The sequence below is a fragment of the Castor canadensis genome, chromosome 8 (genome assembly GCF_047511655.1).
Source record: "Castor canadensis chromosome 8, mCasCan1.hap1v2, whole genome shotgun sequence".
In the NCBI taxonomy this organism is placed as follows: Eukaryota; Metazoa; Chordata; class Mammalia; order Rodentia; family Castoridae; genus Castor; species Castor canadensis.
The window spans coordinates 96,800,609-96,872,697 of NC_133393.1; the positions used below are offsets into that span (position 1 = coordinate 96,800,609).

The window sequence follows — 72,089 nt, forward strand, 5'->3', positions numbered from 1 at the left end:
CTGTTGAGAAATCTGCTGTTTTTCTGATGGGTTTGCCTTTACATATGGCTTGGCACTTCTCTCTTGTAGCTTTCAAAACTCTTTCTCTATTCTGTATATTTAATGCTCTAATTGTAATATGCCATGAGGAGTTTCTTTTCTAATTTTGTGTTTGGTGTCCTGAAGGCCTCCTGTACCTGGATGACCATCTCTTTCTCAAGATTCGAGAATTTTTCTGCTATTGTTTTATTGAATATGTTTCCTTTTCCATTAGTTTGTAACTCCTCTTTTCTTCTTCTATGCCCATAGTTCATAGGTTTGATCTTTCAATGATGTCCCAGAAATCTTGCATATTCCATTCACAATTTTTTTCTTCATCAGAATGTCCTAATTTCTCTACGTGATAATCTGCTTTCAATTCATTCCAATCTATCAGAAAGACTTTCACCTGAGTTTTTTGAGTTATTGAGTTTTTCATTTCTAAGATTTTTATTTAATTTTTTCAGCATTTCTATATCTTTATTGAATTCTGCTTTCATATCCTGCATTGTCTTCCTATGTCATTCAGCTGGTTATTTGTATTCTCTTTGAATTAATCAGATACTTATGCATGTCCTCTTTAACATCTTTGATCATTTCTAGCATCATTTTTTTTGTTCATTTCAAGATTTTAAACACTTACTTTTTTTTATTGTTTTATTAGAGGTACAATATGACATTTACAAAAGTTCTTACAATATATCATATTCATTCTCCCTATCCCTTCCCCCCATTCCTAGAATAATTTCAACAAGTCTCATTTTTCCATTTACATTTATGTGTACTTAATATTTCCACCATAGTCATGTTCCTACACCTTTTCCTTATATCTTCTCCCCTTCCCCTGGTACCAGCCCCTCAGACAGGACCTGTTTTGCCATTCTGTTCTCCATTTTTATTTTTAAAAATGACATTTTTGTTTGTTTAAAATAGCTATACAGGGTATATCATTGTGACAATTCCATGTATTAGGTATTACCAGAATTGGGTTCCCCTCTACTTTTCTCTTTTCTGCCTTAGTCCCTTTCTTATGGTAATTTCAACAGGTTTAAAAAATTCTACATTCATTCTTGTATAAGAAGCATATCAACCATATTCACCTTCTTGACTTCTTTCATTTACCCCACCTCTCTTGTATGTGACCTCCCCTCAGTGTGACCTGTTTTTCATAATACTGCTTGCATTTGTATTGGGTTTATATTAGACATATGAGAGATAACATGCAGCCTTTGGCTTTCTAAACTTGGCTAACTTCACTTAAGTTGATGTTCTCCAGTTCCATCCATTTACCTACAAATGACAAAAATTCATTCTTCTTTATGGCAGAAAAAATTTTGTTGTATATAAATACCACATTTTCTTAATCCATTTATCAGTAGTGGGGCATCTTGACTGTTTCCACACCTTAGCTATTGTGAATAATACTGAAATAAACATGGGTGTGCAGGTGCCCTTATTGTGACCTAACTTACATTCCTTTGGGTATATCTTTAGAAGAAGCACTTTACTTTTATTCAAACCTTTATTGTGAAATTGTTAACATTTGAAGCTTTTTTTTATATTTCTTCCATTTCTACATTGGGATTTCACATCTGAGATCAAGTCATTGGTTGGAGGCTTTACTCGTCTGCTGTCTCTCAGTTGAAGTCTGGTCAATGTTCTGGGAGGCCTGGGTAGTGGCAGGATTGATGTGAAGTTTCTCAGCACTGGATGTGGAGTATAATCCAGAAATCACAAAGTCACCATTCACAGATAAACCAGATATTTTAGTGTAGTAAAGGACAAGTGGAAACATCACTTACATCCTCAATAAGATTATACAAAAGGAGGTAAGGTTCTTGCAGTATACGCTAGTTTAAAAAACATCAAAGATATAAGAATTAAGAATTAATTAGGAAAGAGTAGGTTGGTAAGGGAGAAAAAGTAAAAAAAAAAAGATGTGGAGACAGGAGTGAAGTAAACAGGATGAGGGTATATGAAATAACACTGTGTGAGAATACAGGATAATTGTTTCAGAGAAAGACAATTGTAGTCGAAAAATAAAAAAGGATAGAAAAAATTAAGAATAACTGAAAAAAGTAAAATAAAGTAAAAACTTTTAATTTTTTAGATGAAATAAAATAAAAATTAGTACTTCTTCCTTATTGAGGAGGAGTGTTTACTAGTGCTCCATCAGTGCAGCCTCACCCTTCTGTCTGTGATTCTCTCAATGTTCTGCACAGGTTGTTCTCTGAGCCTAGGATTTCCTTATGGGTGCTCCCTGGGTACAGTGAATGGTGGTGGGCCAATGTCCTGGACCAGGGGCAGCAGCTGCATGGGCAGGTCCTATGGAATAGAAGTTATTCCATGGGGCAGCACTGCTCTGAGGGTGGCTGCTCTGGCTCACTAAAGCAGTTCTGATGGGAATGAGGTTGATTCAGGAATGTATGGCAGAAACTTGAGGGAGGTGCTGTGGGTGGCACTAGAGGGTCAGGATGCACTCTACTAAGTATTGAAGGATGGACTGCAGGAGGTCAAGGAGACACATCTCCTCCCCTAGGAAATGCCCATCTGCATCTGAAAGGCATCTCTGCCCTCAGGCAATGCACAAAGAAAAAAGCTATAAAACCCACTCCCCACCCTGACCCACAGGACCACTGGTTCCAGGTCCCCCTGCATTCTCTGCCATACAGTCTTTCTGTTCTGTTCTCTACAAATAAAATCTTTCTGACCTCTGCTGTTGGAGTCTTTCTGTGCTTTCATTCTCAGAGCAGGATCAAGAACCATGAGCACCAGAAATTCCTGAGCATGTCATCCATGCACCGTATTTGGTGACCACGAAGGGACCAGCCATCACCTGAGGTCGGTATAGGTTGTGCCAAACTGGGAAAGGCTGCCTAGGAATGTGGCCATGAGTGTCAGCACTCTTATGGAGTCTGTTTTCCAGGAGAGCCCCTTCCACCATGGCTTAGCACTCTCTCTCTCTCTCTCTCTCTCTCTCTCTCTCTCTCTCTCTCTCTCTCTCATTAAGGAGGGTTTCTTCCTTGGGAAACTGAGGAAAAGCTCCACGCAGGCAATATGAGAGAACTCAGATGCTGGCCAGGGGGTTATACTGGACTGCCAATGCTACATGGGTGGAGCCAGACTTCAGTGCACCAAAGCTTCTTTTTCCTCTTCTTAAACTCTAACTCTCTCTCTTTCAAGATCTGACCTGCTTAAGAGGAGATCCAAAACCAGCCAGTGGAAAGTAAAGTTTGTCTTCAAGCTATAAAAGGTGCTCCGGCCAGGGCACTCCCAAGTGTCACCCAAAGGCTGGAGATGCAACTTCCTGACCTGCCCTGAGGCTCCAAAGGCGGCTAAGTCTTGGACCCCTCCAGCCATGTCCGTGGCAAACAGACAATCAGATCTCTTATGCTTCCTTCATGGTTTCCATGGCCCAAGAGTGGAGGTCACCCCTTGCTTCCAGTGCTCCAGTACTGCCCTTGGGAAGGATAGACTTGGACAGCAGTGGTGACCAATAATCCCTCATGCATTGAGCCTGGAAACTCTCTGTTCCCCCAACCCTCAGCCTCTCCTTCCTCTTTCTCAGATAGTTCATGATGAGTGTCCCTCTCTCCCCTTTGCTCTAAATAGCAGTGAGCTTCTTTCTTCAGAGAGTTTAGGAAAAATTCCTGCAGGCACCAGAAAGTGCTAATCTCCAATTTAAGCTTAACTGTCTTTGTCAAGCATCAAGTTAACTGGTTAAATGTGTTCCACAGCCTGCCCTCAGGAAAAAGAAAAAATTTTTTTTCTTTAAAGGGCAGAGACCTTAGGTCTTCTCCATTTTTGTCCCTTACTGCAACAAAAGCCTTCAGACATTCTCTCTCTTTTCATAAAAAGCATATATGCCCCACAGGATATATAGGGGGACAAAAGTCTACTTCATCAGGAGTCCCCATCCATGCCTCTGCAGGGGTCCTCTCTCTGGCCATGCAAACCCTCTTGGTTACTTTGATAGAGTTATTACAAGCCTTCAGCTGGTAGAGGAGAACCAGGCCTACCTGGATCCCAGAGCAAACTGGCAAGTCAAAACAGATAAGAGATTGGTCAAAGGTCATTTCAGGGGGGTGGCTGCACCCAAAATACATAGAAATCCTCCAAGACCTTAGCCACAGGTGGCAGTGGAAAAAGCAAGGGAGAGAGGAATGCCCTCTCCCACTAGAGTTTCTCCTCATCTGGGGATGACAAGATAAAAGGAGAAAACTCTATTAAGGTGACCAATTTTCCCTTGTTTCCCTTTTTTTAGATGGGGAATTATGCCTTAAGGATCCAGGAAGGATCTACCCTTGCCTGCTTATTAAAACATTGGAAAGATCTTGATCCAGAAAGTCTTCAGCAAAAGTGACTCAAGTTTTACTGCACCCATACTTGGCCACAGTATCCTCTGGGAGATGAGGAGTGATGGCCACAAGGAGGGAACATTAATTATAATACCATTCTTCAATTAGATATGTTCTGTAAAAAGGAGGAAAAGTGGACCAAAGTTCCACATGTTCAACTGTTCTTTTTCCTAAGAGACCACCCAGAATGGCTGAACAAATTCAGGCTAGATACCCAGACCATGGCAACCCTTTGCAGAAAGCCCCCAAACTCCCTTGAACCAAAAACCCATCTGATGCTCCATCAGCTCCCCCTCTTCCCCCTTACCCAGCTACCTCACACACCAGACATTATGCTACAGGACTCTACCCCTCCAGTTAATTCCTGGAGGGGATAGGGCTCATGTTCCTTTTAGAGTGAGTGAACTTAAAGAAATAAAAAAGGATTTAGGAAGTTACACAGAAAACCCAGATCAGAACATCCAGGCATTTGGAGAAGTTGCCAAAACTTTGAACTGAGCTGGAAAGATATAATGCTACTGCTATCTCAGACCCTTACTACTCTGGAAAAACAATGGGTACTAGATCAGGTAGTCATGGCTGGAGACAATTATCATTTAGATAAAAGTGGCCCTACAGGCCTGTCTCAGACTGGGCCCTCACAGGAGGACAAGGGAGAGGGAGAACAAAGTCAAAGACACTGAATACTTAAAAGGGAACCTTGATTCCCAATTCCAACAGGAGATCAGGCAGTACCTAGGTATGACCCTAAGTTGGACCCTGAAAATGAAAAGGATGAATGGAGTTGTAACCATTTCATCCTCTGCATTCTTGGGGGTCTAAGGAGAGCCAAGGTAAAACCTCTTAATTACTCCCAAGTCATGGCTGTACAGCATGGACCCTTAGAAACCCAGTAGCTTTCCTATAAAGACTTAAGGGTGCTTTACAAAAGCATACAAACATTGTACCAGAGTCACAGGAAGAGGAAATCATCTAAAAGATAAATTTCTAACACAGTTGGCACCAGATATCTGTAAAAAGTTTCAGAAACTGGTGGCTGAAGAAGCAGAGATCTAGACCAATTGGTCCATGTAGCCATGTCCATGTACTATAATAGGGACTTAGAAAAAGAAAAGAGTGATCTGGAAAAGGAAAAGAGAAAGGACAAATGGCAAGAGGTTCTGATTGCAGCACTCAGAGAGGCTTCCCCAGGGCAAATTCCAAACCCAAGTACATGCTTTCAATGTGGACAGGCAGGCCATTTTAGGAGGGAGTGCCCCTGGAGAAAGCTACCTCCAGGACCCTGTCCCATTTGTCAGGGAAAACACTGGAAGGCACACTGTCCCCAGTTCCCAGAGAAACCAAGACCAGAGCCTCCCACCCAATGATGGGTTCTGGGGCCTCCCATACAGGCTCCTGGGACCATCATTAAAGCAGGGGAGCTCTGGGTTTTACTAGCTATTGAAAAGCACAAGGTCAGCCTCCTTATCAATACTGGAGTCAGCATCTCAACTATTCCTTTCTCTCCCAGACCCAGGTCCACCAAAAAAATTACTGTTCATGGCATATCAGGCCAGCCTCTAGAATGTTATTTCACTCAGGTTTTCCATTGCTGTCACTCCTTTTTAATTGTCCCAGAAACACCTACTCCTCTGCTAGGGTGAGACCTTCTATCTAAATTGGGGGTACAGCTCCTTTTACCCCCAGGAGAATACTTTTGCTTGCCCCTAATAGAGGAACAAGTAGATCCCACAGTGGATGGATGGATACTGTGGGACGGACAGGAATAGCTGTCCCAGTCCTAATTCATCTCAAGGACCCCTCCTGGTTTCCCCATCAAAAACAATATCCTTTAAAGCCAGAAGTAAAGGAGGGGCTAATTCCCATAAATAAAGACTTAAAGAGACAGGGACTGCTAATAGAATGCTCCAGACCATATAATACTCCTATTCCCAGTGTCAGGAAGGTACCTAACAAATAGAGGCTAGTCCAGAATCTCTGCCTGATCAGTGAAGCAGTAATGCCTCTCTACCCTGTAATTCCAAATCTCTATATGCTTTTAGCCCAAATACCTCCAGGTACAGATTACTACTCTGTCCTGGACTTAAAAGATGTCTTCTTTTGCATTCCCTTACACCCTAGAGGTCAACCTATTTTTGCCTTTGAGACAAAGAAAGTCTGGACAGGTCACCTGGACTGTCCTCCCCCAGGGATTCAGAGACAGCCCCCACCTCTTTGGGTTGGCTCTAACCCAAGAGTTGGCAGAGTGGCAATATCCACAAGCTACTCTGCTACAATATGTAAATGACCTCCTGCTCTGTGGACCGACTGAGCCTGTCATTTCATGAGCCACTGAATCCTTACTAAACTTCTTAGCAGATAGAAGATATAAAATCTCCAAAGAAAAAGCTCAATTGTGTCAGTCTAGGGTTACATATTTAGGTCCTGTCCTGGAGAAGAAGTGAGGGCTCTAGGAGAAGATAGAATCCATCCAATCCTGACATTTCCTCTACCTAAAACTCTAAAGCAATTGAGGGCCTTTTTGGGGGTCACAGGATACTGTAGAACTTGGATCCTGGGACATGCAGACCTAGCCAGGCCCTTATATCAAATCCTTAAGGAAGCACAGAAGGATACCCAGCCTTTTAATAAGTGGGATGACTAGTCAGAAAGTGCATTCCACAGGTTTAAAAAGGCTCTTATGACAGCTCCCACCCTGGGTTTCAATTAGGTGTCTACGAAAAGGGAGGACTGGCCTTGGAAGTGGTTACTCAACTCTGGGGCATCACTCCCCAACCATTAGGCAACTTAAGCAAAGAATTAGATCAGGTAGCCAAGGGATGTCCAGAATTCCTTGGAGTAGTGGCTGCAGTAAGCCTTCTAGTGCCTAAAGCTCAAAAATTTATCCTAAACTGCCCCTTAACAGTTAATACCCCACATGACCTAGGGGGAATTTTAAACTCAAAAGGAGAACTTTGGCTATCTGACAGCCATCTACTTAAATACCAGGCCCAGCCTCTGGGAGGGATAGAAATAACTTTAAGGACCTGTCAGAGTCTAAAACCTGCATCCCTTCTACCAAAGGCAGAGGGAAATCCTGAACACTCATGTGAGGGGGTACTTATGGAAAATTATGCTACCTGACCTGACTTAACTGACAGGGCCTTAAAAATCTAGAATTATACACTGATGGCAGTTCCTTTGTCAAGAATGGTGTCAGACATGCAGGGTTTGCAGTTGTAACAGAATTGGCATCCTCAAATAAGATCCTCTTCTTCCTAGTACAAGTGCTCAATTGGCAGAATTAGTGGCCCTAGCAGAAGCCCTAAGACTGTCAAAAGAATAGAGAGGAAACATCTATATATATTCTAAATATGCCTTCCTGATCCTGCATGCTCATACAGCCATCTGCAAGGAAAGGGGGATGCTAACTACAACGGGATCTCCCATTAGCCCTCCTAGATGCTGCTCTGTTGCCCAAAGAGGTCTCAGTGATTCATTGTAAAGCTCACCAAAAGGGAAAGATAAGATAGCAAAGGAAAACAAAACAACCAGTGAGGCGGCTAAACAACAGCCATGAAGGAATATATAGCTGGCCCTCTCCTCTGGGAGAGGACTCTCCTTCCCCCAAAGAGACCACATTATTAGTCACAGGAAAGTAAGCAAGCCTCAGACCAAGGGTACCAGTTAGATCACTGAGGCTGGTGGGTGTCCACTGGAGGGGAAAGTTATGGCTCCCTAGAAACTCCAGTGGAAAATTTTTTTTCCTGTTTTTTTCTTTTTTTTTTCTTTTTTTTTTTATTATTTTATTATTCATATGTGCATACAAGGCTTGGGTCATTTCTCCCCCCTGCCCCCACCCCCTCCCTTACCACACACTCTGCCCCCTCCCTCTCCCCCCCAACCCCTCAATATCCAGCAGAAACTATTTTGCCCTTATTTCTAATTTTGTTGTAGAGAGAGTATAAGCAATAATGGGAAGGAACAAGGGTTTTTGATGGTTGAGATGAGGATAGCTATACAGGGAGTTGACTCACATTAGTTTCCTGTGTGTGTGTGTTACTTCTTAGGTTAATTCTTTTTGATCTAACCTTTTCTCTAGTTCCTGGTCCCCTTTTCCTATTGGCCTCAGTTGCTTTTAAGGTATCTGCTTTAGTTTCTCTGCGTTGAGGGCAACAAATGCTAGCTAATTTTTTAGGTATCTTACCTATCCTCATCCCTCCCTTGTGTGCTCTCGCTTTTATCATGTGCTCAAAGTCCAATCCCATTGTTGTGTTTGCCCTTGATCTAATGTCCACATATGAGGGAGAACATATGATTTTTGGTCTTTTGGGCCAGGCTAACCTCACTCAGAATGATGTGCTCCATTTCCATCCATTTAATAGTGAAAGATAATATTTTGTTCTTCTTCATGGCTGCATAAAATTCCATTGTGTATAGATACCACATTTTCTTAATCCATTTGTCAGTGGTGGGGCATCTTGGCTGATTCCATAACTTGGCTATTATGAATATTGCCGCAACAAACATGGGTGTGCAGGTGCCTCTGGAGTAACCTGTGTCACAGTCTTTTGGGTATATCCCCAAGAGTGGTATTGTTGGATCAAATGATAGATCAATGTTTAGCTTTTTAAGTAGCCACCAAATGTTTTTCCAGAATGATTGTATTGGTTTACATTCCCACCAACAGTGTAAGAGGGTTCCTTTTTCCCCCGCATCCTCGCCAATACCTGTTGGTGGTGGTGTTGCTAATGATGGCTATTCTAACAGGGGTGAGATGGAATCTTAGTGTGGTTTTAAATTGCATTTCTTTTATTGCTAGAGATGGTGAGCATTTTTTCATGTGTTTTTTGGCCATTTGAATTTCTTCTTTTGAGAAAGTTCTGTTCAGTTGACTTGCCCGTTTCTTTATTGGTTTATTAATTTTGGGAGAATTTAGATTTTTAAGTTCCCTATATATTCTGGTTATCAGTCCTTTGTCTGATGTGTAGCTGGCAAATATTTTCTCCCACTCTGTGGGTGTTGCCTTCAGTTAAGAGACCATTTCTTTTGATGAACAGAAGCTTTTTAGTTTTATGAGGTCCCATTTATCTATGCTATCTCTTAGTTGCTGTGCTGCTGGGGTTTCGTTGAGAAAGTTCTTACCTATATCTACTAACTATAGAGTATTTCCTACTCTTTCCTGTATCAACTTTAGAGGTTGTGGTCTGATATTAAGATCCTTGATCCATTTTGAGTTAATATTGGTATAGGGTGATATACATGGATCTAGTTTCAGTTTTCTGCAGACTGCTAACCAGTTTTCCCAGCAGTTTTTGTTGAAGAGGCTGCTATTTCTCCATTGTATATTTTTAGCTCCTTTGTCAAAGACAAGTTGGTTATAGTTTTGTGGCTTCATATCTGGGTCCTCTATTCTGTTCCACTGGTCTTCATGTCTGTTTTTGTGCCAGTACCATGCTGTTTTTCTTGTTATGGATTTGTAATATAGTTTGAAGTCAGGTATCATGATACCTCCTGCATTGTTCTTTTGACTGAGTACTGCCTTGGCTATTTGTGGCCTCTTCTGTTTCCATATAAATTTAATGGTAGATTTTTCAATCTCTTTAATGAATGTCATTGGAATTTTGATGGGAATTGCATTAAACATGTAGATTTCTTTTGGGAGTATACACATTTTTACTATGTTGATTCTCCCAATCCATGAGCATGGGAGATCTCTCCACTTTCTATAGTCTTCCACAATCTCTTTCTTCAGAAGTGTATAGTTTTCTTTGTAGAGGTCATTCACATCTTTTGTTAGGTTAGATCAAGAAGAAATAACCTAGAAGGTAACACACATGAACAGGAAATTAATGTGAGTCAACTCCCTGTATAGCTATCCTTATCTCAACTAGCAAAAACCCTTGTTCCTTCCTATTATTGCTTATACTCTCTCTTCAACAAAATTAGAGATAAGGGCAAAATAGTTTCTGTCAGGTATCAATGGGGTGGGGATGAGAGGGAGGGGTCGGGGTGGGTGGTAAGGGAGGGGGGTGGGAGGAGGTGGGAAAAATGACCCAAGCATTGTATGCACATATGAATAATAAAAAAAAAATCAGAGAACAAGAAGGCAGGACAGGTTCTGCCTGGAAGTGGGAAGAAGGGTGTCCCAAATAATGTATATCCATGTAAGTAAATGTAAAAATGATAAAATAAAATTAAAATTAAAAAAAGAAATCCAAGTCAAACTAAAATACAGGCATTCAAGAATTATCTTTTACTTTTGCACTGAAGAAAAAAAGGATTTTATGGACAGTAATTTTAATCCGTTTCATTCTGTTGTAAGCATAATTTGCATTCAACTCACTTTTATAATTGAATTTATAAAGGAATGTATTTTTGTAAATTGCTATTATATAAAGTAGTTTAAGATTGCTTTTCTTCCTGGGTCTTTATTGAACTATAAGACTACTAAGAGTATGTTATTGAGAAAAGAAATAATTTTGTCTAAATTTAAAATTTTGTTATTTCAAAATGCAAAAGAGACAAAAATCAGCAAGTAAGAAAGAAATATAAAATACATGGAAATGCTTTTCAATGGAGCAGGATTTTGTTTTAGGGGGGTTTTGGGGGGTTTTTTCATTATTTTTCTTTATTTTTTATTGTACTGGGTGGGGATATATTGTGGCATCTACAAAAGTTCTTACAATATGTCAGATATATCATACTTGAATTTACCTCCTCCACCATTTTTCTTTATCCTCTCCTTTCCCCATTCCTGGAATAGTTTCAACATTTTTCCATTTTGCATACATGTGTACACAGTATTTGCATTATAGTCACCTTCCCACATCCCTTACTCACCACTCCCCCTTTCCCACTGTTCCCCACCCATTCTCCGATTTTGTAAAAGAAAAAAATAACTTTTTTTAGTTTAAAATAGCTACACAAGGAGTATCCTTGTGACATTTCCATGTATATATGCATTATAATCTAAATTGGTTCATCTTTTCTATTTTTCTTCTTTCAACCTTAGTGAAGAAGGATTTTGTAAAGTAAACTTTGTCATAAAGAATTGGAAAAATGGAAAAAGAATGCTAAGAGAAAGAAAAAACAGAAGACTCAGAAAACTGTGCAAAGTATATGAGTAGATCTTAAATATATTTGTATTATATATACGTATACATATATATGTATTTATGGTGGAGGTTCTCAAAGCTCACATGTGTGATTAAGTTGGCTATAACTTAAAAATTACCTAAAGAATTATCTAAGGTCAAATTCTAAGGTCAATATTTAGTGTATTAATGTAAAACTAGAACCTAATTCTCTATGTCTATAATAACAAGGATGTCTTAATATTTTTCTGCTCTTAGTAACATTTATGAGAAACTGTCTTAAAGGAGAAAGATTTCGTGCTAAAAAGAAGATTTCGTGTTAAGAAGAAAAAAAGGAAAGAAGGAAATAGAGACAGACACAGAGACAGAGAGAAGATCCACCACCACTTCCTCAGACATACACACATACTTGATATTCTAGGGTCTGGCAGTTGAGTGACTGCACCGTCATAATCCCACCAGTAAGTCTTAATGATTGGCCTGGATTTTATACAACAGCACTGGAATAAACAAATGTTAGTACCCTCCAGGATATTTTGAATATTTTTGTTTCTTATGCCCTGTGATGTTCCATTTTATGAATTTCATAAACAGGTATCCTTGACCTCTGGCTTTGAGGTTAGTTTGGTCAATGCAAAGACCTAATTTTTAAAAATCAGAGTTTATGAGGGGAGAGATGTTGGTTATCTATTTTGCTCATTTCTTCCTGATGGAATTGCCAACAATTGGCTACATCCTTCTACCAGGAGCCAGAACTCCTATAGAGCAGTGCTCTTGCAGCTGAGCCACTTTCCATTTTTCTCTTCAAGCACAAGTATATAAATAACTTGACATGAGTTCCTACATTGTCTCTTTTTAGTTATGGTAGTACAGTTGTGTAAATAAGCTTTTAAAAAAACTTTCCTGTACATAAATGTTCTTTCACTCTTTTGCTGGTGCACTGATTCACCAGAGTCGACAATACCCTTATACTTCTACCTGTGTTTGAATCCCTAGTACTAAATAACTCACATACATACATGCTTTAGATGAATAACTTGGAGATCTACAAAATAAACATACTTCAGCCCATAAATAGCCTCTTTGTGCACAGGAACATTGAACATTCATTACAATTTCTTCTTCAGTACAGGCGCCGGGTCTCACACCTGCAATCCTAGATTGCAGTTTGAGGCTAATCCAAGCAAAACATTATTGAGACCTCATCTAGACTGATAAACTGAGCACAGTGCCTCATACCTTTCATCCCAGACAGTTGGGAAGTATAAATAAGAAAGATGATGGTCCAGGCTGACACTGGCAAAAAATGTAAAACCCTATTTTAAAATTAACTAAAGCAAAAAGGGCTAGGAGCATGGCTCAAATGGTAGAGTGCCTGCTTAACAAGCATGAAGCCCTGGATTCAAATACCAGTAACTGCCAAAAAAAATCTTCAGTCACTCATGGAATTTCCCCTTATGTATAATTACAGCTGAAATTATTTAATCTTCAAACATACAATTGAAATTATTTAATCTTTATTATTTTCCACAGTCTAAGGACTTTAATCTTTTGTCCTCTGCCACTGATGTTTTTATTTTTTTTTTACAAAAATATACATTAAATCCAAAACTTTGACCACTAAGTTTATAGTCTGTCTCCAAGAAAAAAAAATCAAATAACCCCTTTTTATGATTCTAAAAAAGTGTTCAGAATCCCTGAAACTAGAAGCCTACCATCATCAATTACAATATACTATCTTCAATGGGGATTGGTAGCTCACACCTATAATCCTAGCTACTCAGGAGGCAGTGATCAGGAGGACTGCAGCTTGAAGCCAGCTCAGGCAGATAGTGTGGGAAACCATATCTTGAAAATACCCAACACGAAAAAGAACTGGTGAAGTGACTCAAGTGGTAGAGCACCTGCCTAGCAACTGTGAGGTCCTGATTCAAATCCCAGTATTCAAAAAAAAAAAGTGTACCATCTTCTTGACTCAAAATTACTCATAGATGTAGCATATAAAACCATCTAATTAAAAGAAAAGGACAAAAAACTGTGGAACATTCAGAACACAAATTTTGCTGAGTCTTAATCTGTATTTCTATCTCTACTTTTTGAAGTCACATGTGCATTTTTAAAGAAGAGCTGTGAAGAGTTAGTAACTGGAATTTATGACATTGGTGCTGTCTAGCACTATCTAGCAATGACACAAATGTTGTCTAATGAACCATATCTTACCATCATGGACATTTTTCTGAGCACATTCCAAGTCAGTTAATTTATCAAATACGTAAAAAAGATAAAATGCAATTACTTTGAAGAATCTGAAAAATTAAGCTATAACAAAAGTGAGATAAGAATTTATGCATCAGCTTTGTTAATAGTAAAATATTGAAAAATGAATGCTTTCATTCTGTGATCAAGGACACTATAATAATGTCTTCTTTTACCACATCTCTTCAACTCTGTCATGGAGGCCCAAACCCATGTAATAAGGCCAAAAAATGTCAGGCATCCTAAATAGAAAGGCAGAAAGGAATCTACATTTTTTTGCACACCACATGAATGTCTCTGTAGAAAATCATGTGGAATTAGTTGAAAAAATCAATATGGCTAAGATGTCAACTTTTGTTCCAATTTTTCTATAGTTTCACTATAATCTCTACCAAGATCTCACCAAGTTATTTGTACAAATTAACAAACTGATCCTAAAATTTATATAGATAGATAGATAGAGTAGCAGAATACCTGAAACAGCTTTGAGAAAGATCAATATTGAAGACAAAAACTCCCTGATTTAAGACCTTTAAAAGTACAGTAATCAAAGCAGTATTTGCATCAACATCAAAGAACAAATCAATGAAACAGAAAAGAAAGTCACAAATATATATTTTGTGATTTTATTTTTAACAAAGGTCTATCTGGAGTATATCACTCCAGATCCTAGGGTCATTAAAAGGAAATGACAACCTAAAATTCATTAAAATGAATTTGGACATATATTGAATGGGCAATCTCCTAGAAAAACACAATTCAGCAAAACTGATGTAATAGTAATTCAAATTTTGTTGTTTTCATATTTATGAAAAACAAATACATCCTTGATGAAAAACCTTCCCACAATGTAAGCTCCAAGGCCAAATGGCAACCCAAGTAGATTATTCTAAATATCATTTCTCTTACACAATATCCTTAAAAAAATGGAGAAAAAAGACAAAACACATTTTTTTTCTTTTATTTATATGTCCATACAATGTTTGGGTCATTTCTCCCCCCTTCCCCCTGCCCCCTCCCTTACTCTCTAGCCCCCTTCCCCCTCCCCCCTGCCCCCTTGCTACCAGGCAGAAACTATTTTGCCCTTATCTCTAATTTTGTTGAAGAGAGAGTATAAGCAATAACAGGAAGGACCAAGGGTTTTTGCTAGTTGAGATAAGGATAGCTACACAGGGAGTTGACTCACATTGATTTCCTGTGTATGTGTGTTACCTTCTAAATTAATTCTTCTTGAACTAACCTTTTCTATACTTCCTGATTCCCTTCTCCTATTAGCCTCTGTCCCTTTAAAGTATCTACATTAGTTTCTCTGCATTGAGGGCAACAAATGCTACCTAGCTTTTTGGGTGTCTTACCTATCTTCATATCTCCCTTGTGTGCTCTCGCTTTATCATGTGATCAAAGGTCAATCCCCTTGTTGTGTTTGCCCTTGATCTAATGTCTGTATATGAGGGAGAACATACGATTTTTGGTCTTTTGGGGCCTCGCCAACACTTGTTGTTAGTGGTGTTGCTAATTATGGCTATTCTAACAGGGGTGAGATGGAATCTTAGTGTGGTTTTAAATTGCATTTCCTTTATTGCTAGAGATGGTGAGCATTTTTTCATGTGTTTTTTGGCCATTTGAATTTCTTCTTTTGATAAAGTTCTGTTTAGTTCACTTGCCCATTTCTTTATTGGTTTGTTAATTTTGGGAGAATTTAGTTTTTTGAGTTCCCTATATATTCTGGTTATCAGTCCTTTGTCTGATGTGTAGTTGGCAAATATTTTCTCCCACTCTGTGAGTGTTCTCTTCAGTTTAGAAACCATTTCTTTTGTTGAGCAGAAGCTTTTCAGTTTTATGAAGTCCCATTTATCTATGCTATCTCTTAGTTGCTGAGCTGCTGGGGTTCCATTGAGGAAGTCTTTGCCTATACCTATTAGTTCCAAAGTATTTCCTACTCTTTCCTGTACCAACTTTAGAGTTTGTGGTCTGATATTAAGATCCTTGATCATTTTGAGTTAATATGGGTATAGGGTGATAAACATGGGTCTAGTTTCAGTTTTTTGCAGACTGCTAACCAGTTTTCCCAGCAGTTTTTGTTGAAGAGGCTGTCTTTTCTCCATCATATATTTTTAGTGCCTTCGTCAATGATAAATTGGTTATAGTTGTGTGGCTTCATATCTGGGTCCTCTATTCTGTTCCACTGGTCTTCATGTCTGTTTTTGTGCCAGTACCATGTTGTTTTTATTGCTATTAATTTGTAATATAGTTTGAAGTCGGGTATTGTGATACTTCCAGTGTTGTTCTTTTATTGAGTATTGCCTTGGCTATTCGTGGTCTCTTGTGTTTCCAAATAAATTTAATGGTAGATTTTTCAATCTCTTTAATGAATTTCATTGGGATTTTGATGGGAATTGCATTAAACATGTAGATTACTTTTGGGAGTATAGACATTTTTACTATGTTGATTCTACCAATTCATGAGCATGAGAGATCCCTCCACTTTCTATAGTCTTCCAAAATCTCTTTCTTCAGAAGTTTATAGTTTTCCTTGTAGAGGTCATTCACATTCTTTGTTAAGTTTACACCTAGGTGTTTGATTTTTTATTTTTGAGGCTATTGTAAATGGTATTGTTTTCATATATTCTTTCTCAGTTTGTTCATTATTAGTGTATAGAAATGCTAATGATTTTTCTATGTTGATTTTATATCCTGCTACCTTGTTATAGCTGTTGATGGTATCTAGGAGCTGATAAAACACATTTTAAAAGCTCAGAACAATATTGCTCCAAAAATCTGGTAAGGACAGGAACCAAGAGGAAATTACAGACAATACTCACTTGATCATAGATACCACATCCTAAGTGAAACATTAGAATATTAACAAATTGAATTCATCAATACATCAAAAGAAAAATACATCATAATACAGAATATTTTCAAAGAATATAATAGGATTTGATACTTTATGCAAAATATGTAATTCACCACATTTTATTAATAATAAATATTACTAAAATAATAAATAAAAGGAAAATATTAAAATAGAAAATATTCTGATCATAATGAATACTGAATATTTGACATAATTGAAAATGATGTAATAGAAACAAGCTTATTTATCTATTGGAAGCATTGCAAATAACAATTTGAAAAATTATTATGATTCATGGTTTACATGTATCAAGGTGAAACCAAAAATATTTAATTAAAAAAAAAGAAAAATTAATATAAGGTTTTTTAAATAAGCACAATTTATAAAAAAAAAAAAAAAGTTAAAATGACCTCAGAGGCAACAGTATATACCATAATTTTTTTTAAATAATGTAAACAAATTTGGAAAATAACAACAAAAGAAAAAATATTTTCAACATATTTGATGTGTTTATAAACTTGAAAATAATATTAATGCTTAATGTTTTGCTTAGTGTGAACACAGCGCACTTTCATAAGCTAAAAGGTGGGTATATAAATCAGTACAACTTTTGGGGAGAATTTTGAAATATGAATGTACTTTACTTCTGACATTCTAAATCTCATCTTTATTCTAGGTTTGTAAAAGTATTTGTAAAAGGATTGTTTTCAGGAAAAAAAAATTCTGAAAACAGTTTACAGAACCATACGACTTACTTATATGCACCTATTTGTTTGACAGTAGTGAATAGTTACCGAAAATTTGCCAAGTTAGGAATAGAATGAAAAAGCTGATGGAATCCTGTTACAAAGTTATCAAAAACAATGACTCACAACCTATAATTAGTGTTTTGAAGTAGTTTCATGTTAACATTTGTGCAAGTAAACAAGTTACAAAATTTCTGTAACTGAGTATTTGGGTACCACTAAATATGGAAAATGTAAACCTTTGTTCAAAAGAAAATTTTGAAAGTTGTGTGTACAAATATTACAAGTAACTATCCCTAGATTTGAGATTGTTCACACAGTTTCTTATGATTATCTAAATTTGTTACTTCTTTTAGTTAAAAATACAATACAGAAGAAAATAAAGTCCTGGTGATCTTGCATCCAGTCTATAGAGGAGCTATGGAACAAGTGCAGGAAGGACAGGCAAGTTCTTAGTCACCTAGATTGTATTGCTGGGTATTGGCTGCATGATTGCAACTGTAGCATCTCTCTGAGGACACGCCCTCTCTGCTACATTCTTCAGTATTTTTACACAGAAGATTCATTAGTGATTTTTGAAATTCAGTCACCAAGGTCCCTTTTGTTTGTTTATTCATTTCTCTTCAACCTTGGCAACTAAAACAAATGATCATCTTGCTAGCATGAAAGTTTCCCCCTCTGTCCATAGGAATCAGAACATCTCTTTCAAACCTCTGATTGAGCTCCCACAAACATTTGAGAACCATATTACTTTCAAACTTGGAGCATCTTAAAATGGGTGAATCCTTGATGAGAAAGCCGTAGCAATGTGTCGGAGGTGAAAAACTCAGAAACCAAAAACAGTCCAGAGTGCTCTGAAAGGAGAGGTAGTCCATGGAAGGAAGAGACAAAGTTCAAACACCAGTCTCCATCAGCAAGATTCAGTCCCCCTAGAGGTCTACAGGAAAACTGCTATTAAATGTCCCCTGGGAAAAAGGAACCCTCTTACACTGTTTGTGGGAATGTAGACTAGTACAACCACTCTGGAAAAAAATTTGGAGGCTACTTAAAAAGCTGGACATCGATCTACCATTTGATCCAGCAATACCACTCTTGGGGATATACCCAAAAGACTGTTACTCCAGAGGCACCTGCACATCCATGTTTATTGCGGCACTATTCACAAGAGCCAAGTTATGGAAACAGCCAAGATGCCCCAGCACTGACGAATGGATTAAGAAAATGTGGTATCTATACACAATGGAATTTTATGCAGCCATGAAGAAGAACGAAATGTTTTCATTCACTGGTAAATGGATGGAATTGGAGAACATCATTCTGAGTGAGGTTAGCCTGGCTCAAAAAACCAAAAATCGTATGTTCTCCCTCATATGTGGACATTAGATCAAGGGCAAACACAACAAGGGGATTGGACTATGAGCACATGATAAAAGCGAGAGCACACAAGGGAGGGGTGAGGATAGGTAAGACACCTAAAAAACTAGCTAGCATTTGTTGCCCTTAACACAGAGAAACTAAAGCAGATACCTTAAAGCAACTGAGGCCAATAGGAAAAGGGGAACAGGTACTAGAGAAAAGGTTAGATCAAAAAGAATTAACCTAGAAGGTAACACACACGCACAGGAAATCAATGTGAGTCAATGCCCTGTATAGCTATCCTTATCTCAACCAGCAAAAACCCTTGTTCCTTCCTATTATTGCTTGTACTCTCTCTACAACAAAGTTAGAAATAAGGGCAAAATAGTTTCTGCTGGGTATTGGGGGGGGAGAGGGAGGGGGCAGAGTGGGTGGTAAGGGAGGGGGTGGGGGCAGGGGGGAGAAATGAACCAAGCCTTGTATGCACATATGAATAATAAAAGAAAAATGAAAAATAAAATAAAATAAAATAAATGTCCCCTGGGATCTATTACTGAATCTCAGAAGTGTAAGTACAACATCTGTGAATTCACTTATTTTTCTTTGAAAGATTAGATCAGGACTTCTTCAGAGAAGTAGATTTGATAGATATTTATCAGTATCAATGATGTGTATAGCTATTTGAAATATTTTTTAAAGAACTAAGCTTATATTTGGGTTGTATTTTTACAGAAGCATAATCTTTGCATATATGACTTAGCTGAGATAGTATGTAATGAGTGTTATCTAGATTGTTACCTCATTGTTACCTAACATGAACTCACTTTTCACTTCAAAGTGAAAGCAACATATGTTTACATGAAAAATACCCTCTAAATGTGCTGACACAGTGAATGGCCTCTGCAATCTTAATATTGTTTAAATCTCTCAAATACATATAGAGGAAATAGAAATGCTTGTTATAGTTCAGTTTCAATAATTTCTTTACTTTGCCTCTCAGTATTTTGTACAAGAGGAAAGTGCTAAGGATTAGAAGAAAAGATATTTTAAAACAAGCAATTCTACTCAGGTGGCCAGAACTGTGTATGTTTTCTACATTCTGAACGAAACACTGGGGAACTGAAGTAAAGGCTTAGCAGGAGGCTAGGTAGGCTGTAGAGATAATCCTTTAGCATCTCTTAATTTGATCCTAGAACTGCCCTCTTTCTCTGTGATAGTACCTGTATACTTAGGGATCCTAGACACATCTGACAGCTGACTCTGCCCCCTTTTAAAGGAAGAAAAGATTTTAAAGATACAAAGGAAAGTGTTCACATTATAGTCTAATTGGAGCCTCCAGGGAACATTATTTTCATTCACTGATATAAGCAAATCTCAAACGGTGATTCAGGACTAAAAATATTTGAGACTATAATGCAGCAAACTGATGATTGCTGATCAAAATTATAGAAGAGCTATTGGCACAAACTCAGAAAACAATGACGTTTGACATTAATATGGCACAGAAAGAATGATTGAAGAAGTGTAAATGGCAACAATGAAGAGATGACATCTGCTGAGAACAGGAGGGGAAACCAGGCATCGCTGTGTTTTTTGGTTTGGGTATTATGACCAAGACGAACAGGTAACAAAGCGATTATACGAAGAGATTCATGACATATTTTAAGTTAAACAGCCTATGACAAATAATGGATTCAATTGTACAATTTCTGTGTTTAAAGTTCACATTTCTGTATTGTTCATAATATATCTAGTTATATTTGCAGAAAGAAAATGTTAGCTACTTGTTATTTTATAACAAAGCACATTCTTTTTCCATTTTTACCTATCACACTGAGTTTTTTTCAACATTATTAATTATCCATATGAGTAAAAACAGATTAATAGAAATAGGAGGTCTTATACTTTCTAATTGCCTTAAAATGTATGAACATAAAATTAGATTGGCACTTTAGTATCTTGTTCTGGCAGCCTATGGCAGTGATACTGGTACTTACTCCTCCTCTGAGAACACTATCATTTTTAGGTTTTTTAAAACTTTCAAAACACAGACTGGGGCGGCAGTTCAGTAGTAGAGTGCTAGCATGCACAAGGCCCTGGTTCGATTCACAGCACTGCAAGTAAACAAAATTTCAACATGGAGAAGATCTATTATTAACTTTTGATGCTGTATTATAAAAGACCCTCTTATCTTCAACTTATAAATTATACATGTTGTATTGGTAGTGTATTAACCTAAGACCGGAGAAATTCAAACATTAGATTTCCCCACCAAAGAGAACATTCTTAACATTATTCACTTTGAAAATTTTTCCATTCCAATAATGAAGAGATATTGGAGAGTAACAAAGTATTGTCTAGCTGCACAATGCCAGAAGATCCATTAAGGGGACACTGCACTATGGTGCTAATAGAAAACACCATGAGCTCAGGGCTGCCTGTGAACATGCAGAGCAAGAGATAACTCAAGTTCATACATAAATCTCAATTTAGCAAGAGTTATAAGTTCACACATGAGTCTCAACACACTTTCATTTTCAATTTTTTCTCATTAAAGGTTTTTAATGGTTGCATAGTGAGCAGAATCTATAGTTAACTTTTAGAGTCATGAGAGTATTACCACTGAATACATTGCAGTGTCACTAATAGCAATTATTTAGGGAAGTTGCCAATATATCATAATTTATTGTCATATGTAAGAGGACTGTATGTGACATCATCTTATTAGAGATGCTTACATACATTGTAAGTAAAAAAATGTGAAAAATACAGTTGAAAGATTTGTTATTCACATTTTAGAGTCAATTATGTTGCTGAAACTTGGCACTGATTATACAGGAAAGCTGGTTTTCTCCTGGAATAATAATATTTATAACTAGATTCTTAAAGTTTCCCATCATGTGCAGGACTAAGATTAATATTATAGTGAAGTATTTGCTGTCTGTGAGCTGAAAGGCAATGGGACTCAAAGGAGGTAGGTGGGTATCTGAGGAGTATTGCTCTACATCTTAAAGTGATCCATTGAGATTGTTCCCTGTGCAACCCTACTGTCTTTCAGAGTCTTAGCTCCCAAGAAAACCAAGATCCTCATTAATGACACTTCCCTGAGATAGTGACATAAATGTGAGAACTTAACACATAGAGTTGATTCTGTACTCATCCTAGTAAGAAGGGAGTATTTTAATCAATGCATTTCATTTGAGTCTTATAGCTATTTCATTTGAGTCTCCCAGGGAAACCTTTCATTCATCGATATAGGAAAAATAGTTAGCCCTAGAGACACTGACTGGTAGCATTTAATTGATGGATACTATAATTAAGCTAGGGGGAAAAATAAAGGAGCTATTGACCCAAATTCATTATTGCAAAGTTGACCTATTATTTCATGTTCTTTTTTTCTTTTTCTAATTTTCTTTTTTTTTTTTTTGGTGGTGGTACTGGGGTTTGAACTCAGGGCCTCATGCTTACTAGACAGGCACTCTACCACTTGAGCCACCCCACCAAACTTTATTTTGTGTTCTTAATGACAGCTATCTCAAAGAAGCAAAAGTGGAGATTCAGCTGCTCATTTATACCACAGATAAAGCAAGGAAGAGAAGAGAGTTATTGGTTGATAATGAGCATTAGCAGAGAATGTGGTTCTATACTATGACTTAATTTCATAGCAAACACTTCACTTTAATACAGAAAATCACAAATAAATTAAAAATAAAATGTGAAAGCCATTGGCATATATTTTTAAATAGTAAATTTGGTAATAGAGCAATACCAAGAATAAGCCCAAATATGGAAGAAGATAGCTTTGTGTATGTGTCTGGAGAAAAACAACCACTTGTTAGACATTGACTATATACCTTGGTTTATTGATTACCCCAGTTGAAAAAGAACATAGCTTCTGACTTCCATAGAAGTGTTGCTGGGGTAAATGCCATCATTGAAGTAAGTATTGCAGAGCTGGGCATGATGGTACATGTCTGTAATCTCAGCACTTGGGAGATGGAGGCATGATGATCTCAAGTTAAAGGCAAGCCTGGGCTACATAGTAAGATCCTATCTCAAAAATTTAAAACAAGGAAATAAGTATTATATCATACATATGTATGAAAAATGTCACAATGAAACCCATTACTTTATGTAATTAATATACACTAATTTCAAAAAGAAATAAGCAATGTTTGGCAGTGATTCATGAATGAGTGTTAGGGGAATCCAACACAACCACTAAGTTTCAAAGGACTTCCCAAAAGAAACAATGCTTAGGCTGAAAATCAAAGAGAAATGTGCATCCTCAAGTTGAATTCAATAACCCTTAAAGAAAAATGGAGTAGAAAAAGAGGAAGTATTGGAGGAGATATTGCTCCAAATAGGTATTTTCTATCTAGTGATTACCACACACATAGCGTATCATGTGAGTTCAATTATTGTAATCAATTAACTTTACTAGAGGGAACACATGGAGAAGAGATGATAGAATATAGTCTATGAAATAAATTTTGTATGTGTTCAGTGAGATGTATGTGGCTGCATGTATCTGAATTTCAGAAAAGAGGTCACCACTGAATATATAAATAGGATTATCACAATATATATTCTATATGAAATCACAGAACTGGCTACAAATACATACTTTACACATTAAATTATAATTGAGCCACGCATGATGGTCCACACCTGTAATTTCACCACTTGGGAGACTGAGGGGAGAAGACTGCAAATTCCAGGACAGTGTGGGCTACATAGTAAGACCCTGTCTCAAAAAAATAAATTAAATAATATTATAATTGATGATAGATTTTGGAGAGCATCTACAGCAAATCCAAATTATTTGCTATGTAATTGTGTTTTATCAAGAAGAAACCTATAAGCAAGGTATGAAACTGTTAGCAAACTTTAAGATTTCAACTTCAAAATAAAGAAGAATGCACAGGAGTAAAAGAAAACCTTAATATTGAATGTATCATCAATAAAAACCAAGTCAGAATGTAAACAAAAAATTTAAAATGAAGTTGGAAAACAGTTGAAATGTACAATCTATAAATTATTGGATTGTGACACAGTTAAACTTGTCTATATTTTGTATCTTCACGTTAGTTTTTTATATTAAATCTCTCCTATAATCTTTTCTGCTTTGGGACACTTTCCAGTAACTTTAAATATTTATTTTTTGAATCAGTGTTTATAATTGCTGTAGCATAAGAGTTCCTTAACACCAACATTTAACTCCTCTGTCTCTAGTGGAAATCTTTCCCATAGAATTTAACTGAATATGAGAAAGAGTCCAAAAGCAACAAGATGTTAAGAGAAGAGATATCAGGCCTCAGCCATCTCCGAATCCTCAATTCTGAGCATACATCATAGCAATAGCACCTATGCACAATAAACATGTGCCAAAAGATGACTGAAAAATGACTTGAATTTATCTCTGGTTCTGCCAGTTATTTACTACCAACTGTGTGATCACAGTGCATTTTTCCACCTCCAGGAAGAACTAACTTGTATGAATCAAATATACTGTAAGATTCCTGAAGTGATTTCATGTGTAAAAAACAGTCAGACCCAGATTTGACTCTTAGTTCCAATGCTTAGTAACCAAATCATTTGCCTTATACAAGTTATTCTAACCTTCTTTCATCTGTAAAATGGAAAAAAGGAGAGAACTTCCCTCACAGCCTTACTAAAAGGATTAGATGGTAATCACTTAGTAATTGCTCGAAAATATTAATTTCATTTTTAGAGTTACTAGCCATAAAATGTTACCCATAAAATTACTGTTAGCTGTTAAAAGTTATTACATGTAATTAAATATCTGTTTACTTTTTTAATGTGAATAAAAGAAATTCCTCTTTCAGATTATTAGAAAATGGAAACTTACATGCCCATGAGAATATTGACAATATTAATTACCAAGATAAAGAACAAATTTCATGGGAACCAGTTACTTCTTTGAATTTACTTCTCATTCTATATCACTCTGGAATTTCACATCTCTACACGCTAATAAAATATCTGATTTTTTTCATAAGGACAAGGAGTCAATTATGAGAAACCATACAATAACAACATTCATTCTCCTGGGATTAACAGATGATCCACAAATTCAGAGTCTTCTTTTAATTTTTCTTTTTTTTACCTACTTATTAAGTATAACTGGGAACTTAACAATTATCTCACTTACATTAATGAATCCTCATCTTAAAACACCAATGTACTTTTTCCTACAGAATTTTTCCTTCTTAGAAATCTTATTCACATCAGCTTGTATTCCCAGATACTTGTATAACCTGTCAACAGGTGATAAGACTATTACCTACTGTGCTTGTGCTATTCAGGCATTTTTTACTGATCTCTTTGGAGTAACCGAATTTTTTCTTTTAGCCACCATGTCTTACGACCGCTACATGGCCATCTGCAATCCCCTGCATTACACCACTATCATGAGCAGCAGAGCCTGCAGAAGATTGATCCTTTGCTGTTGGGTAGCTGGCTTATTAATCATACTCCCACCATTTAGCCTAAGCCAAAATCTGGAATTCTGTGATTCGAATATCATTGATAGCTTTCTTTGTGATGTGTCTCCCTTCCTGAAGATTTCATGCTCAGACACATGGGCCATTGAGCAGATGGTTGTAGGCTGTGCTGTGTTGACCTTCATCACAACACTTCTTTGTGTAGTTGTCTCCTATATATATATAATCAAAGCTATTATAAAAGTTCCTTCTTCCCGGCAAAGGAAAAAAGCCTTTTCTACCTGTTCTTCCCACATGATAGTGGTTTCCATCACCTATGGAAGCTGCATCTTCATCTATGTGAAGCCTTCAGCAAAGGACTCAGTGGCTATCAACAAGGGTGTGATAGTGCTAACTACTTCCATCGCTCCCATGCTGAACCCCTTCATCTACACCTTGAGAAACAAGCAAGTCAAACAGGCCTTCAGTGACTCAGTCAAAAGAATTGCCTCATCTTCCAAGAAGTAAAAGAATGCCAAAGACAAGTGATTCAATTTTTTTCAAGAGATTGGTACCCCAAAGCATACATCATTAAGTTCCTAAAATATCTTTTTTTTTGTAAAATCTAAAGGCCATTCAAATAAAATTTCCCAACGTGTTTATTTTGCCCACATTTTTTCTTAGTAAGTTCACTTATTTTCACTTCTTGTAAACACAGTTCTTTATTGATGTTATATTAATAGTTTTCGCTGAGGAACAAAGCTATGGCATTACATCCAGCCCTAAAAAAAAGTACAAAATAAACAAAAGTTTAAAAATAAAATACTAGACTTTCAAGAAATAAGTAATGGTCTTTGTTTTTATCATTCTGTCCATACTTCACAACTAATTCTTTGATTCATTAAACACACATACATTGACTGTCTCACTCATGTTAAATATTTTAGATAAAACACAAAACAAAATCAACAATAATCCTGCCCTCCAGCAGCATATATAACATAATGAATGTATGACAGAACTGTAAAAATAAATCATCCCCACTATTAAGAATCATGTGGCAAAATTTAAACGCAACAAAAACAACTCATGGAAATTAATATATACAGAGCTCATATATGATGTTAAAATTTTTTACATTTCAAGGTTTTCTAAATGAAAGTGATGGAAAACTATTCTTAAAAAGTGAAAGAAGTGGGCTGGTGGAGTGGCTCAAGTGGTAAAAGTGCCTGCCTAGCAAACGTGAGGCCCTGAGTTCAAACCTCAAGTGTTGCCAAAAAAATAAAAAGTATAAGAAGTTATAAAGAAAAAGACAAAAATGGTAATTGAGTTTGAAGAATGAGTGTGACAATTAGTTATGCAAAAAGCATCCAAAAACAGGAAGCAAATGTTGAATATTCAAATCCAAGTTGAATCTCAAATGAGCAAGGCAATGACAGCAAATCAAAGGAAACTTGATATACTCAAGAAATTTATCCAGTCCTCTTTTTCTCTATCTTTTTTTTGAGGGGGGGGCAGTACTGGGATTTGAACTCAGGGCTTTATGCTTACTAAGCAGGTACTCTACCACTTGAGCCACTCAGCCAGCTCAAGAAATTTTTTAAATCAACCTAAACAATACATGGAAGCCCAAGTCAATGTAATATATATTTCTATAAAATTTTCATTCTTAAAACTAATGGCATTTAAACCCATACAAACAGCACAACAAAATAAAAGTGTTTAACCTAACTTTTTAGGTTATCACAATATACTAATGAATAAACACTGGAATAAAGATGAGTCCAGTAGGAAAGCACCAACCTTATTTAAAAGGGTATTGAAAATTCAATTTGCTATGAGTCACTGTAATGAAGGGTGTCAGATTTCAAGGCCAGGATGCTTCCTAGAGCAAGAAGCACTCCAGTATAGGCAGTAGGGAAAACAAGAGTGGCTGGCATTTGCAGACAGCTGTTTCTAATACAGGAAGAGCTTTCCAATAGTCCATGGCAACAATAGGTCCATTATTGCTTCTTTTTATGTGTTTTCTCTGAAACTCTCCTGACTTAAAATTTTCCACTATCTTGGGCCCCTTTTCCAAACTTCACATTTCCATCACTGACCCTCTTTACTGAAAAACCTAATTTGTCAGAACTTTGTGTTCTCTAAAGCCACAAAGTTGCACTTTATAAAACTCAGCATTTTACTCTGTACATTTGCTGTTATTTTTTCAGTTTTCTAAAAGCTCACAGGTAACCTCTGTCCTACCATGATCCTCAGAGAGTCTGGAACTTTCTCTGAGCATGTTGCAGGAGTCAGGTCCATCTTGAAGATACAGATCCACAAAGAGGCTGAGGTTTTGCGGGCCCATACAGAGCCCTGACAATGAATAGACCTACAAAAATGGTTCTAGGCCTCCTGCACTTTTCAGTACCAAGGACCCCTTTTACCTTGTCTCTTAATTTCCCTCAAAATGTCTAAAAGAGATGAAAATATCTTATGTTAATTGCCAAAATATTTTGTGTATTTATTTTATGCCTTTCCTTAGATTTGATATTTGAAATGTGTTTTGTTCCCACAATAGCCATGTAGATAGGTATTAATGCCATCTAAAATTTTTTATGAACTAAGAATGTGGAGCTATTGGGACTTTCTGTAACTTTAAATAAATTATTCTTTCTCCTAGGCCTTTGAAAAGCTTAAGAGAGGGTTCTCCGTTTCTCTTTTTAACTAGTACATCAGTTAAAACTAGTACGTGAGTATTAGTCAGAAACAGATTGAGGGAATATGAATTATGAGGAAAACTGCTGCCCTGAAACCAATTGAGGGCAATAGATTCCTGTTACACAATTGAGGTCAATAAATCCCTATTTATACAACCATTTGTAAGCAAAATGTAGAAATCTTCATTCCTTCCAGAAAAGGGACCTAGAAAAGTATAGGGAAAGACTGAGCAAATTTAATATAACTTATATTCCAAGTTTTACTCAGTTTTACTCTATCTTTTCCAGATAAAGCTTACACTAGAAAAAAATACTAGGCAATAATTTTTTGAATAGATTCTGGAATTCCTTTGAGATAAACTCTCAAGAGGCAGTTGCATTTCTGCTGAAATTAATGTGCAAATGCTATAAACTCAAGGCCAGTGGAATTTCATCCTAGAGCTTGTCTGTGGTTTGCATTATACATCCCCCTCCTGACTGTACAAGCATACGTGCACGTTTAGATTGTAATCAGATGAAGTCCGTAGAAGATTCATTGGTGTCTAAATCTTCTCGCCCGTCTTGCCATGCTATGCACCCAGCCTGGCTTCCCGACTTCTAACTTCCTGAGCCTACATTTAGACAAGGACTTTATTTCTGGTCATCGAGGTCTATTTTGCTAGTCAGGCACCCTACCACTTGAGCCTTTCCGCCAGCCCCCTCCCCTTTTTTTTTAATCAATTTACATTTTCTTTCTTTATTTGGCCTCTTTAAACTGGCCAAAAATGTAAATAGAGCATCAATATAAGTGATGAGAGTGTTTTTTTCTCAAGTGTAGCATTCAATAGTTCATCAGTATTACATTTGCTGTAGAGTTTCTTACTACTTTTTAGATTTTCTCCATTAAATTTAAATTTCCTCTATGCCAAAGACGTCAAGAATTTTATGAGTATTGTAGAGATAAGGGCAAAATAGTTTCTGCTGGGTATTGAGGGGGGGAGCGGGAGGGGGTGGAGTGGGTGGTAAGGGAGGGGGTGGGGGCAGGGGGGAGAAATAAACCAAGCCTTGTATGCACATATGAATAATAAAAGAAAAATGAAAAAAAAAAAAAAAGAATTTTATGAGTATTGAATTTTATCCAATAATTTTTTTGTTTTGTTTTGATAGAATTGGAGTTTGAATTCAGTGATTCATATTACTAGACAGGTGCCCTACCACTCTAGCCACACCTCCAACCTTTTTTGCTCTGATTATTTTGGAAATAGGGTCTCACTTTTGCCCAGGCTGACCTGGACAGTGATTCTCCTATTTTACACTTCCCTCTATAGCTGAGATAAAGGCATGCATCACCATATCCTGCATTTTTTTCCATTGAGATGGGGGGTGGTGTCTCAGAAACTTTTTTGCCCAGACAAGCCTGGAACTGCAATCCTCCTGATCTGGGTCTCTGGAGTAGTTTGGGATGACAGGCACACCCTACTGCACTCAGCTTTTGGTTGAGATGGGGCCTTGGACCACCATCCTCCCCATCTCAGCCAAGTAGTTAGGATTATAGACATACCACCAGTACCAGGCACCCTCAAATGCTATTTTTAATCTGTAGAAGTTGGCATGTGATCTCATCTGTGTATGTAATAACTTACATTAATACATTTTCTAGCACTAAATCAACCTTAAACTCCTGGTATTAATTCAAAACTGGTCATAAAGTAATCTTAATTTTATGTATCAATGAATTTAAGATGCTGGGTTTTTGTTTTTGTTTTTTGACATTGATGGCAAAGAGAGATAAGCTTCTGGTTTTCTTCAACTTAACAGGTAGTACCTAAATTGATGCTTTGCTGACCTCATGAAACCAGGAAGGGAATGTTCCTTCTTTATCTGTGCTCTGGAAATTTTTGTGTAAAATTTGTTTCTACTTATTTCTTAAATTTTTTAGACTTTTTCAGTGAACTACTTGGACCTGAAAGTCAATTATCTTAATAGATATTTTTGTGGTGCTCGGGATCAAACCCAGGACCTCATACATACTGGACAAGTGCTCTATCACTAATCCACACTAGAAATTTTACTTAATTTTACAGAGTAAGTAAATTTTACAGAATAAATAAAATTTTAGTACCTTGCTAAATCACTTTTGAACTGGGCATGGTGATGGGGGGGAGATGAGAGGGAAGTGGGAGAGTACTGGGTTCATAGTACTTTCAAAAACTGAGGTCCAACAATAGAGACACCTACAAACCAATGTTCATCACAGCACGATTCACAATAGCCAAACTCTGGAAAAAACCCAGATGCCCTACAACTGATGAATGGATCATGAAATTATGATGTATATACACAATGGAGTAGTACTCAGCCACAAGGAATAATGACATGGGGTTTGAAGGTAAATGGATGTAATTGGAGGACATCATGCTAAGTGAATTTAGCCAAGATCAGAAACACAAAAAATGAAGTTTTCCCTCATACAGAGACGTTATATCCAAAGAAAAACATATATACAAAACTAAGCATGATCATATACAAACTCAGATGTAGAACATGTTTGTAGCAGTAGAACTACTCTATGGAACTCAGGGAAAGAGGAAAAGGAAAAGAGAATGATAGAGCATCAGTAATACCACATACCATAAGATGTAAAGGCAGAGGATATAAGGATGTGTATTGAAAACTGTTGAAAAACGGAGGGTAGGAGGGAAGGGGTAAGGGAGGGTATTCAAAGGGATTGAACAGACCAAAGTAAAGCACACCCAGAGCGGGTATACATTGAGACATCCCTTTGATCAACTTAAATATTAGTAACAAAAATCAGGACTGATAAATAGGCACAGCATGGGAAGGGGAAGTATTATAGGAAGGGGAGAGGGTGAAGGAAGGAGATTAAGGTGATGGTATATGATTGATGGGTTTCAAATACCTATATGAAACATAACTAAATAACCTCTTGCAAATGCTGTAAGTGGAGTGGAGATGATAGGGGAAATGTAAATAATGTACAATATAAAAGTCTAATCAAATTGTCACTATGAATCTCCCCTGTATAATGAATATACCCTAATAAAAATTTATAATAATAATAAAAAAATTCAGGTCCACTTGGAAGCTGTGTAGATGATCTGATTTGGAAACAGTGACTTGGCAAGTATAAGGAAGTTAAGATGAGATTGGTTGCATACATTAAAGCAATTTTCCACCCATCATTATTTAGTAGCAGGTCATCTCTAATGTGTAATTTAAAATAATTTGAGCATTATATTTAGACTATTGCAGCAATGTTTGTTATTAATCTTGAACATGTTCATGGTATATTACCCAATTTCTTGACTTTGATCATTAATAAATTAATATGAGTTGCACTGAGTTTAACATCCTGGCATGCTCTGATAGCTTCTTTCTTCACTATGCCCTCCATTTTTAACTCTTCTTTACTAAGTAATCTGATACCTTGAATAATCTTATGTCTTCCAAAGAAACAGTAAAAATAATCTTAAAATTTTTATCAGAAAGTGTCAAGCATCTTAAGATCATTAAATTATCCCAATTTACATTTAGTTTGAACATTTTTATGCAGTTTATGGAGCCCTGTATTAAGTAAGTCTGAAACTAATAATGTGATGGAGTAATTACAGGCATCTTTCAGATCAAATAGCAAGTAACAAGGTGATGCTGTAGAAAAACATTCTTTGCACTGGACTTAGGGAGGGACTCTGAGATTTTCATAACATATAGAATTCTCATTCTATACTCTAAGGATAAAACCTACTTGAAGAGCTGTCTTTGTCATCTCTGTTTGCTTAGAACCTAATACTGAACTCAGCATGTAAGCATTCAAACATAATTACTGAATGAATAAATGATTATGATTATAATCATGGTCAAGTTTTTAATGTTATAAATCAGTGAAAATATGTAAAATCTTCAAGGTAAGTTCTGACATCTTTTATGATATAGAAAGTTGAATTGAGACCTCAGGTTATTCTAAAGCATTACAGTAATTATTAATTTTTCCCTAAAATAGAAAAACCCACTCTTTTTACTGTTTACTCTATTGTTATTTAGAGACTACTAATCTCTATTACTCCCATTCTTTAGTTCTTCCCCTTGGGAAATTACAGAATATTATGAAAATGTAATTTTTTATATATTCTTCTGCTGTGATTTCAAGCCACTATAACCCTGCCTATTCTAAGATATGTAATAATTCTGACTACTGTTTAGCTCTGGGTATCTTGAGAACACCAATCTCCATGGTGCCTTTTGATTATTCATTCAATGAATCCCCCCAAGACCATGGTAAATAGAACAGATAAAATTATGGCTAGCCTGAATAACATTGCATCTGAACAGAAGATCATGGCATCTTGTCCATTGTTAGAAGTGCCATTCCCAAATTGTGATCAGAGAAACACTTGGGAGTTGCTCAGCAAGGCAAAAAGAAAAGTTTTACTTCTGCAGAAGGGTGCAGCCCGAGACCATATTCTGATAGGCAGAACACACTGAGAGGGGCTCCTCATGTAAGTCTGACCCTCACCCTGATGGACAAGTTTGGGTTCACAATCTTTGTGATTAGCTATTGTTTGGGATAAGGCAAGTGACCAGTGACATTTTACAATTCAATGAGAGAGTGATTACCCATGGTTTACAGAGAGAGAGTGATTTCTCAAGGTCCCCTGCAGATAAGGGACAGGCTGACAGTTTCCCTAATGTTGTTAGAGGAGGGGTTAACATACTCAAAGGAATGAAACTTTAAGATGGTAAGAAAGCAGTTTGAGATTAAGACATCTGGTGATAAACACTCTTTGTTTGACCAAAAGAATCTTGCAGGGTCAAGCAAACTTTTACAAAGCATGTAGGCAGCAATTTGGGGAGGTTAGCTGGCATCTACACAGTGGTAGTTATACATTAACTCCTTTGACAGAAAAGACCTAACTTTAGTTGATTCTTACACTGTCAAGCCAGGAAAGACACCTCATTAGCTTTCATTTCAACTTGCTTCAATTCAAATGCCAACATACACTTCTTTAAGTGGCATCGGTAAAATAACCAGGAACATAAGATCCTTAGATTTATTTGGATTCATGTATAGAAATGGGTTAATACATGTCCTTCTTGTAAACATTGTAGACTATCTCCTGGATTGTCCTGTGTTATCAATATTTTGTATATTTGGTTACAAATATAAGACGGCAGAGGTGAAACTGATTGCAAAGCTCTTGAAAAATTCTGAAGAATTTATATTTAGATAGCTTTATAAGGCATTACATTGACTAAATTGGTCACAATCACCAAAAGAGTAAGCATTTTTTCAGGAATATAATTTTTGCTTTAGTAGTATATAGCTGTATTTTATACAAGCAATTTCAATTATATATATTATATATAAAGAAAAAGTAAGACACACAATTTCTATGAAATACATAAATAAAAAAATTTACTGCAAATCAATAGCTTCAGGCAATACTTTTGTCCATTAAAGCATAAAATTTTATGATTGATAGAACTACATGATTTTTCAAGTTCTTGAGTATATATCAGTTTATCATAATTTGTACTATAATCAGTGTCAGGAAGCCATGGTGTTATCAATATTTTGTGTTAAAAAATGGTATCATTTTGTAAAACATTCAAAGCAATTTATATGTTTTAGTTCTGTACAATGTGAATGTTACACATAGTGAAGTTTAGTAGCCATGATATAAAAGCAAAAGACAAAAAGTTGCATAAGATACAGTCACAAAGACAGCAATTACTGGAATGTGGGAATGTATCCTTCCCAGAAATTTTACAGGTAAAAGAATGGTATGAATTCATTCACCTGTTCAACTCATTGGCTGATCATGAAAAAATGTTGCTCTGTTCAATAGCATTGACACTTATAAAAACTATAGAAAACAAATGAGTTAAGCAAGTTTCCTGAATACTTTAAAATTTTTAAAAATGATTGTAGAGGACAGCATACCCAAAATTCTAAATTGCTTTAAACATAAACAGGTAAAAAGATTTGTGTATCATCAAGAGTAATATCATATGCAAAATATGGGGAAAAATAAAATAATGTTTTTCTCCTTAAAATTTACCATGAATGTTGAACTATTCCAATTCAAAATCCCCAAGAAACAGAATAATGTTGTGGAGAATTGCTTTATCATTTTGAAAATAAGACAAGTAGGAGCAATGGAGTACTTGCCCTTTAAAAAAATATAATTACAGCCAGAAATTGTAAACACTGCACCAGAGTCTGGGGCTAGAAGATTATGAATTCAAAGGCAATCTGGGCTCCATAGATACTGTCTCAAGAATAAAACACAATGATGTCCTTTTATGTATGCACTGTTTTCTATACCAGAGATTTCATATATCAAGGTCATGATATATAGATGATAAATTAAAATATATTCAAGAATACATGCATAATATTACAAAAGACTTTTCTAACAAATAGGTAATTGTCTTGAAGCACAAACATTGAAGTTAGACTGGAGCTACCCCCCCCCCATATATTGGGCATCTCTGTTTATGATTATCATGTACTTATTACTCAGGACACTGAGTTGATTTTGTAGACGTATAAGTTTGAATGGAGAAAGAGAAAGGCATGTTTTAAAATGTAGAAACTTTTTAAAGGAAAGCAAAATCCAAAAACAAAATCCTTTCAGTGTTGTGCTATACTGGTAGCAAATTCTCAAGTATTTTATTCAAAAAAAGGTTTTAATCTCAGAAGTTTTAAACTTTTTTCTTATTTTCAGGAAATACGTTGAAATATGCAGAAGATATTTATACCAAAATATATGAGAGCACAATAAAGGAAATAAAGGAATAATTAACATAAAAGGTAACAAACAGCAGGGTTTTTTTATTTTTTATTCATTTATTCACATGTGCATACATTGTTTCAGCCATTTCTCTCACCTGCCCTTCACCCCCTCCCTCTCCCCCCCACCCCCTATTGCCCTTTGCTCCAATTTTGTTGAAGAGAAGACATAAGCAATAATAAGAAAGACAAAGCATTTTTGCTAGTTGAGATAAGGATAGCTATACAGAGAGATTCCTAGCATTGCTTCCATGTACAAATGTGTTACAACCCAAGTTGATTCATCTCTACCTGATCTTTTCACTAGTTCCTGGTCCCCTTCCCATATTGACCTCTGTCACTTTAAGGTTTCTGTATTAATTCCTCTACAGTGGGGACATCAAACGCTTTCATGTTTTGGGTTTCCTACCTATTATCCCCATACCTCCTGTATGTGCTCTCCCCTTAGCATGTGACCCAAGTCCACCCACATTGCTGCATTTGCCCTAGATCTAAAGTCTGCATATGAGGGAGAACATACGATTTTTGGTCTTCTCAGCCTGGCTAACCTCACTCAGAATGATGTTCTCCAGTTCCATCTATTTACTTGTGAATGGTGAGATTTCATTCTTCTTCATGGCTGAGTAAAACTCTATTGTGTATAAGTATCACATTTTCTTAATCCATTTGTCAGTAGTGGAGTATCTTGGCTGTTTCCATAACTTCACTAATGTGAAGAGCGCTGCAATAAATATGGGTGTGCAGGAGCCTCTGGAGTAACCTGAGTCACATTCCTTTGGGTATATCCCCAGGAGTGGGATTGCTGGATCGTATGGCAGATCTATGTTTAGATTGTTAAGAAGCCTCCATATTTTTTTCCAGAGTGGTTGTACTAGTTTGCATTCCCAACAGCAGTGTACATGGGTTCCTTTTTCCCCACATCCTCACCAACACCTATCAAAAAACAGTTTTTAAATGCATTTTGTTTTGATATACTACAGAATAACTTCTCTTTAAAAACAAAAGGCAACAATAACTTTTATAGTGTTAGTGTTTAAACGAAGTTTCTTCATTATATATACTTAGCTTGTGTGATTATGTTTTGAGATATATCTATATAGTGAAATGATTACTGCAGAAGGCAAACTATCCTGTCTCCTTCCAGTTACCATTTCTTTCTTTTGTGGTGAGAGCATCTAAAAACTACTCTCCAAGCAGGTTTTCAGCATATAACATAATATGCTGTTATACAATAACATCATATAAAGTAATAGCTAACATTATTAACTATAGTCCTTATACTATACATTAGCTGTCTAGATTTATTTATCATACATAATTGCAAGTTTCTATCCTTTGAAGATACTGGGATATATACATAGTATATCATAGTATATATAGTGTATCATTTACCTATTAAACTAATTGGTTAATCATGAAAAAATATTACTCTATTCTAGTACTGACACCTATAAAAACTATAAAAAACAAATGAGACATTGTAGATTTAGACAAATTGTCTAAATACTTTAAAATTTTTAAGAATTATCTTAAAGGACAGCATATCCAAAGCTTTTAAATAACTTTAAACATTATATAATTATTGTATAATATATACAAATCATATAAATATAACATATAATATTACATATATATAAAACATAATGTTATTCATATGCAAATATAAACAAATAAATATAAAATAATATGTAATGTTACATATATAACAATAGCTAAGCTATGTAAACAACCAATTAAGAAAATGTGGTATTTATATACAATGGAATTTCATTGAGCCACAAAGAAGAATGAAATTTTGTCATTTGCAGGTAAATGGATGGAACTGGAGAACATCATCTTAAGTGAAGTTAACCAGTCTTAGAAGGCCAAAAGCTGCATGTTCTCTCTCATACGTGGAACATAGACCAAATACAAATACAGTAATATTATAGACCACTGGTCACACTATGGGGAGGTCACATACAAGAGGAGTAGGATAAAAGAAGGAAACTAAGAAGATGCATATAATTGATACACTCTCCATACAAGAATGAATATAGAACACTTAATCTGGCTGAAACTACCATATGAAAGGGATTAAGATAGAATGAAGAAAAATAGAGGAGATGAACCAATTGGGGTTATAATACATATATACATGGAAATATCACAAGGAAGCTCCCTGTATGCTATCTTTATCTCAAACAAGCAAAAACATCATCTTTTTTTTTTTTATTTTTTCTGTTATAAATCAGAGAACAGGAGATCAGAACAGTTCCTGCAAGGGCAGTGTGGTGTTGGGGGAGGTTGGTACCACTGGAAGAGGGAAGGTGCTGGTGGAAGGGGATAGGAGGATGAATACAATGCAAAAGATGTGTAAACATGTATGTAAATGCAAAAATGATACCTGTTGGAACCATTCTAGGAATGGGGGAGATAAAGGAGAGCAGTGGAGGGGGTGAATTCTAGTATAATATATTTGATACATTGTAAAAACTTTTGTAAATGCCACAATGCACCCTCACACAACATAATAAAATAAATAAATAATAAAAGAGAAATCATACAAAAAATAACATTACATATGCAATTATATATAATGTTAGTTATATATAACATAACTACATATACTATATACTACATATGTACTATGTACTATATATATATATATACATACATATATAATGTATATATACATATAGTGTGTGCATATACATATCTATAATGAACCTGGAGCACATTAGGCCAAGTAAAATAAGCCAGAAACAGAAAAAAATTTTAACTACACTTCTTTATTAGTGAAGCCGATTTTTTTTATTTCTTCACCTACCTTAAGCTAAAAGATAGGAAGCCTTTGCAAAGAGAGAAATTGTGAGAAATTCTACAGTGGTAACAGAGTTTATTCTTCTTGGACTGACAAATGACCCACAGTGGCAGGTTGTACTTTTCACTTTTCTTCTTGCTACCTACATGCTCAGTGTGACTGGGAACCTGACTATTATCATCCTCACCCTTTCAGATCCCCGTCTGCACACCCCCATGTATTTCTTCCTTCAGAGCTTCTCATTCCTAGAAATAGCATTCACATCTGTCTGTATTCCTAGATTCCTTGTCACTATAGTGACAGGAGACAGAACCATTTCCTACAATGCTTGTGTGGCTCAGCTATTTTTTATCATTTTCTTAGGAGTGACAGAATTTTGCTTTCTGGCCGCCATGTCTTATGATCGCTACATGGTCATCTGCAAGCCTCTTCATTACACAACCATCATGAGCAGCAGAGTCTGTATTCTTCTAGTCTTTAGCTCATGGCTTATGGGATTCCTGATTATCTTTCCACCAATCATCCTTCTGCTGCAGTTAGATTTCTGTGCTTCCAATATAATTGATCATTTTTACTGTGACTCTTCTCCAATTCTGCAGCTTTCATGCACAAACACTCACTTTCTGGAACTCATGTCATTTTTCTTAGCTGTAGTAACCCTCATGGTTACCTTAACATTAGTTATTCTCTCCTATACAAATATCATCTGCAATTCTGAGAATTCCTTCTACAAATCAAAGGAAAAAGGCCTTTTCCACTTGCTCCTCCCATATGATAGTTGTCTCCCTCTCTTATGGTAGCTGCATCTTCATGTACATCAAGCCTTCAGCAAGAGAAAGGGTGACTTTAAGCAAAGGAGTAGCAGTACTCAACACCTCACTAGCTCCTCTCCTGAACCCTTTTATATACACACTGAGAAATCAGCAAGTGAAGCAAGCCTTCAAGAGCATGGTCCAGAGGATAGTCTTGTCTTCAAATAAATGTGAAATGTGAACCCCTAAAGACAAATCTGAATGAAAACCACATAAACTCTTTCAAAATACCTCATTTCATTCCTTAGCTAGACATATTTATTTAACACCAACACTATTTTTAATTAGCCTAAAACCTAACTCTTAACTATTTTAAATTATATAGAAAGTGTTTGACCTCACACCTTTATATTTTATGGAAATCAATAATCTCCATTGCTTCTCATTCCAAAGCAAGGCAGATTATAAATTCACCCATAAGATAGAGATTGCTATAAATCAATGAGTTTACTAAACCACAATTAAATATAAAATTTATATATTTCAATATAAATTATGTCATATCTCTAAAATTTCTTTTGATCAAGAAAAACATGTTCTAAAGCTAAAATATTATTAAAATGTCTTGAATTTTATCAGTTAAATATAGTAAAATATATGTAAACCTGTAATACTTCTATTTTTCTATCATCTCTTCCACAGAAGTTTTATTCCCCTCACTCATAGTCAAGAAAAGGACTTTTTCAGGTAATTGAGAAGTATAAGAAAAAATGTATTCAAGCATAGGTCCTATATTTAATGGGTATCTCAACTACAACTTATTATTAACAAAATAGGTTGTCTTGGGACAGTAGCTATGAGCATGACTAGAACAGGGTGTTTGGGTTTTTTTTCCTTGATTTCCATCTTGGTATTAGACACAGGTTAATGTAAAGAGCTCAATATATTTCCTACATCCACAACATAAATACTTTTCTCATGGACAAGAGTGTCCTTAAGCAGTCACCTATTTCTTACCATTGTGCATCCATAGAATGGCTTACATTTTTTTCCAAGCAGATGCTAATGTACTGTTATTACAAAATAAAAATTAAATTTTACTTGTATTTGATTATGAATTTTTAGTGAGGCAATTTGCAAAGAAACTAAGCAGTATAAGTTTGCTTTCATAAGATTATAACAAGTAAGCAAAAATGCAAAAGTGAAAATTGCAACTGAGGCCAATAGGAAAAGGGGACCAGGAACTAGAGAAAAGGTTAGATCAAAAGAATTAACCTAAAAGGTAACACACATGCACAGGAAATTAATGTGAGTCAACTCCCTGTATAGCTATCCTTATCTTAACCAGCAAAAACCCTTCTTCCTTCCTATTATTGCTTATACTCTCTCTACAACAAAATTAGAAATAAGGGCAAAATAGTTTCTGCTGGGTATTGAAGGGGTGGGAGAGGAAGGGGGCAGAGTGGGTGGTAATGGAGGGGGTGGGGGCAGGAGGGAGAAATTACCCAAGCCTTGTATGCACATATGAATAATAAAATAATTAAAAAAAGAAAATCATTAAGTGTGGAAAACCAGAATACAAATGCTAAGTAAATGCAGAAAAACTATTAGTAGTTAGATGAGAGAGAGATTAAAAATAAAGAATAAAAATAGATAAATAAAACTCCTAAAAAATAAAAAGGAGAATGAAGAGGAAAATAATTTTAAAATAATAAAAGAAATAAAAAGGGAAAATGAGAAGGAAGTAAAGACATCAAATAAAGAATTAAATAAAATATGAAAAAATATATAATAAAAGAATTGGTGGAGGGAAGAATCTGAGTTAAACTTTCCTCCCAGTTGTGGTACTCAGAAATGCTTCTCTCAGCATCTTCTACATTTTAAATCTGCCACGTATAGAAAGGGGTAACTGGTTGTCACTGCAGTTTGTTGCAATTCCTTTCAGCTCTTGCCACAGGAGTTGGTTTGGAATGAAGGCTGTGCAGGTCACTACTCACTCAGCAGGTTAAGGCAGAACATTTGCATACCAGGGGTGTATTCTCTGCAGAGGTTTTTAGTCTGCTCACCCAAGGACACAGCCAATCACAGAGCTGCAGCAAGCCTTTCTTGCCCAGTGTAAATGGAAAATTAATGGGCTTTCAGTGAATAAACTTAGGTTTAGATACTGATTTTGCCTAACTCTTATAGTTCCTTTTCTTCAAAACTTCAGATGTTCACCAAGGTTTCTCCTTCTTTCCTGTTTTGTATATCCTAACATTTTCTTTATCTTCCCAGTGTCAGTCTTATTCATTTTTGCTCTACTCTTTGTTATTTCTTTCTTTCTGCTAAATTTGGACTCATTTGTTCACTGAGGTGTATATTTAGGTTGTCTACTTTGGGTATTCCATGTTTCTTAATGTAGGGATTTATTACTTTGAATTTCTCCTAAAACTGCCTTTGTTTCCCTAAAGTTTTTCTTTTCAATGCTGGAGACTGAACCCAAGGCCTTTTGTGTGCTAGGCACAGGGATTTATCACTGAGTTAAATCCCAAACCCTTCCCAGAAGTTTTAGTATGAAACCATTTTATTAGGATTTTTTTTCATTTTCCATCTGAGTTCTTTAATGCTTTCATTGTTCAAGAGTTGTTGTTGCAGTTTGTTTGTTTTAATTTCTGCATACTTGTGAATTTCCCAGTTTCCTCCTGTTATTGATTTCCAGTTTTATACTGCTTTGGTCACAAGCATAGTTTATATGATGGAAATGCATCAAATTAAAAAGCTTCTTCACATCATAGGAAACATTTATTAGAATAAGTGATAGAACAATAATGTCACCATTTTGTGAATCAGCCAAAATGGCAGCCCCGCCCTTAAACAAATTCCCTTGCTCTAAGACAGCCCCACCCCTACCAGAGACTATTGCGCAAGTGCTAACTTCCTTACCCTCCCCCTTCTATAAAAGCCACCTCTCGCCCAGACTCAGGGCTGCGCCATCTTTCCCCAGCCAGCCTAGCAGTTTGGGCCTGCCATTAAACTTTGCTCTATGGACATGAGACTTTTCTCGTGAGCTTTCTTTGAGAGCGGAATTTTTCCTAACAATAAGGAGACAGCCTACAGAATGGGAGAATTATTGGATGCCAAAAGAACAAACAATTCATCTAATAGATGGGAAAATTGATTGAATGGTTAGGTTGTCTACTTTGGGTATTCCATGTTTCTTAATGTAGGGATTTATTACTTTGAGTTTCTCCTAAAACTGCTTTTTCTTTTCAATGCTGGAGACAAAAGAAGTTCTCAAAAGAAGTACAAACTGCCAAAAAACATGGAGAAATGTTCAACATTCTTAGCCATAAAGTAAATGCAAGCCCAAATAATGCTGAGATTCCATTCATCTCAGTCAGAATGGCTATCATCGAGGAAAGAAACAACAAATGCTGGCAAGACAGTGGAAGAGGAACCCTTATAAATATTGTTGGGAATGTAAATTAGTCCAGCTACAGTGGAAATTAGAATAGAGGTTCCATCAAAAAATTAAAAATAGGGCCACATGTGGTGGCTCACACCTGAAATCCCAGGTACTCAGGATGTGGAAATTGGGAGGATCCTGGAAAAATACTTTCATCTGGTGTTTCCTGAGAGTGTAAATGAAGGGATTTAGTAAAGGGGCATACACTCTTTCTTTTGCAGATGGTTTAATATACATAAAGATACAGTCACCATATGTCAATGAGACAACATCATGTGAATACAGTTGGAGAAGGTCCTTTATTGTACAGAAGGGAATTTCAGAATAGACTTAATGATGCAAATGTCTGAAAGAATCACTAAAATCAATGTGATCACAAGTGTCACCACAGCTAAGACAAAGGACATCATTTCTAGGACATGTGTATCTATACAAGAGATTTGTAAAATAGGAGATGTTTCACACATAAAGTGATCAATTACTAAGTGAAATAAGGTAGGCACCAACAGATCAAAAAGTATACCATCTCACTTATATGTTGAATCTAAAAAAGTCTATCTCATAAAAACGGAGGGGAAAAAGGAGGTTACCAGAAGATAGGAGGACAGGAGGGGGAAAAGGAAGATGTTGATAAAAGTGTACCAAGTTTCAGTGTAAGACAAGGAATAAATTGTATTGAGCCATTGTACTGCATGGTAATCACAGTTAGTAATAGCGCATTGTATACTTCAGAATTGCTAAAATAGTGGATATCAATGTTCTTACCACAAAAAAATGGTAAACTGATGAAGTGGTTGAGTCTTTCTATAATGCATACATATGTTAAAACATGATATTACCTCATAAACATTAACAATTAATGGTAATAATTACTTCTCAATTAAAAATGAGTAAATTAATGAAAAATTAAAAGGGACTCTTACAAATCCTTGAGATAAGTAGGAGAAAATGTTGACATACAGGAGTAAGGTTCTCAAAGCAGTAGTAATGGAAATGGATAAAAGCACAATAGCAAAAACTAAACTAAATAAAAACACTATGCTTCATTTATGAAACTGATAAGAAAACTTATTAAAATGCTGAGATAGTTGTAATGCATGCAATTTGATTCCAGGGTGTTAAAATGTTCCTATCACACCAAGTGATGGCTCATTGTGGTATTAATTTGCATTTCTTTGAAGTTGAGCATTTTTTTCAAAGCTGGCGACCATTTGTATGTCATGTTTTGAGAAATTTCCATTCAGATTCTTGGCCTATTTTTTACATCTGGCTATTTGTTTTCTTGATCTTGAGTTGCTCCAGTTCTTCATATGTTTTGGATATTAGTCCCATATCAAATTACTTTCTCATGTATTATTTATACTAATAAGACATTGGAAAGAATCTAAATATTTCACAGTTAAAAAAAAAACTGGGCAAATAAATTGCCATATAACTAAATGGTAGAATATTCTTTAGGCCTTAAGATATTTCAAGCATGAAACTATGAGATCACTTTAAGAAACATTGGAAAAACACTTAAAGACACTCATTTTTGGAATAATATGTGGATATGACCACCCAAGCTCAGGAAGCAAAAGCAAATATAGACAAGTGAAGTAAAATCAAACTAAAAAGATTCTGAATTGCAAAGAAAAAAATCAACAGAGTACAGAAACAATCCATACAATGAGAAAAAAATTTTTGCCAAGTATTAATTAAGCAGAAGATTAATATCTAAAATATTTACAGAACTCAAAAACTGGACAATAGCAATAAAACTCCAAATAAACCAATTTAAAAATGGGCAAATTTGCTCAATAGTCACTTCTCAAAAGAAGAAAAATGACCAACAAATACATGAAGAACACTTTATGTCATTAGCCATCCGTGAAATGCAAATCAAAACTACAATGTGTTATCATCTCACCCTAGTTTGTGTATTATAAAAAATTCTGATGAGGATGTGTGTAGGAAACCTTCAGGACCCCCAAAACCTCTTGGAAAGGAGTGGAGTCACTGTAGCTCTTGTGCAACAGCCCTAAGAGAGATTGCAACAATCCAAAAGGACAGTTGCTGAACAACCCTGTTCTCTCTCTGCATAGGACCAGGAAGACCCAGTTCTGAGAACATGATGTTCCTCACTTGGGCTCTTAGCCATAGCAATGTAACAGCCAATCCTAGAACAGAGGTCAAGGGAAACCTGGAGACTGCCATATACTCCTTCCTGCTTTTCTGCACTGCTTAAACACACTCTTTAGAAAATAAACTATACCATTGCTGCCCGGCACAACCCCAAACTTGTGTCATTATTCACTGCTCAAGCACCCAAGACCAGAGTTGGAGTCTCTGCTGCAGCTGGACTGCAGCAGATGTGGAGAAAAAGGAGCTTATTCACTGTTGGTGGGAATGTAAGTTGGTAGAGACATTATGGAAAATAGTATGGAAGTTACTCAATAAATTGAAAGTAGATCTACATGTGATTCAGGAGTCCTACTTCTGGATATATATTCAAAAGAAATGACATCATGATACTAAAGAGATGTCTACAAATCCAAGTGTATTGTAGCACTGCATATATATCTATATCCGTATCTGTATCTATCTAGATCTAGATCTATATCTAGTTAGATACATATACAGATATAGATACATACTGTGTGTGTTTGTGTGTGTGTGCAAGTGTGTGTGTGTGTGTGTGTGTGTGTGTGTGTGTGTAAACACAGAGACAGAGATGCAGGGCAGAGGGAGGAATAATATGATGCCATAAAGAAGAATGAAATTTGTTGTTTTCAGCAAAATTCATGTAATTGGAGGATATTATGTTAGATGAAATAACTCAGACACAGTAAGACAAGTATTCATGTTCTCTCTCATGGATGGAAGCTGCAGAAATCAACCTGAATGTAGTATAGAGATTTCTAGTGGGTAAGAAGGTTCATGGGAAGGTGAACAAGAGAAGGCTGGGTTTGATTAGTGCATGCTGCAATCATATTACACTGAACCTTTTTAATATGTATAACTAAAGCATGGAAAATCAAAAGTAAAATATTAATTTTTTTAAAAAAACAAAAGAAATGCACTACATGCCAAAAATGCCCATAGTTTGGTAAGTAGCAAAGTAAAATGTATGGCTTATTAACTATTAGTTAGTTATATCTAAGCAAAAACATCCTCATATATAGATAATTATTAAGGATTTGAAAACTACAAGAATTTATGAGTATTTAGAGGTTTGGGCAGCACTGAAGTTTGAACTCAGGACCTCATGCTTGATAAAAAGGCACTCTACCACTTCAATCACTACCTCAGCTTCTTAAGAGCTTTTCTCAAACTTGTTCCTAGGATTTCTACAGGAAATACTTATTAAGTATTCAGTCAGAAATAGGTGCAAATAAGTCATCATCTGGGAACTTGTTAGATGTTGGGAGCTGACAGGTGTATTAAATAAGTTGTGTGTTTGAGTTTGGAACAGCTCCAAACCACTGAAGGGAGCAAGCCTAGTTACACCCAATAATTTGCATGCTTGAGTTGGCACAGTCTTAGGTGCAGAGGTTGGCAAGATGTGGTATAGCTGTTTTTTGTAAGATGTTTACGTTCAGAGGGAAGCTGTCACAGGTTCCTCCTGTTACCAAGGATTACAATGTCACACTCCCTCCCCTGAGAATAACCTCTCCACCTCATGATGCAACTGTATATAATAAACTCACTGGGGATTCCAAGATGGTGGCTAGAGAGAGGAAGCAGAAGAAGTGCCTCCTAAAGTAAAATCTTGGAGAGGCGCTGAAGACACACCTTGCAGGCAAGGCCACTGAGAAGGGGCAAAACTTTGACTCCTCCACACCTCCAGCCTGTGCAGTGCATCTCCACTTTATGTTGAACATAGCAATGAGGAGGGCCCCTGGGCTGCCACCAGATGCCTGCGCCCTGACGGCTTGGGAAGACGTGGACCACAAGGTGAGCTAAGTGGTACATGGTATTCCCACAGACAACCCTGGGCCACATCAGCATAGCCCCCTGGACAGACCGACACCCACCCAGGGTAAAAAAGAGAACTGAATAATAAGCAATAAGAACAATAAAGACACGTAGCAAAGAGGGTATAAAGACATGTAGCAAAGAGGGTGGGGTGCCCTGAGCATGAAGAGGGGAGGAGGGGAATCCCTCATAGAACTGTAAATAAACAAGCCGGGCCTGACAGGAGAGGGCAGCAGAGGTGGCGCACACCCAGCAACCAGGAGTGGGAAAGCATGTGAAACTGGCAGAGGGAGGAAAACTCCACAGGACGGGGGGAAACCCACTTCCCATGTGAGCTGTTAATAAACACACAGGCCTGAGAAAGCAGGTGCAGTGTCACCTCCCCCAGTGTGCTTGAAAAGGGGAAAGCTTGTAGCAGTGGCATCCTGCACAGGAGAATTCTGAGTAAACAAAGCCTGCTGGGGCCAGGTGAGTGCTAAGCTCACTCCAGAGATATGCATAAATAAAGCCTCCAGCAACAGCAAGCTGAAAGCAGCAGGCAGGCAAGCCACAGCCGCAGATAGCCATTCACAGAACTGTCTCCAAACTCTGTTTTTTCTCTCTCCTTACCTTTATGAGAAAACAACCAAACTACACCTGCATGCTGAAAAATGTACTGAAACTGTATTGCATTTGAACTTGGGACACTTGATGGGGTTTTTTTGTTTTGTGTGATTTTGTGCAGTTTTGTTCTATTTTACTTTTCCCCTTTGATGAGACAACTACAGAACAACATCTGAGGCACCATCTCCAGGACTGGAGGCTGAGGGACAAACACCAAAATTACTAAGACTGAAACTTCATTGCATTTGAACTTGGAGATTTTTTTTCTTTTTGTTTTATTTATTTTTTTATTTTATTTTATTTTATATATTTTTTCTTTCATTTACTTATTTTTTATTTTTATTCTATTCTTTATTCTTTTTATATTTTTTATTTTCAATCCTCTCTCTGTCTCTCTAATGCCTTTTCAGCTTATGGTTGATTAGTACACTGTCTCTCCCTATTTATACATTTGAAATTTTTTTTGTTTCTTTGTTTTGTTTCTTTTCTACTTGATGATTTGTTCTTCCCTTTTCCTTTCATTTCTTTGTTTTCCATCCCCTCTCACCCTTCTATTTTAAATATCACTACCACTATTATTATAAGTCAGAAAATACTTAATTGCACACAGTACAGTGACAATAACAACACCAAGGGCATGACAAGAAGAGAGAAAAACAGGGAAACCAGTTTTCCCACAGCAAAAAATTAGTACAGGAACCACAGGGAAATGAGAAAACAGATACTCAGATCCTGACTCCAACAAAATGAAGATAAATTATGCCAAAGAACCCAATGGAGCCCACAAGAATAATTTAAAAGAAGACATACTACAGGTACTCAATGAGAATTTTATAGAGATGATACTGGATAGGGTCAACCAAAATTTACAGGAGACACTCAAGAAATTCCAAGACAACAAAAATAGAGAATTTGAAAAAGCAAAAGAAGAAATAAAGGAAACCATAGAAGCACTGTACAAACACCAAAGTGAAACAAGAACATGATTAATAAAGATAAATGAACTCAGGACAAAAATAGACAACATTAAAGAGGAAACCATCCAGGATAGGGAAAACATCAGAAAAAAGAATGAAACAGAATTGCAAGACAAAATGGAAGGCCAATACAGCAGAATAGAACAAACAGAAGACAGAATCTCAGAACTTGAAGATGAAATGGCAATTAAAGGAAAAACTAAAGAACTATTAATTAAACAACTCAAGACCTGTGAAAAGAAAATGCAATAACTCACTGACTCAATCAAAAGACCAAACCTGAGAATCATGGGCATCAAAGGAGAAGAGGTGCAAGCAAAGGGAATGCATAATATATTCAACACAATAATAAGAGAAAATTTCGAAATCTAGAGAAAGATATTCCCATACAGATGCAAGAGTCCTCGAGAACACCAAACAGACCAGATCAAAATAGAACTACCCCATGACATGTCATCACTAAAACAACAAGTTCAGAAACTAGGGAAAGAATATTGAAGGCTGTAAGAGAGAAAAAACAAATAACATACAAAGGTAAACCCATCAAAATCACAGCAGACTTCTCAACAGAAACATTAAAAGCAAGAAGAGTATGGAGTGAGATCTTCTGGGCACAGAATGAAAATAACTTCACACCAGGCTACTCTACCCAGCAAAACTATCATTCAAAATAGATAGAGCAATAAAAGTCTTCCATGATAAGCAGAAACTAAAACAATATGTGACCACAAAGCCACCACTACAAAAGATTCTTCAAGGGATTCTGCACACAGAAAGTGAAACCCAACATAACCATGAAAGGACAGGCAGCACCAAACTACAGAAAAGGAAAAGCAAGAAAGTAGACAGTAACCTCAACTTAGGTACACACAATCAAACCTTCAAACAACTGAGACAACTAAATGACAGGAATCACCACATACCTATCAGTACTAACACTTAAAATTAATGGACTTAATTCACCTATCAAAAGGCACGGTTTGATGAAATGGATTGAAAAAGAAAACCCAACAATTTGTTGCTTAAAGGAGATCCATCTCACTGACAGAAATAAGCATAGGCTTAACATGAAAGGCTGGAAGAAGATTTAAAAACCCAATGGCCCTGAAAACAGGCAGAAGTAGCAATACTTATCTCTGAAAAAGTAGACTTCAAACCTATGTTGATCAAACGAGATAAAAAGGACATTCCATACTAGTAAAAGGGAAAATAGACCAAATGCACCCAATGTCAAAGCACCCAATTTCATCAAACATACCCTGAAGGACCTAAAAGCATATATAAACGCCAACACAGTGGTTGTGGGACACTTTAACACCCCATTATCATCAATAGATAGGTCATCCAAACAAAAAATAAATAAAGAAATTCAAGATCTTAAATATACAACAGATCAAATGGATACTTGATGTCTACAGAACATTTCATCGAACTTTGACACAATATACATTCTTCTCAGCAGCCCATGGAACCTCCTCCAAAACAGATCATATCCTAGGGCACAAAGCAAACCTCAGCAAATTAAGAAAATAGAAATTATACCATGCATACTATCTGATCACAATGCAATGAAACTAGAACTCAACAACAAAAGTAAAGAAAAACAACATATAAACAGCTGGAAACTGAATAACTCATTACTTAATGAACAGTAGGTCATTGAAGAAATAAAAGAGGACATTAAAAAGTTTCTAGAAGTCAATGAAAATGAAAACACAACCTACCAGAGCCTATGCAACACAGCAAAGGCATTCCTGAGTGGAAAGTTTATAGTCATGAGTGCATATATTAAAAAGACTGAAAGATCCCAAATCAATGACCAAATGACACATCTCAAACTCCTAGAAAAACAAGAACAAGCAAATCCCAAAACAAAGAGGAGAGAAATAATAAAAATAAGAGCTGAAATCAATGAAAAGAAACCAAAAAAAACCATACAAAGATTTAATGAAACAAAAAGTTGGTTCTTTGAAAAAATAAACAAGATCAATAGACCCCTGGCAACCTGACTAAAATGAGGAGAGAAAAAACCCAAATTAGTAGAATCAGGAATGCAAAAGGGGAGATAACAAACACCATGGAAGTCCAGGAAATCATCAGAGACTACTTCAAGAACCTATATTCTGATAAATTGGAAAATCTTAATGAAATGGACAGATTTCTAGATACATATGATCATCCAAAACTGAACCAAGAGAAAATAAATCACCAGAATAGATCTATAACACAAAATGAAATTGAAGCAGCAATCAAGAGTCTCCCCAAAAAGAAAAGTCCAGGACCTGATGGATTCTCTGCTGAATTCTATCAGACCTTTAAAGAAGAACTGATACCAACCCTCCTTAAACTGTTCCACGAAATAGAAAAGGAAGGAAAACCTAACACATTTTATGAAGCCAGTATTGCACTTATCCCAAAACCAGGCAAAGACACCTCCAAATAGGAGAACTATAGGCCAATCTCCTTAATGAACATTGACGCAAAAATCCTCAACAAAATAATGGCAAACTGAAATCAACAACACATCAAAAAGATTATTCACCACAACCAAGTAGGCTTCATCCCAGGGATGCAGGGGTGGTTCAACATACGAAAATCAATAAACATAATAAACCACATTAACAGAAGCAAAGACAAAAACCACTTGATCATCTCCATAGATGCAGAAAAAGCCTTTGATAAGATCCAACATCATTTGATGATAAAAGCTCTAAGAAAACTAGGAATAGGAGGAAAGTACCTCAACATTATAAAAGCTATATATGACAAACCCACAGCCAGCATTATACTTAATGGAGAAAAACTGAAACCATTCCCTCTAAAATCAGGAACTAGACAAGGATGCCCACTATCTCCACTCCTATTCAACATAGTACTGGAATTCCTAGCCAGAGCAATTAGGCAAGAAGAAGGAATAAAAGGAATACAAATAGGTAAAGAAGCTGTCAAAATACCCCTATTTGCAGATGACATGATCCTATACCTTAAAGGCCCAAAAACCTCAATTCAGAAGCTCCTAGACACCATCAATAGTGACAGCAAGGTAGCAGGGTACAAAATAAACATAGAAAAACCATTAGCATTTCTATACACTAATAATGAACAAACTGAAAAAGAATGTATGAAAACACTTCCATTTACAATAGCCTCAAAAAAATCAAATACCTACATGTAAACCTAACAAAAGATGTGAACAACCTCGACAAAAAACTACAAACTTCTGAAGAAAGAGATTGAGAAAGACTATAGAAAGTGGAGAGATCTCCCATGCTCATGGATTGGTAGAATCAACATAGTAAAAATGTCTATACTCCCAAAAGTAATCTACATGTTTAATGCAATTCCCATCAAAATTCCAATGACATTCATTAAGGAGATTGAAAATTCTACCATGAAATTTATATGGAAACAGAAGAGGCCACAAATAGCCAAGGCAATACTCAGTCAAAAGAACAATGCTGGAGGTATCACGATACCTGACTAACAATAAAAACAGCATGGTACTGGCACAAAAACAGACATGAAGACCAGTGGAACAGAATAGAGGACCCAGATATGAAGCCACACAACTATAACCAACTTGTCTTTGACAAAGGCGCTAAAAATATACGATGGAGAAAAAGCAGCCTCTTCAAAAAACTGCTGGGAAAACTGGTTAGCAGTCTGCAAAAAACTGAAACTAGATCCATGTATATCACCCTATACCAATATTAACTCAAAATGGATCAAGGATCTTAATTCAGACCACAAACTCTAAAGTTGAAAGAATAGGAAATACTCTGGAGTTAGTAGGTATAGGTAAGAACTTTCTCAACGGAACCCCAGTAGCACAGCAACTAAGAGGTAGCATAGATAAATGGGACTTCATAAAACTAAAAAGCTTCTGCTCAACAAAACAAATAGTCTCTAAACTGAAGAGACCACCCACAGAGTGGGAGAATATATAGGGAACTCAAAAAACTAAATTCTCCCAAAACTAATGAACCAATAAAGAAATGGGCAAGTGAACTAAACAGAACTGTCTCAAAAGAAGAAATTCAAATGACCAAAAAGCACATGAAAAAATGCTCACCATCTCTAGCAATAAAGGAAATGCAAATTAAAACCACACTAAGATTCCACCTCACCCCTGTTAGAATAGCCATCATTAGCAACACCACCAACAACAGGTGTTGGTGAGGATGCGGAGAAAAAGGAACCCTCTTACACTGCTGGTGGGCATGTAAACTAGTACAACCACTCTGGAAAAAAATTTGGAGGCTACTTAAAAAGCTAACATTGATCTACCATTTGATCCAGAAATACCACTCAGGGGATATACCCAAAAGACTGTGATACAGGTTACTCCAGAGGCACCTGCACACCCATGTTTATTGCGGCACTATTCACAATAGCCAAGTTATGGAAACAGCCAAGATGCCCCACTAAAGATGAATGGATTAAGAAAATGTGGTATTTATGCACAATGGAGTTGTACTCAGCCATGAAGAAGAATGAAATGTTATCATTCGCTGGCAAATGGATGGAATTGGAGAACATCATTCTGAGTGAGGTTAGCCTGGCCCAAAAGACCAAAAATCGTATGTTCTCCCTCATATGTGGACATTAGATCAAGGGCAAACACAACAATAGGATTGGGACTATGAGCACATGATACAAGCGAGAGCACACAAGGAAGGGGTGAGGATAGGTAAGACACCTAAAAATTTAGCTAGCATTTGTTGCCCTCAATGCAAAGAAACTAAAACAGATACCTTAAAAGCAACTGAGGCCAATAGGAGAAGGGAACCAGGAACTAGAGAAAAGTTTAGATCAAAATGAATTAACCTAGAAGGTAACACACATGCACAGGTAATTAATGTGTGTCAACTCCCTGTATAGCTATCCTTATCTCACCTAGCAAAAACCCTTGTTCCTTCCTATTATTGCTTATACTCTCTTCAACAAAATTAGAGATAAGGGCAAAATAGTTCACTGCCAAGGGGGTTGGGAGGGAGAAGGAGGGGGCTGGGTGGGTGGGAAGGGAGGTGGTGGGGGCAGCTGGGGAGAAATGACCCAAGCATTGTATGCACATATGAATAATAAAAAAATAAATAAATAATAAATAAATAAACTCACTGGGGTGGAAGGGGTTGGTGTGTCTCCATCCAAGAACCCAGACTACATGGCCCCAGATTTATGCACGTTTTGTCTTCTGTCTGTTGTCTTTTCTGGCATCTCCCATCACCTCCTTTTAGGCTTCTAGAACAAGCTCATGCAGCGCATGAGAGTTAGACAGTCAAAGCCTGCTGGCGGGATTTGAGTGTGATCTGGCTGCAACATCTGTCACCCCACTGATCACCAGCCTTGACTCAGCTGATATGGCTGACTAGGTGAGTGTTCCCTTCCTCCCTCATTGCTTCATGTGTGTCCCTCCCAAGGCTGCATGCTAAGTCAAAGAGGATGACCATTCTCTACAGAGGAGGACCATATAGGAGTAGTTAAGCTCTCTTGCTAGAACCTCAAAGCCTACTGGGGGAAAGCACTATGTTCAAATCTGGTGGTCCTCCAGGATCATGTTAAAACTCCTGTGTGGTCAAGGAGGCAATTTTTCATGCTTTCTACATTTCACAGTATTCATTTCTTCCATTTTTATTTTTTACTTTAATGCTTCTTGTCTTAATTATTCCCATTTCTTTTCTTTTTCAAGAAAAATATTTTGGCCATGAATTTCAGATGATAGTGGTTGTACAAATTTTCTTTTTTAAAACATCAATAGCGATAATACCGTAGGCTAGCTTAATAATTTAAAACCTGGGGGTTTTTTTAAAGAATTTCATTGAATTTCATGCTCTTAAGCCCCTATATAGTTCATTTAGAAAGAAAATTAACAAAATGGGAGAAGATCCAAGATGGTGGTTAGAATAGGCAATCAGAATTTCTGAGCTCTGTGACTCAAGAAAATATCATGAGATGTGGCAGCTACACTTGGGTAATTCTGAGTGCTTCCAGCCAAAATAAAAACCACCACCACATTAGGCACACATAAAATTCAAGGACTGATCCTTAAAATAGCCTTTAATTGCATCTAACAGCCTGGAAAATCCCCTTGGCCGTTTCTCCTTTTTATTTTTTTTTTCTTTTTCTTCTATCAATAAACAAAACACAGAGCATCAACCAGAATGGAGCTCTGTGACACCCTGAACCACCTAACCCATGGAAAGCCCCTCTACCCACACAACGCAATGAAAACAGTAGCACATCACTTCCCACCAGCTGTTTCCAAAGCTGCTTGAATAAACCTGCAGAAAGAGCAGGTGAGCAACACACACTACAGGTGACTCCCCTACCTACCCCTTGGGGAACATATTCCAGCACAGCCCCTGGGAAGATTGAATCCTCCCCACAACACTGAAAAGCATAAACAGCAAATTGCAATTGAACACCAACAGCAGGGTGAGGTGAAACTCTGAACCTGCCCCAGTTAACAGCTGTGGGGTAAGGAGCCAAACTCTCAGTGAACAAAGGTGGAAAAGTAACAAAGGCTGAGAGTATATGGGAGGGGCGTGACAAGCCAACCTCCCAAAGGAGCTGAACTAGCACCAAACAGAGATGAGGCAGAGCACAAATGCAGAAGAGGGGTGAGGCAACAGCCCAACCTCCCAAAGCAGAGCCAATGGTAGATCCCTGAGCTGATCTCATGAAAGAGTTGCAGCTGTAGAGCAATGGAGCTGCTGCCTGGTGAAAACAACTGCAGCTCTCAACAACCTGCACAACCTGGCAGTGAGTTACCCTAAGCCCCAACTGCAACCTGCCCTGTGGACAGAAGGAACCAAATACTACTCACAAGCCACTCAGCTGATGAGATCACATCAGAGCTCCTGCTTTGTAATGCAAGGCCCATAAAACCAAGGAAAACAGAAAAAAAGAGAGAGAAGAAAAAAACCTCCAGCCATCTCCACCGCAACCTGTCCAACAAAAGGGGCAGAACCCACCCCCACAAAGCCCAGAATACCAAGCACCAATACCAGGATTCAACTCCAAATGAAAAACTCCAGAACATTTACCAAGCAGACTGAACTGTTTGCTGTTGCTGTACCTTGTCTTTTGGTTTTGTTTTTGTGTTGTTAACTTTACCATCACTATTGTCTTATCCCTTTTCTTACCCTGTTCACTTTCCCCCTTATCTTATGGTACAATCCAATATACTCTTTCCCAACTGCTCTTTCTGCCCCTTCTCATCCACTCTCTACCCTGTCATTGCCTTCCCCTCCTATTCTTCCCCAACTTTTCACCACACTACCCCTGCCTCTTACATACTCACCACCTGCTGGCAAGCCTACTGTACCAACTGTATACACCCCCAGACCCCAGCAGTCCCTGACACAAGCACCCTACACTGTAAGAGTGTAAACACACCCTAACACACATAAGGGCCACAAAACCCAGCAGCACCCATACCTTTTCCTCTCCACACTCCCATTTTTTCTGCCCCCCTTTTAGTGCCACCTTTACCAATTACCCATGTTACCATCTCTTGCCTGATAATCATTACAACCCCCCCAACTTCCATTCTTTATACATATTATCACCAAGGCTTTTCTTTATAATATGTAAACAACTGGTCTGGCATTGAACCTGTGAATTTATTATTGCTAATTTACACCTCCAGGTCAGTGACAAAAAGAGCACATCAACCTAGCTAACAACTAAGACAGTTGCAACATGAAAATTAAATAAAAGGAAATAGGTAATTTAAACCACCAACTAGCCAAAATCAAGAACATAACTGCACAGTGCCAAGTGGAGTGGTTGGGAAAAGAAGAAGGGATGGAAACTGCACTCCATAAAAAAAAATCAATAAAGGATTTTTGTGGGAACCCAGTTCCTGATAGCAACACAACAATAATAAATGTAATAAATGAGCCCAGCAACACACACAAAAAAATCCCTCGAACAGGAAATCATGGAAGAAATCACTAAGAAACTCATGAAGATACTGGTCACAGTTACCCAGAAAGTACAAGATGCACTCAAGAAATTTCAAGACACCAAAAATAAAGAACATGAGAAGACACAGAAACAAATAAATGAATTCAGAGAGGACTTCAACAAACACCAAAGTGAAACAAAAGACAGTACAACAAAAGAGAGAGATGAATTACAGAAGAAGAAGACAACACAAAATATAAAAGAGGAGTTTAACAACTCTTTTAACTGTAAAAAGGAGTTTAACTGTAAACAGAACCAAAAACAAAGATCACATGATTATATGTGATTTTTCTATAAATACAGAAAAATCCTTTGACAAAATTCAACACCCTTTCATGATAAAAGCACTGAAAAAACTAGGACTCGAAGGAATGTTCCTCAACATAATAAAGATTATATACAACAAACCTATAGGTAACATTATACTAAATGGACAACAACTGAAACCATTCCCACTAAAGTCAGGAAAAATACAAGGATACCAACTTTCCCCAGTCTTAGTCAATATATTTTTGGAATTCCTAACCAGAACAATAAGAAAAAACTAAGAAACATAAGGGATTCAAATAGGGAAGGAAGAAGTTAAACTATTCCTATTTGCAGATAATATAATCCTATACCTAAAAGACCCTAAAACTCCACCACAAAATTCTTAGAAATCATAAACACTTTTGGCAAAGTAGCAGGATACAAAATCAATTTACAAAAATCAATCTTTCTATATATCAACAATAAACAGACTGAGAAAGAAATCACAGAAACATACACATTTACAATAGCCTGAAAAAAAAACCTAAGAATAAATATAACAAAGGAAACCAATGACCTTTTCAATGAAAACTATAAATCACTGAAGAGATAAATCAAAGAAGACATCAGAAAATGTAAAAATCTCCCATGTTCATGGATCAGCAGAATCAACATTGTGAAAACGGCTATATTGCCAAAAGCAATCTACATATACAATGCAATCCCTATCAAAATTTCAATGACATTCCTCACAGAGATAGAGGAATCAATCCTAAAACTCATATGGAAACACAAAAGACCTAGAATAGTCAAAGCAATTCTGACCAAAAAGTCCGATGCTGGAGGTATCACCATACCTGAATTCAAACTATACTACAGAGCCAAAACAATAAAAACAGTATAGTATTGGCACAAAAACAGACAGGAAGATCAATGGAACAGAATAGAAGACCCATACATAAAGCCCCACAGCTACATCAAACCAATTTTTGATGAAGGAGCCCAAAGCATACAATGAGGAAAAGACAGACAAATGTTGCTGGGAAAACTAGCTATCCACATGTAGAAGGCTGAAACTAGATCCTTGTCTTTCACCCTGTACCAATATCAACTCAAAGTGAATCAAAGACCTTAATGTAAGGTCTGAAACTTCGAAACAACTGTAAGAAGTACTAGGAAATATGCTGAAATATATAGGCAGAGGCAAGGACTTCCTAAATAGAACTCCAGTGACTCAGATCTATGAGAAAGAATGAATTGAACTGCATCAAACTAAAAGGCTTCTGTTTCAAAAGAAACAGACTTAAGAGACAGCTCAAACAATGGGAGAAAATCTTTGCCAGCTATTTATCTGATAAGGAACTAATACCCAGAATCTACAGGGAATTAAAAAAACTTAACCCCCAAACAATCAACATCCAAAAGAACAAATGGGCATATGAAGTGAATAGGGAATTCTTAAAGGAAGAGGTTCAAATGGCCAGTAAATATATAAAGATGTATTCAACTTCCCTGGCTATAAAAGAAATGCAAGTCAAAACTACACTAAGCTGGGTGCCAGCCTGCTCATGCCTATAATCCTAGCTATTCAGGAGGCAAAGATCAGGAGGACCATAGTTCAAAGACAACCTGGGCAAATATTTGTGAGACCCTATCCCCCCAAAAAAAACCCATCACAAAAAAGGACTGGTGGAGTGACTAAAGGAATAGACCCTTAGTTCAAGACCCAGTACTGCAAAAAATAAATAGACAAATAAAACAAACAAACAAAACAACCAAAAAAGAACTACACTAAAATTTGATCTCACCCCTGTTAGAATGGCCATCTTCAAGGGCAAAAACAGCAACAAATACTGGCAAGGAAACAGGAAGCTTTATACACTGTTGGTAGGAATGCAATTTAGTACAACCATTATGGAAAGCAGTATAAATATGCCTCAAAAAGCTAAAAATAAAACTTCCATATGATCCAGTGATACCATTCCTGAGCATACATCAGAAGGAACAATAAATCAGGATATAATAGAAACACTTGCACACCGATGTTTATTGCAGCTCTGTTCACAATAGCCAAGCTATGGAAAAAACCCAGATGCCCTACAACTGATGAATAGATCAAGAAAATGTGGAAAAAAATATATATATATATGTATATATATATACATATATTAATTTATATATTAATATAATATATTATATATTAATTTGTTTATTTATACAATGGAGTTTTATTTGGCCATAAGGAAGAATGACACCACATGGTTTAGAGGTAAATAAATGCAACTGGAGGACATGATGTTAAGTGAAGTAAATCAGGCTCAGAAAGATAAAGTTTGCATGTTTTCTCTCATATGTGGGAGATAGATTCAAAAGATAAACATATACACAAAAAGAAACATGATGTTATACAAACTTATATGTAGAACATGCTTGTAATAGTGGAACTACTCTTTGGAACTCAAAAGAGGAGGGAAAAGAAAAGAGAATGATAGTCAATAGTATCAAAATACATTACATCTGTGCAGGTAGAGGATATAACAACATATATTGAAAGCTGTTGAATAATGGTGGGCAAGGGGAGAAGGGATAAAGGAGAGAAACAGAAAGGGTTGAAGTGACCAAAATAAAGTATACTCACAGCCAGAAGACATGGAAAAACCCTTTTCAGCATTGACTTTGGGATTAATAATGAAAGACAGGACTGTAAAATAAGTACAGTATGGGGGGGGTACTTGCGGGAGGGGGAGGGTGAATGGAGGAGATGAAGGTGAGGGAATATGGTTGATGGGTTTCATATGCATATATGAAGTAGAATAATGAAATTCTTGCAGTTGCTTTAAGAGAGGTGAGGAGGAACTCTTGGTGGGGGTAGGGGAGATCTAAACAATGTACAATGTAAGGCTATTTGGAATTATTACAATGAATCCTCCCTGTACAATAAATATATCCAAAAAAAAGAAAAAAGAAACACTAGAAAGAGCCTGGCATCAATGGCTCATGCCTGTAATCCTAGATACTCAGGAGGCAGAGATCAGGAAGATCACAGTTCGAAGTCAGCCAGGGCAAATAGTTTGTGAGATTCAACACCAAAAAAGGGCTGGTGGAGAAGCTCAAGTGGTAGAGCACCTGCCTAATAAGCATGAGGCCCAGAGTTCAAAACCAGAACCACATAAAAAAAACTGGGACGCTCTCAAATAAGCCACTTAAAAGAACTAGAAATACAAGAATAAGCCAAACCAAAATTAGTAGTCCAAAAATTGAAAAATATCAATTAGAGACTTGGTTCTTTAAAGAAAGATAACCAAAATAAATAAATCTTAAGCTAGACTAATGAAGAAAAAAAGAGAGAATGCAAACAAATAGAATGATATTTAAGAAACATTGTAACTGATACCAAAGAGATATAAAAGATTGTAAGAGGCTACTATGAATTATTGTATGTCCAAAACTTGGATAACCTAGAAAATGGATAAATTCCTAGACATATATGACTTACCAACACTGAATCATTAAGAAATAGAAAATCTGAAAAAAAAAGAAAAAGAATGAATAAGGTTATTAAATCAGTATTTTAAAAGCCTTCCAAAAGGGCAGAACAAGTCCTGTCCAGAGGGGAAGGTCTGGCACAAGTGGGAGGGGGGAGATGTTGGGGAAAGGGGGTAAGAGGGTGAATACATGCAATAAAATGTGTACACATGTTAAGTATATGCAAAAATGACACCTGTTGAAACTATTCTAGAAATCCAGGGGAGGGGAAGGGAGGATGAAGGAGAATGGTTGAGGAAGTGAATGCATGTATGATGAATTTGATATATTGTCAGAATCTGTGTAAATGTCACAACATACTCCCACCTGTCACAATAAAGGGAAAAAAATGAAACGAATTTAGTTAGGGGGGAAAAAAAAGCTTCGCAAAAAAGAAAATTCCAAGACAAGATGAATATAATGATGAATTCTACCCAAGATTTAAGAATAATTGATGCCAATCTTTCTCTTATTCTTCCAAAGATTGAAGAGGAAAAAGCTTCCAAACTCATACTATGAGCTTTTCTAGGAACCTAACCCAAAAAGACGTTCCAAGAAAAGAAAATTATGATTCAATTTCCTGACCAACATACATACAAATAGTCTCAGTATTAACCAACTGAATTAACAGTACATTAAACGAACCACAAGCGGAAGCCACATATGGTAGCACGTGTCTGTAATCCCAGTACTTGCGAGGCTGAGACGGGAAGATCATGAGTTTGAGACCAGCCTGGGCTGCACAGCAAGATCATAGTAAGATCCTGTCTCGAAAAAATAAACCACTACGACCAAGTGACATTTATTCATGGGATGCAAGAATAGTTTACCATATGCAAGTCAATTGATATGATAAAGTATATCAATAGAAAAAAAGAGCAAAAAAAGGCATTATCATCTCAAGAGATGCAAAAAAAGGATTTTAAAAAACTCAAAATAGGAGTTCGTTCCTTTCGCTGCTGCGGCCGCAGCCATTAGTATGCTCAGGCTTCAGGAGAGGCCGGCGTCCAGTGTCCTCCACTGTGGCAAAAAAAGAAAGAAAGAAAGAAAAGGTATGGTCGGACCCCAATGAGGCCATTGAAATCGCCAGTGCCAACTCTCATCAGCAGATCCAGAAGCTGATCAAAGATAGATTGACAATCCGCAAGCCTGTCCGTTCTCGGGCTCCACGCAGGAAAAACACCTTGGCTCTCCATAAGGGCAGGCAAATGGGCATAGGGAACCAAAAAGGTACTGCCAACTCCGAACGCCAGGGAAGGTGACTGGATAGGGAAGATGCAGGGCGGGATGCTCAGGCGATACCTTGAATCTAAGATTGACCGCCGCATGTATCACAGCCTGTACCTAAGGTGAAGGGGAACATGGCAAGCGGATTCTCATGGAACACATTCACAAGCTGAAAGGCTGGCAAAAAGCTCCTGGCTGACCAGGCTGAGGCCCGCAGGTCTTAAACCAAGGAAGCTGAAGCATTGTGAAGAGGGCCTCCAGGCCAAGAAGGAGGAGATAATCGGCAATCTATCCAAGGAGGAAGAGACCAAGAAGTGAACCTCCCCTCTCCTGTCTGTACATAATAGTGGCCTTGGTGATCATCATTAAAACAAAATAAGTCTTTATTTAAACAAAAATACTCAAAATAAATTAGGTATAAAATGAATGTACCTAAAACAATAAGCTCACAGCTAACTCCAAATTTAAGAGTAAAATCAGAAAGATGTCTTCTAAGATTAAGAGCAAGATATGGATTCCCACTCTCACCACTTCTTCCAAAATAGGACTAAAAGACTTAGCCAAGAAAAACAAAAGGATTGCAAATTGCAAAGAAAAAAAAAGCTAATTTATTCATATTGAAGATAACATGATCTTTACATGAGAAATCCCTAAAGTCTACACACATGAAAAAAAATTAATATATTCAGTAAAGTGGCAGTAGAAAATCAACATACAAAAATCAGTTGCATTTACATAGACCAACAACAAACAATCTGAAGAAGAATTCAAGACACCTATCACCTTTTCAAGAAATTAATAAAATAGTTAGGAATAAATTTAATCATGGAGGTGAATGATCTGCACACTGAAAACCACAAGACAAGGATGAAAGAAATTGAAAATACCAATCGCTATCAAAGTTCCATAGAATTTTTCACAGAAATAGAAAAAAATAATTCTAACCTTTATATGGAAAAAAAAGATCCCAATTAGCATAGGCAATTTTGAGAATTCAGGATCACTTCATGATCTCAAACTTTATTGCAAAGCTGTAGTGATCAGAATAGGATCATACTAGCATAAAAATGGACACTTAGATCAATGGAACAGGATGAAGGTTCCAGAAATAAAAGCATATACACAGAGACAATAAATATGTGACAAGGGTACCAAGACTACACAATAGGGAAAAGATAGTCTCTTCAACAAATGGTTCTGGGAAAACAAGATATCCATATATCGAAGAATAAAATTGGACCCTGTCTTACATCAGTTACAAAAATTAACTTGAAATGGGCTAAAGACCTAAATATTAAAACCTGAAACCATAAAACTCCTAGAAGAAAACATAGACAAAAGGTCCTTTGATAATGGTCTTAGCAGCAATTTTTTTATACATAACACTGAAAACACAGGCAACAAAAATTGACAACCAAGATTGTTTTAACCTAAAAAGATTTGCATACGAAAAGAAACAATCAATAGAGTGAAAAGGCAACCTACAGAATGGAAGAAAATATTTCCCAATCATATATCCATTAAGAAGTTAATATCCAAGGGTTTTGAAATGTAGCTCACTTGTAGAGCACTTGTTTAACATGAGGTGAGCCTTGGATTCAACACCACACACTTCCCAAAAACAAACAAAAAAAAAAAAAGAAAGAAAGAAGTTAATATGTAAGGAACTCATTTAACTCAATGGCATAAAAACAAATATCTTGATTAATCAAATAGCAAGGGTCCTAAATACATATTTCCCTAGGTATATGTTCAACAAGTACATGAGAAAGTACTCCACTTTTGCTAATTATCAGAGAAACTGAAATCAAAGCCCCAATGAAACATCACCCCACACTTGTTGGAATAGTGTTATCTGAAAGTGCAAAGACAGCAAGTGTTGGAGAAGATGTGAAGAAAAGAAAACCATTACACAATGCTGAGAATGTAAATTAGCTAGTCTTTAAGGAAAACATTATGGAGTTTCCTCAAAAAGTTAAAAATACAACTACACTACAATCCAACAATCCTACTTCTGGATGTATATCCACAGGAAATAAGATCAGTATCCCAAAGAGATCTATACACTCTCATGTTCATTTCAGCATGATACTGGAAATTCAGTCCCCTGAACTCAATGCCAATTCACAAATAATGACAGCAAGCATTTTGGAGAAAAGGATAAGTAAGGTTTATTAATTTTGCCAAGCAAAATGAGGACTTCATGAACATCTCAAAAACTACAGCCTTACTGCCAGATAGAGAGGATGGGTTTTTAAAAGAAAATGCAGAAGTTCGGGCTTCTAGATGTATGTGCTGAGACATGACTTTGGGACAGACGGTGGCCTGGGGTCTGCTTATTGCCCCACACAATGGCATTAGTCAGGGAGCTATATGCCCTGCTATCTTGAATGTACCTTGCTGTCCTGAATGTTCCTTCACCCCCACGGTCAGCAAGATAAGGAGAGAAGAGTGATAAACTTGCCTGGAGCTGCACAGACATTCTTGAATTCTCTCACATAAGGGATTGGGAAAGGAAGATACAACAAAGAAAAATGTTGCCACCCTCAAGCTAGTATTCAGTAACATAAAGGAAGACAAAGAGGAAGTGTTGGAAATTACCACTCTCGGCCATATCCCATCAAGAGGTCCTTCAAAACTTTATTCCAAATAGGGAGATGCATTCCTTTTCTCTAGTCTATCCCCTTTGCCAGAGAAATTTTTCAATCACTATCTGCCAACTGTGGGATAACACACAGGAGTGGTGTGACTAAACAATGAAGGACAAGAATGAAAAACATGTCATGCTAAAGGAAAGGAACTAACGGGAGGCAGAAGAGTAAAAGAAGAAAATAAAGATGGTGAATGAATATTGGTGATGTACTTTCTATACAGGAATGAATATAGAATTTTTAAACCTGTCAAAAACACCATTAAAAAAAAAGACTAAGATAAAAAGGAAAAAAATGGAGGACATGAACCACATCGGGATAAAGACATATATATGTGGAAATGTCATAATGAAACTCTCTGCATAGATAGCTTAAAGAGTAATGTCTCTTTTTTCACAAAAGTGGAGGACAGGAATGTAAATCAAGTTCTGTCTGGAGATTGGTACCAGTGGCAAGGGGACAATATAAAGAAAGGATGTAGGAGGGTGAATATGGTAGAAATATTACATACTCATGTATGAAAATAATACCTGTTGAAACTATTCTAAGAATAGAGGGAGAGGGATAAAGGAGAATAATGGAGGAATAATGGAGGGGGTAAATATACCCCTAGTACAACAATAATATGATAATAAAAAAGGAGTGGTGTGACATGGCTAGTCTCTATGAGAAACCTCAATAGAGTACTGAATGGACTGAGGAGGACAGAGGAGAGAGCACAGGAACAGTGGAAACGCCTGCTTCAGTGGGGGCAGCAGGAGCACACCTCTGGGCAGCTGCTCTACCATTAGACACCAGCATCCTGTGACAGCAGGAACAAGTGTCCAGAAATAATGGCAGAGACAGTCAAGGAAGAAAACTATTCTCCTTCACTGGATAGAAATTACTCAGAGCAAAACATAAAATATTTCCTGGAACCAAGCAATTTTTAATTCAGGTTTAAGAGGCAAAACTCTCTGTTGCTTCAAATACCAAAAGTAATTTCATTGACCATCTGCAAAAAGATACAAGTAGGAAGAAATATAATGAAATGCAGGTCAGATAGCACTCAGAGAACATCAAGTTTGAAATATAAATGCTGAAGAGCCTTAGTAATGAGGAAGAGACTCTGTAGAATGTCAAGGATCTTTGAATTTGGATAAATTTTGTTCAAATAGTGTACCAACACTGTGCAGTGTTCTGACTGGTTAGTTCTCTGCTCTTCAGTTTTCTCATCTTAAAACAAGGAATTTTTAAATTTTGAGAACAATATTTTTATTTTATATGATATATATAAATACAAAGTACCATGCATACTACCTAAACATAGAATACAAAGATTCAACAGTGAAATCAAAACAGAATTTAGATGACATTAAACCACCCTCCAGGTCTCTGAGGACGTTGTTCCCATTGCTACATGTTTTTACATTGTTGATTAGACTGCTACCAATTTGTTAATAATTTGTCAAACTGAGTCATCAAGGACTGTTCTGTTGTTCACTCAGATTTTTCCTGTGCACTGGTAGCAATATAAAAGAAATATTGCTATGACAGAAATTGCAGGGAAGCCTGCCTCCCTGCCCAGGGAGATTAGATGACGATCTCCAACAAAACTAGAAACTTTCTTTTTCTCCACATCACTGTTTTCTTCCATTGAACTAACACAACTGGGAAATCTGCTATAAGATGCCATTTTAGACACAGCAAGGCAACAAGGGAACTGAGACTGAGCTTATTATTGCAAGAACGTGAAATCTGGAGAGAGAGAGAGAGAGAGAGAGGTCGTGTTGTATGTGCACACATGCACATGCTTATGTGATGCCAAGGTTAGGAGCTGAGATGGGAGACACCTAAGAGTGGAAAAAGAATACACACAAGCCTCTTTTTGCTCCTCAAGTCATGGTTTTTTCAATGAAGAACTGTCAAAAAAGTAAGTATGAAACTGTTATGAATAGTTTCCCATATTCTTTAAATGTATGCAGTGTGTGAATAGTTTTTAAATCTGGAATTCAGTTCATTACCACTGATACTTCAGAAAGGGAGATGACAGTCATTTCTAATAAATAGTTATTATGAAGGAACATGAAATTAGAATTTTCCTGCAATAGTCACTTTTATCCTTTATCTTAGTCATAACTATCAGTTGAGGACACTGTTACCATTTGATAAAAATATATGGAAAAGACATCCACTAGTGTCACAGAAAACAAATAATATCAGTATTCAAAATGATCTTCAAGAAACTTCACCTTATTATCCATCAAGTATTTAAGGTCTTATTGCCACTTTTTTGGGAGATGCAGCATTCAAACCTTTCTTGAACCTAAACTATTCAGTCCATGAAGAAGACTGAATGCAATTTGTTTCAAATACAAGTAAGATTAAGGACTTGTAGGTGTGACTCAAGCAGTGGAGCACCTACTTTGCAAGCACAAACCTCTGAGTTCAAACTCCAGTCCCACCAAAATAAATAAATAAGATCAAATTGTTTGAAATACATTTTAATTCACTAAATAGAGAGACTATGAAGGAAAAATCTGAGTCTTAATCACTCTTGAAACTATCAAAGTGACTGACAGTAAGTGGTCTACATAGCTAAGTCACCAAGGACTATCTACTCGTGCCAATTGAAACAGTACTTACGGGAGGGAGGTGGCTATGTTTATTATTTATTTTGTGAAGTTAATTCAAACTTCAACTGATCCAAACTATAAAAATAAATAACTCTTGGTCTCCCAGGGAAACTTTCCCAATATAACATAGAACATTGGTGTGGTTACTGGTAGATAAAAGTCAAAAGGACCTTTATCCAAAGGGTCTGCCACCACAGGCTTAACTATATTGCTAAAAGCAGTGTTAATGTAACAAGTTTCATGAATTAAAGGACAATGTCTCTGAAATCTAATACATTATTATAGACACTTTAAACATTAACAATCATTCAGGCACCATTATGATTAAGTTCTTCAGTCTTTCCTAACAATATAAAAGTTTTGGTAATAAGAGGGAATAATTTTTGAACCTAGAATGTTGTAAGAGAGGAAGGCTGGAATGAGACTATCAAGGGCTGTCACAAAGATTTAAAAAACTCTACAATGAAAGGAAAGGGAGATTGGAAGTGCAGAAATGGGGCTAAGGAAGCTTGCCTAGCAAGATGAGGTCCTGAGTTCAATCCCCAGTAAAAAAATTCAGAAATGAACCTAATCTAAAACTGTGTTCAATCTGTCAGTCTTCTCCTGGCAAATACACAGCAAGATACCACCTCTCCTATTTATCCCACATGCCAAGGAGAGGGGCAGTTTTTCTTGTTGCAAAACTGTGAACCTGAGCAATGTACCTTGTTAACTCAACTTTTAGTGACAGCTTAAACTACCAACTTTAGTAAAAAGAAAAGAGCCTTGAGAATTTGAATGAACATAGGAAAATATAAATACCTATTAAGAGCTACCAGTATAACTAAGAACAATTTTAAAGACCAAAGCATGGAATAATTATTACCCTAAATTCAAATTTTAAATTTCACTAAAATATTGTATTACTATGTTACTAAAATGAAATATTATCTGCCATTGGTAGCCTAAAAACTGAGAGCAACTTGATCACAGTTGTATCTCCATTCTCTGTAAATATTGGTTCTAATTAAATAATTATTTGAATGAGTGGCCATTATGTGTTAAGAAAGAAATCTAAAGTGTCTTTGATTCTCAACCAGGTACACACTCATTGTCTATAATCAGGGCAGTTCTTTAAAAACAACATATTAGTCTTTTCTCTCATATAGAAATTTGTAGGGCCTCTCTATAAACCCTTGATTTATACCCAATTAATTCCCCTTATATCACAAAGACAAATTATTGACCGTTATATTACTATTAACACTACTATCCTTGTGAGAATAAATTCAGCACATTTTCTTTTACATGGTAGCTATCTGAGAGCAGCTACTTGAAAAATAAATTTCAGTAAGGGTTAAGTTCTGACATGAAGAAAAGGAGACTTCCCTGAGTCTGTATCTAATGTAGTACCTAAAAAATAACATAAATTTGAATCCAGGAAGACTTGAACTGCTGAGAGGTGCCAAAATAGACAGTGATAAATCCCAAAGAGAAAGGAAGGGCATTTTATAATTTGTTTGCAAAGATTTGTTACATATGGGTTCATTTATTTCTTAATGTTGTTTGAGCAAATTATATGTATCAAAGACAGAGAACAAAGCAGCAGGATTAGAAAGATGGTTGATAAATTAGTTGGGAGAGTGACTGTCCAAAGAGGTCAGAGACAGACTCTGAAGACAGAGCAGTCAAGAGCAAGGGGTTGATCAGTCTGACAAAGAAAGCAATGCTGCAGATGATTCGTTCTAGGCTGTCGACCCAAAGCATCACAACAGGATGCAATCAAGTTTCTAGTTGATTCAGACTACTTTTTCTTTATAGCACTTTAGAGGGTTTGGGAAACTTTTTGCCTAAGCTAGCTTAGAAATACTTTTCATTTACCAAATTCAGGAATGACAAAACAAAGACACGCCTTTATAATTTAAATTTTTCATCTCCTTATTTAGAGATAATTTGAAGTGCAAAGAGCAGAATTAACACTTTAAAATTAATGTGCTACTGCTAAGATTCATCACAACAACATAAAATGATCAACAGAAAATCCTAATTAGCAGACCTTTCTTGGTTTTGAAAATGAAGCATTTCAGTATGGTGAGGAAAAGCAAAGAAAGATGAAGATGGCAAAAAAAAAAAAGAAGAAAAGAAAAACCCTCCAAATTATTATGATTTCTTCCAGGGTGAGAATAAATAAAAATCTGCACCTCAAGGCAATAATGTGAGAAATCACATATTGGACATATGTATCATTTATGTTTTGCTTGATTTTTGACGTCTTCATAATAATGGTTTCTAATCAGAATTAAAAGCACAAGATCTGTGTTAGATATTTCCTATAGCTGCTTCTTAGTAAGGTGTCAATGATATAGCTCTGTTAACAAACTGATCATCACGTAAAAGAAGATCAAGTGCGTGTGAGCTGGCTGGCTGGGATGTCTGCAGCCAGATTCCAATTCCAGCTTTTTATAACACTTTTCTCTTCAGGTCCAATCACCTGTGTCTCGGCATAAGGCAGGGATGAGAAATCATATGGCAATAACAACATTCATCCTACTGGGATTGACAAATGACCCCAAACTACAAGTTCTAATTTTCCTATTTTTGTGTCTTACCTACATGTTAAGTGTAGCTGGGAACTTCATCATTATCACCCTCACACTTTTGAATTCCCATCTTAAAACTCCCATATATTTTTTTCTCTGAAATTTCTCTTTCTTAGAAGTCTCATTCACCACTGTCTGTATCCCCAGATTCCTGTACACTATGACAACAGGAGACAACATTGTCACTTATAATGCTTGTGCCACTCAATTGTTTTTTGTTGTCTTCTTTGGAGCAACAGAATTTTTTCTCCTTGCTGCCATGTCCTATGACCGCTGTGTGGCCATTTGCAAGCCCTGCATTACACAACCATCATGAGCAACAGAGTCTGCTCTACTCTTGTTCTCTGCTGCTGGTTTGCTGTTCTGCTGATTATTCTCCCACCTTTTGGTGTAGGCCTCCAGCTGGAATTTTGTGACTCCAATGTGATTGACCATTTTGGCTGTGATGCCTCTCCAATTCTACAGATAACCTGCTCAGACAGTGTTTATAGAGAAAATTATCTTAAGTTTTGCCATACTGACACTCATTATTACTCTAGTGTGTGTAGTTCTGTCCTACACATACATCATCAAGACCATTCTAAAGTTCCCTTCTGCCCAACAAAGGAAAAAGGCCTTTTCCACCTGCTCTTCTCTTATGATTGTGGTTTCCATCACCTATGGCAGCTGCATCTTCATCTACATCAAACCTTCAGCAAAGGAGGTAGTGGCCATTAATAAGGGAGTGTCTGTGCTCACGACTTCAGTTGCCCCTTTGTTTAACCCATTCATTTATACATTTCAAAACAAACAAGTGAAAGAAGCTTTCAAAGACACAGTAAAACGGATTGTATTTTTCACAAAGAAGTAAGAACCGATTGATGATTTTGAGGCTAACTTAAATTAAATTTAAATGAGTAACCATGAGCAATGTTCATGAATTTGACAAATATGATTCTTCTTATTCAGTTGATTCATCAAGCTAATACTCTTACAATCCAAAAAACAAAATCAAGTAATTTATCGCACCTTCTTTTATAATTTATTTTATTTAGAATGATTTATTCAATTATTGTATGCTTCAGAGCTTAAATTCTCCAAACCCCAATGTCAAAAAAGGAAATATAAGTAAGTAAAAGTTGTATCTCTTGCCATATGGCCTTCTCATGATGTGGAATCTAAATATCCGAGTCCACTTCTCACTTCTTGGGAATACTTCAATATCTAGAGTTCAAGAGTAACTTAAGATTCTTCACTGAAGCTTAAAAAGTGATGCAAAGCAAAATGATGCATTCCAGAGCTCTTTCTCATTTTAAAAATGTCCATTTTTCAAGAATATATAAAAGGTGCTAATGGGCAACTTCAGGATCAGTGAGAATTCATTCTTTAAACTATTCATTCTTTAGACTAATAACCACCAAAATGTTTCCATTAGCCTTTCTGAAATCATTCATCTTCCTTGCATCTTGAAATATAATGATTGAAAATAAAAAAAAAAAGAATAAGACTTCCAAGTGCTGAATGTCTACTACTGACATGACCATTGAAGTTGTTTGGATATACTCTTAGAGAACCAGCCCTGAATTTAAAGGCACAAATTAAATCTTGGTTATGTAAGTTCTTACAACTATTCAGACACATTATCTCTTGATTTAAGAAGAATGTCAGAGTTCAGGAGGATTGACCACATATTTTTAAAGTTCATAATTTGGAAAGGACATTCTCAGATGCATTTGGTTGCTTGGCATAGACAGACTACTGAAGATTCAGTGTAAAAACAATGGATAAGAGGGGAGGAAGAGGAAAACAGGTAACTTAAACTAAATAACTGGAATTCATTCTATTAAATGATAAAAGGCAACCTGTTATTGTTCTCATGCTTTATAGTTGTGAAAATAAAATTAGTCTCCATGTTTATCAAAAATCATCTAATCACTCAAATATTCTGAAAATTTTGATCAACTTCTAATTGTTTACATAAGGTCTGGGCCATTGTTTTCTTTGAATGTTGACGGTAAAAATAATCCAAGATAGGCATAGTGCCTCACACCTATAATCTCAGCTACTTGGGAAGTAGCAATTGGATTGGAAGAATGGAAGTTTGAGTCCAGCCTGACCAAAAAATTAGTGAGAGTTAACCTCAACAAAAAAGCTGAGCATGTTGGTACACATCTGTAATCCCACCTAAGCAGGAAGCAAGGGTAGGAGGGTTGTTGTTCAGGCAAACTCAGGCAAAAAATGTGAGCCTCCACTGGAAAATAACTAAAGCCAAAAGAAATAGGGGAATGCCTCAAGTGAGAGAGTTTACCAAGCAAACGTGAGGCTCTGAGTTCTAACTTTGTACCACCAAAACCAAACAACAAAAAATATATTTTTAATGCCAATTTACTATTCAAGAACCAAATGAAAAAAAAAAAGAACCAAGTGCATCTGGATAGACCCATATTTGAAATTAAGTCAGTTCAGTAAAGGTAATCATCTACTTTGGTCCTGGATAATGAGGCATTCTTCTCTTTAAAAAGAAATGCAGAAGGAGATCCAAGATATTGGCTAGAGTATGGAAGCAGAAATCCTAAGCAGCATGACTCCAGAAACCAACTTGAGACATCAGAGCTACATTTGGGTAATTCTGATTGCTTCTAGCCAAAATAATAACCACAGTCACATTATGTACAGAAAAAAATTCAAAGACTGACCCTTAAATCAGCCTTTAATTGCACCTAACTGCTGTGACCTGTGGAGCAGTCAACAAGGCAGGTCTGGCCTTGGGGGAAAAAAACCCTGGCTGTTTCTCTCTTTTTTTCTTCCTCTTCTTCTTGTCTCCTTCTTCCATCAAGCAGAAGACAGAGCATCAATCAGAATCAAACTCTATGACATCCTGAATCCCCAGCTCATGCAAAGCCTTCCCTCCCTGCACTGCACAGAGAAAAGTTGGCACCATTTCTCCTCACTGCCACCAGCTCCAAATCTGCTTGTGAGTGAATTGGCAGAATGAACAGGTGAGCATCACACAACACATGCAAGTCCCCTACCAACCCCCCAGAACATAAACCAGTGCAGCCCTGAGAAGACAGACACCCCCCCATAAAGCTGAAAAACATAAAGAGCAAACTGGAATCTAACACCAGCAGTGGAGGTGTGGGTGGAACACTGTACCTACCTCAAGAATGGGAGTGGGGCAAGTTGCTAAACTCTCAGCACAGAACTCTCAGTGAACAAAACCAAAAAGGCAGCAAAGGCTGAGAGCAGAGGTGGGTGACAAGCCACCCAGGTGGTGGATCCCAGAGCTGATCTCCTGGGTCAGAGGGCAGCATTCAAACCCACCTTACTAGGGAAGGAGATGACCAAACAGAGCTGCAGTTGTAGGATAACACAGCTGTCACCTGGTGAAAACAACAGCTCAGACCACCCTCCAGAAATTGGCAGACTTAACCTCACCTCACAATTTCAATTAAACTGGTAGCCAGAAGAACCAAACACTACTCACACTCTGATGTGGTGAGACCACTGCTTGTATGCCAATACCAGGACTGGATGCTGGAGGAATAACTCCAGAACTTAAACCAAAGACTGAAATTCTACTTGTCCTGAGCTTGGTGTTTTTTATTGTCTTTTTTTATTGTGGGTTTTTATTTTATTTTATTCTTGTTTCTATTTTCTTATTTTCTTTCTGTATCATTAACTTCACCATCAATATCTTCTTCTTATTTCTTTTTATTCATATTTGCATACAATGTTTGGGTCATTTCTCCCCCCTTCCCCCACCCCCTCCCTTACCTGCCCGTATCCTCCTTCTCCTCTCAATTCCCTCTTACCTGGCAGAAAGTATTTTGCCCTTATCTCTAATTTTGTTGTACAGAGAGTATAAACAATAATAGGAAGGACCAAGGGGTTTTGCTAGTTGAGATAAGGATAGCTATACAGGGAGCTGACTCACATTGATTTCCTGTGCATGTGTGTTATCTTCTAAGTTAATTCTTCTTGATCGGAATTCCAAGATGGCGGCTAGAGCCGGCGCAGAGAATTTCCACTTCACGTTAAATGGAGAACCGAGGAGGGCCCCCGGGGCCGCCAGTGGCCGGCGCCCATATGGCTTGGGAAGACGCGGACCAGGTGAGCTTCGCGGTACCGCGGTAGCCCCACAGACA

The 72,089-nt window shown here is 36.7% G+C and overlaps 2 protein-coding genes, 1 non-coding gene and 2 pseudogenes across 3 annotated transcripts; 4 read left to right on the forward strand and 1 right to left on the reverse strand.

Moving 5' to 3' along the window:
- Positions 1 to 22,096: 22,096 nt before the first annotated feature.
- Trnat-agu (transfer RNA threonine (anticodon AGU)) lies at positions 22,097 to 22,169 on the reverse strand. Its single transcript has one exon. It is a non-coding gene; the product is annotated as a tRNA-Thr (tRNA).
- Positions 22,170 to 24,705: 2,536 nt separating this feature from the next.
- On the forward strand, positions 24,706 to 25,641 carry LOC109675198 (olfactory receptor 6C2-like). The gene has a single exon (XM_020151968.1). It carries the CDS (start codon positions 24,706 to 24,708, stop codon positions 25,639 to 25,641), a length of 936 nt encoding a protein of 311 aa, XP_020007557.1.
- An 11,318-nt stretch (positions 25,642 to 36,959) lies between these two features.
- LOC141425603 (olfactory receptor 6C75-like) lies at positions 36,960 to 38,404 on the forward strand. The gene is given in 3 exon segments (XM_074081799.1): positions 36,960 to 36,971; positions 37,435 to 38,117; positions 38,119 to 38,404. Coding segments are annotated over 3 exon segments (981 nt in total).
- Positions 38,405 to 59,869: 21,465 nt separating this feature from the next.
- Positions 59,870 to 60,435, forward strand: LOC141425541 (large ribosomal subunit protein eL19-like; annotated as a pseudogene).
- A 7,441-nt stretch (positions 60,436 to 67,876) lies between these two features.
- LOC141425542 (olfactory receptor 6C2-like) lies at positions 67,877 to 68,812 on the forward strand (annotated as a pseudogene).
- Positions 68,813 to 72,089: the final 3,277 nt, after the last annotated feature.

What these genes read in the sequence shown, in the direction of transcription:
- LOC109675198 (XM_020151968.1), top strand. Translation starts at nt 24,706, where the DNA reads ATGAGAAACCATACAATAACAACATTCATTCTCCTGGGATTAACAGAT.